At 43.9% G+C, this 72,089-nt stretch overlaps 1 protein-coding gene across 1 annotated transcript; it reads left to right on the forward strand.

Moving 5' to 3' along the window:
- The first annotated feature begins 9,299 nt into the window (after nucleotides 1–9,299).
- LOC130277533 (vomeronasal type-2 receptor 26-like) lies at nucleotides 9,300–35,252 on the forward strand. Its single transcript, XM_056528211.1, has 8 exons — nucleotides 9,300–9,426; nucleotides 12,255–12,483; nucleotides 12,633–12,776; nucleotides 14,379–14,667; nucleotides 20,262–21,083; nucleotides 28,482–28,712; nucleotides 30,453–30,576; nucleotides 34,333–35,252. Exons 1-8 carry the CDS (start codon nucleotides 9,300–9,302, stop codon nucleotides 35,250–35,252), a joined length of 2,886 nt encoding a protein of 961 aa, XP_056384186.1.
- Nucleotides 35,253–72,089: the final 36,837 nt, after the last annotated feature.

The following is a 72,089-nucleotide window of genomic DNA, read 5'->3' on the forward strand; positions in this document are numbered from 1 at the left end:
ACCTCTTCGGTGCTGCTTTAAAGGGGTATTCCACCCCTAGACATCATATCCCCTATCCAAAGGATAGAGGATAAGATGTCTGATTGCTGGGTGCCCTAGTCTATGCAAGTCTATGGGAAGGGGCGTGGTGAGGGGGCATGGCCATGACGTCAGCGCCGCATCGATAGTCATCAGGCATGGAGCGAAGTTCGCTCCGTGCACCTGATGACTATGGTGCCGCAGCAGAGATTGCCGGGGGTCCCAGCAGCGGGAACCTCGTGATCAGATATCTTATATAGGATAAGATGTCTAGGGGTGGAGTACCCCTTCAAGGATTTTCATGTAAAGTCTGCCGCCACCAAGGCTGCTCAGGTAGAATGGAGCTATAACTGATACTGATGCTATTTCATAGCACGGAACAGTAATAGCAATCGAAAGATTATTATAAATAGTCACCTGTGGGGAAATAAATAGTGATGACCATCCAACAAGTCGGCCTCGGTCACAGGGATGGATGAGATCTGTCCTCTCCTGCTAAGCAGAACATTCCTCCTACAAAATGCACTGGTGGTGCTGACAGGTAGTGGCGAGGAGGCCTCAATGGAAGAAGAGCAAGTCCTGTCAACACTCCCTAGTGATGAGGATTTATATGACGGAGACACCAACTAAGGGACAATCCAGTCACAGGAGCTGAGAGTCAATGGGGTGGAAGTGGGGACAAACAGGTCAGCGGACAACACTTTGCCCCGGTTTGCATTGGGACCGTGAGGGCATTAGCCTTTGGAAGTGACTGATTGATTCCCAAGGGGAGAGCAAAAAAAAAAAAAAAAAAATTGCATTCTATAATTACATTAACCCCTTAGGGGCACTGTTCCTAGATGTACTCCCTGTGCCATGCCTCGTGGGTCCCAGTTGCTATCAGCAGCCAGGAGCCATGACTAATGCCAAACATCACTGATCAGGACGATGTATGGCATTAACCATCTAGACTCCCCAAGCAAAGTTGATTGAGGCGACTAAATGCAGAATATTTTGTTATCAGCTTGCCCAGTGGGCTGATTGGGACAACTGCGACAAAATTGCAGGATCTCCATTTTTGAGGGGATGGCGGGAGGTCCCTTTCCAGGCTCCACGCCGTCCGATCATCACTCCTTCAATGTAGAAATCCATGGCAGCCTGCACTAGTAGAGCGCAGATAACACTGATCAATGCTGTGCTATGGAACAGCATTGATCAGTGTATGCACTCTGAAGATTAGTCTTCTATGCAGACAAAAAAAATTGTGAAAAATAAAATATATGTGTTAAGAAAAAAAGTTAATAAATGTGAATTTACCCTTTCCCTAATAAAAGTTTGAATCATCCCCCTTTCCCCTGTCAAATAAAATAATGGAAAAAAAATCCCTGGGTTCCCCATCTGACTTGTCTTGAGTGAGTCCCCTGGTACTAAGCCTTTTTTCCCTCTCTCCCTCTTTCACTATGGTCCGATGCGTCTCCGTAAATGTTAAGGGTCTTTATTCGGCTGTTAAGAGACGACTGGCCCAGATAGGACTGGCTACTTTGAAGACTAATGTTGCTTTCATCCAGGAGACTCATTTTAACCTTACTGGATCCTTTACATTTTTTGCACCACTTGTTCCCTTAGACCTTCTCAGTCACTTCCGATAGTAAGTCTACTGACACTGCTATCTTAATCTCGAAGGTCCTGCCCCATTCAGGTTACCTCTTCCTGCCTGGAGGATTTGTGATTGTTGAGGGTACTTTAAAGGGTAAACCATTATTACTGTGCAATGTTTCCCTTCCAACCAAGGGTTTTGTCCAAGTTACGTGCATACACCCCCCCCCACCCCACCCCGGCTAAATTCTGAGGGTTGACTTTAACTCTTCCCTTACTGCCAGCCCCCCTCTCAGATGCAGCTATGCACAGAGACGGCTTTTCATTGGTTGATTTGGTATTTTCCTCTATACGACCTGTGGCATATTAACTACCCCTTGGATAGGTTGTTTTCTATTTTCCCATCCCCATCAGTCTCACTCCTGCATTCATTACTTTTTCAAGACTATCCCTATAGTCCACATGCTCTCAGGGGCCTTCATGGAACCGATGTCCTGGTCTGACTACAGTCCTGTGGGTATTGACCTCTCAGCCCCCTCTTCCCGCCTCAGGTGGAGGTTGGAGGCTTAATGACCCCCTCCCTAATTTGTTGCCCCCCCGGACCTCGATTCAAGCCTGCATCAAAGAGTACTTTGCCACTAACAAGGGTTTAGTCTCCTCGCTTTCCACTTTGTATTTCTCTAGGATCCAAACTTAAAAAAGATGTCTTGGCTCAGGTCCGTGATTGTAAGGCTGAGATATGGAGGCTGGAAGCCTCTTTAAAAGCCTGCCCTTCTTTACTGGTGCGGAGGAGGCTTGAAGCCTCTAGAGCACGCCTAGGTGACTTTGCCATACGTAAGGGAGAACTACTTTTACTGTAATTCAAATGGAGGTTCTACAAAAAAATAAAAAATACAATAAAAAATTGTAAAAAGTCAAATCAATATTCACTGTATACATTATAAAACAATATTTACCCACCCCCAAAGGGTTATTTACTGCTCAGCAGCGCTAATTAACTTCTTTCATGCTGTGCTGGGCTGTACTTGTGGCTGTCAGTTGTGGACACAGCTCAGCCCCAACATTGTCAGGTTCAGCCGAGCCAAACTTGGCAATGTTTGAGAGCTCGGGGAGCTGCGGATCCCCCGAAGTTCAGATCTAATCCAGGGTTTGGGGGATCAGCTTATTAATCAGCAGTGTATGTGATCCCTGTGACATGAAGTTGGGAGATGCTGTGAGTGATGTCCCCAGGGCTGGGAGGGGCTTCTAATAAAATTAGTTTTATCAAGAACTTATTTATCACATATAAATATTCAAAATGTTATTAAAGGGGTTATCCAGGAAAAAACTTTTTATATATATATATATATATATATATATATATATAAACTGGCTCCAGAAAGTTAGAGATTTGTAAATTACTTCTATTAAAAAATCTTAATCCTTTCAGTACTTATGAGCTGCTGAAGTTGAGTTGTTCTTTTCTGTCTAAGTGCTCTCTGATGACACGTGTCTCGGGAACTGTCTAGTTTAGAAGCAAATCCCCATAGCAAACCTCTTCTACTCTGGGCAGTTCCCGAGACAAGCAGAGATATCAGTAGAGAGCACTGTTGCCAGACAGAAAAGAACAACTCAATTTCAGCAGCTGATAATTATTGAAAGGATTAAGATTTTTTAATAGAAGTAATTTACAAATCTGTTAATCTGTTTAACTTTCTGGAGCCAGTTGAGATATATATATATATATATATATATATATATATATATATATATATATATATATATATAAATGTTTTTCCTAGAATACCCCTTTAATAGTAAAGCAGCAAATAACAGGATAAACTGTAATAACTGTGAGAAACATTAATGACATTTATTTCTCAGTATTTGGCCTCCGTAGGGTTAAGAAGCGGTAGACCTGATGACTTTCTCTTCTCTCGGTCTCCGCTGGGATTCTCAGACTCATAGTAGAAAGTAATGAAGGGTTTGGGTGAAGTTCTCCCCTGTAAGGTGTCATTAAGGTGACATCATCCTCCCCCATAGAATTACACAGAGACCGAGGAAAGAAGAAATAGAGAAGAATAAACTGTGCACTCACCAGGGAATAGACACAGATAGAGGAAACATTTACCACATTCACTAGAACTAAAAGATAGGAATAACTTACAGAAAGTATCTATCTATTTAACCATCCCATATCTATCTATTTAACCATCCCATATCTATCTATTTAACCATCTCATATCTATCTATCTATGTATCTCATATTTATCTATCTATCTACCTATTTAACCATCTCATATCTATCTATCTATCTATCTATGTAACCTACCATAATGCACATGTTATAAACTCCATACAATATGATGCTGCTGTATGTTCACTAAATAAAATTCCCCCCAGTTGTCTAAGTAACAATGTCCTCCAGTGAACTATTGTCCTTTTTCTTTGTTGAATCTAAGTTCTAATCTTTTTCCCTCAATACCAACCACCCGTCCGGACAGGATTCTACTGAGCTTGATGGTTAAAACTAGGTCAGGTTTACACTGGGTAGACCGGCCCCGGACAATCCTAGAAAAATCCTTAACATTGTTCACTTTACTATTTATTTGGAATTCTTGTGCAAGCAGAACAAATTACATGAGGCTGGGCCCCATAAAACAATAGAAAAAAAAACATACTTACCTATCCCTTATCCTCCACTGATAATTGGCAGCTTCAGTTCGGCTACATCTGGTCCGCTGACCTTCTGTCTTCTTTCTCCTTTAAAACGAGCTCTGGGTACAGGACCTGCCCTCTCAGCCAATCACTGGCTGCACGGCCCCGTTTCGGTTAGCGATTGGCTGAGTGGGCAAGTCTTGCTCTAAGCGATCATCTCAGAAGCAGAAAAAAAGATAGAAAACCTGGGTACCAGTGCGGATAAACTGGTTTAAAATAAGATATCACTCATTCGGATTGGTGCTGCCGTTCTGGAGATAGACTCAGCACATCCAGCATCCCCTCTACTCAGATATGCCCGCCCACCTCATGAAAAGTCATGGAACCCCTTCACCCATGTAAGTGCTCTGTAGGCGGGCATATAGGAGCAGAGGGGATGGAGGCAGGGATGCTGGGTATGTTCGTGGAAGCACACTGGACTAAACACTGTGCTGGGCTGATGATTTTCACAGAACAATTCTATCGATAGCATGTGGAGGAAAAAGAGGTTACCGAGTAACTATGTGAATAGAAAGGAATGAAACCGCAGAAGGACAGCAATGACATACAGCAGTGGTTACATCGTGTATTTACACAAGGGAAAGCAGCCCTGAACTTTATGGTGGTAACAAATGAGAGGAAATCCTTGATTTACCTTTCACAAACAGCTTAGTAGTAGATCTGCTGGCCTGTGTGAACAATAACAGAACCGTACCAGGGAGCAAAGTCTAATCGGCACCCAGGTCGCTACCACTTTCACGATCCGGCCACACAGGTTGCCCAGATGCAACTTGGCACAGATGGAAAAGCGTAGTCAGGACAAAGCACAGGTCAGAAGGCAGGTGACAAAGGAGCAAGGTCAGGTCACAGGCACATGGTCAGGAGGCAGGCAGCAAAAGAGCAAGGTCAGGTTAAAGGCACAAGGTCAGGAACACTAATATGGCACACACTTTGAAATGCTTTCTCTTAGGCACAAGGCACGAAGATCCAACACCATAAGAGGGAGGTGCCGGACTAATATAGAGTCTGCCCAGTAAACAACCAATTATGGGCGTACTGGCCCTTTTACTCTAACAATGCCAGTGTGCATGTCCTAAGGGCAGGGGATGCGCTCGGCAGTGAAGCACAGAGGAAGAACAGCTGGGAGTAGCGAGAGGTGAGGAGATGCCCAGGACTCGCATGCAGGCGCATCCCGCATAGCAAGTCCCAGAGCTGCCACAGACACTAGACGGGGAGCACTCACGGCAGGACAGAATGGCCGCAGCGTTGCCGCTAGCAACACCCGGGAGATGTGTGCGGGTGCGTCCCACACCATGAGCCCCAGGACCAACAGAGACAGGAGAGAGGGGGCACTCACTCATTCATTCTGGCCGGAGTGCTTCCTCTAACAGTACACCCGGTTTGGGTCTCCCCCCTCTTTTTGGGTCTAAGAAAGTCGTGAACCAGGCTGCAATCGAAAATATTCTCCTCCGGTTCCCGAGACCTCTCCTCTGGACCAAACCCTTTCCAGTCAGCAAGAAAATAATGTTTTCCTCTTACAGTTTTCAAAACAAGCATCTCCTCTACCTCGAAAACTTCCAAAGAACCAGAGACAGGAGTGGGAATAATTACTTTTTGAGAAAACCGATTACTCACCAGAGGATTGAGCAGAAAAACATGGAAAGAATTTGGAACGCGAGGGGAGGAGGGCAAACGTAATTTGTAACAGACAGGATTCACTTTTTGAAGAACTACAAATGGACTCAGGTAACGGGGGCCCAACTTGTAACTGGGAATTTTAAAGCGCATGTACTTGGAGGAGAGCCAGACCCTGTCACCAGGAAAATAGGATGGAGGAGCTTGTCTCCTCTGGTCCGCTTGAGACCTCATATGGGAGGAAGCGGATAGCAAAGAGCGTCTAGTCTCCTGCCAGATGGATGCAAAATTTCTGATTAGGGCATCTACGGCGGAAGGAGGAGTCTGGTAGAGGAAGAGCCGAAACAAAATGAAGCAGGTAGCCTTCTAGAATTTGGTTAACTCTTTCCACTTGCCCATTGCATTGAGGGTGGTAGGCAGAAGAAAAGTCCAAATTAATTTTTAAGCGGGAATAAAGGGCACGCCAGAATTTGGAGAAAAATTGTACCCCACAATCCGAGATGATGTGAGAGGGAAGACCATGTAGACGAAAAATTTGTTGAAGAAAATGTTTGGACAACTGAGGAGCAGAAGGAAGTCTGGGCAAAGGAATAAAATGTGCCATCTTGGAGAACCGATCTACGACCACCCGGATGATGGTATTGTCACAGAAGAGGAGGAAGATTGGTGATGTAGTCCATGGCTATATGAGTCCAAGGGGTATTCGGAATAGGCAAGGGCTGTAAGAGTCCAGCAGGTCTCAACCGGGGAGTCTTGTTACGAGCACAGGTGGTACAAGAACTGACAAAGTTCAGGAGAAAAAGAGAGCCCATCTTGCTTGTCAGGGATTCAGGCATTGTGCAGATTGTAGATAAATAAGATTTTTGTGGTCTGTAAAAATGCTGACAGGATGTGTAGAACCCTCTAAAAGATGGCGCCATTCTTCTAAGGCCACTTTTATGGTGAGGAGTTCCCAATCACCAATAGAATAGTTTCTTTCCACAGAAGAAAAGGTCTTGGAAAAGAAACCACAAGTAATGTTTTTGCCTTTAGAAGACTTTTGAGTCAGAACTGCACCAGCTCCTACAGATGACGCATCTACCTCCAAAACGAACGGTTTTCCAAGATCCGGTCTTGAGAGAAGAGGTACAGAAGCAAAGGCAGACTTTAACTGAGAGAAAGCCTCTTCAGCCTCAGGAGACCAATTTTTGCTGTTATAGTTCTTTTTGGTAAGGGCTACAATTGGGGCAACTAGGGAAGAAATATGAGGAATGAATTGACAGTAGTAGCTAGCAAACCCCAAAAAACGTTGAATAGCCCGAAGACCAGTAGGACGTGGCCAGTCCAAAATGGCAGAAAGCTTAGCAGGATCCGTCTGAAGTCCTTGGTGGGAGACTATGTAACTCAGAAAAAGCAGACTTGTTTTCTCAAAGAGACATTTCTCCAGTTTGGCAAACAGACGATTCTCCCAGAGACGCAGCAGGACTTGGCGGACATGAACACAATGAAGCTTTAAATTAGGAGATAAAACCAGGATATCGTCCAGATAAACTACCATGCAGGTATACAATAGATCATGGAAGATATAATTGACAAATTCTTGGAATACTGCAGGAGCATTATAAAGACCAAATGGCATGACAATGTACTCAAAATGGCCATCTCAGGTGTCAAAGGTTGTTTTCCATTCATCTCCTTCACGAATGCAAATTAAATTGTATGCTCTTCGAATATCTAATTTAGTCAAGATTCTGGCTCCACGTAGACAATGAAAGCGTTCAGAGATCAAGGGCAAAGGGTAGTGATTCTTGATTGTGATTTTATTAAAGGACAACTGCAGCGGTATGACACTTATTCCCTATCCACAGTATAGGGGATAAGTGTTTGATTGCGGGGGGTCCAACCGCTGGGACCCCCCGGGATCTCCCTAATGGGGTGCCGCCATTAGTGCTCATGGTGAGCACTAAGGCGTGTATCGTCGACCTAGAGGTCGACGGTGACGCCCCGTCTCCTCCCCGTCCCCATACAGTTCTATGGGGGAGGCACGAACGCTGCCTCCCCGCTTCTCCCATAGAGATGTATGAAGGAGGCATGCCGGCTGCAACGTCATGCTGCGGCCGGCATGACCCCTGCATGGGACAGCCGCGGCCCCGTACAGAAGATCACAGGGGGTCCCAGCGGTCGGACCCCCCGCGATCAAAACACTTATCCCCTATCCTGTGGATAGGGGATAAGTGTTAATCACGCTGCAGATGTCCTTTAAGTACCCGATAGTCAATGCAAAGATGAAGAGAACCATCCTTCTTCCCAACAAAGAATAATCCAGCCCCGGAATTTTATTGAATTTAATTGGTTCAATAAAATTCATCTTTTAATCGATCTTCTGACTCGAATCATCCATTTGGGAGAAGCAGCGCCTGTAGAGGGATTTTTTTCACCCACTCGACTGCCAGCAGGAGAGGAGGATTTCTGGATAAAACCTTTTTGAAGGTTTTCTTGAATATACTTTTCCATAGCTTGAGTCTCAGGTACTGACAGTGGAAAAATTCTTCCCCGAGAAGGTGTAGTGTCAGGTTTGAGATCAATGGGACAGTTATAAGGGCGATGTGGTGGAATAGTCTCTGCCTTTTTATCGCAGAATATGTCAGCAAAATTTTGATAATGGAACAGTCTTAGGCAAAAAGGACTCCAGACAGTGACCTTGACAAAAAGTTCCTCAACGAGAAACTTCTCCAGAATTCCCATCAAATTGCGGAGAATGACGCTTAAGCCTAAAGTAAGTTCTAGAAGAAGTTCAGAAGTACAATGTGGAAGCACCAAGAACTGTATCTTCTCCCTGTGTAACACTCCTACTTGCATAATAAGAGGTTCAGTACGGTGAAGGACCATACCCCTTAGGTTCTCTCCATTAACAGATGAGATATACAGAGGCTGAACAACCCAAGACACTGGCAACCGATGCTTTTGGACCAGGGTAGCGTCGATAAAGTTTCCAAAAGAACCAGAATCCCGGAAGGCAGAGGCGAAAAAAGAAGACTTCGTAGGAGTATGAACTTGAACAGGCATGGTCAAACGTAGAGAGGTAGTATTCACACCCAGGGACGCCTCTCCTACGTGCCCAAGGTGCGAGCATTTCCCGGATGATGAGGACAAAGAGTACACTCTTTAAGAAAATGTTCAGGACTGGCACAATAAAGGCACAAGTTTTCATTGCGTTGACAAGTTCTTTCTTGTGAAGAAAGTTTTATGCGGTCCACCTGCATAGGCTTCTCTACTGGTGGAGTTGGAGAAGATTGTAGAGGAAGTTGAAAGAGGGGGCTAAACAAGGGCATAGTCGTGACCGGAGTGGTTCCCTCTCATGGCATAGTTCCTCTTGTCTCTTCGAGAACAGCACGTCTATAGGGGTGGCAAGATTGATGAGATCAGTCAGGAAGGAGGGAAGATCACAAGCCGCCAAGGCATCCTTGATCCTACTAGAGAGACCCTTTTTAAAAGTAGTTCACAGAGCCTCATTGTTCCAGGCCAGTACAGAGGCCATGAATTGTACCGCGTATTCACCCACAGAAGAGTCTTCTTGGAGGGGGGGGGGGGGGATTGAACAATTCTCTACAGACGTTCAGTTTTGTTCTGGGTCTATTCCTACCGATTATTTGCTGAGTCTCGGCGTGGAGGAGAGCAAGATCCCCAAGTACATCAGGCATTTTAGTGTTTTTTTTTAACGAGGCCGCCAAAATTCTGCTTCCAAACAGAGATTACAATGGTGCAATTGACTAGTTGCCCTGGATAAAATACCCTAAGGGTTAACTATTCAATGTCTATGTCCCAGGAAGACAAGCTATGAGGCAGTACATCCAAGAGAGTTTGAATAAGGGTCATATCGGTCCCTCAATCCCTACAGGATAGGGGATAATCGTCTCTTCACAGGGGGAAAGATTGTTGGGACCCCCAGGATCTCTAAAATTTGGCCCTGGAGAGCCAGAGGTATTAGTGTTGTGCCCTCCTTTTCTACCCCGTCAGTTACCTATTGGGGATTCAATGTCAATGTAGTGCACCTTAATTAGCACGTGGCCAAGTTGTTGTCCATTTTGTTGACTTCGCAGCCTTTAGTCAATCAATGGGGTGTGTCCGGCCAACTGACATCATGTTACCAAAAAAGCTGTCCATGATGTGCACAATCATGTAACAGAGAGGGTGGGCCACTCCATGCAGTTGTCTGTGTGCAGTACAGTGTATGCCATGGTAGATACGTGGTAGGGCTAATATATGTCTTTTAGTGGCAATACATGTCTCTTATGGCCTACTAGGTCAGCATTCTACAAAACGTGGCTCCACCGCAACAAGGCTACTTACTTACCTAAAGATGTTGCCAGATGCAGCAAAGCTGGCACAGTGCTGTATCAAAAAAGAAGGTTTCAGCAGGACTCTTGGACAAAAAAAGGAGGCTCTTAGCGCACTTTTGATCAAAATGTGTCCCCCATCCACCACGCGGAGGTGGCCTCATTTCGGATGAGACCCTAACACTCTGGGTGACATGCTGGATTTAATATCAATTTAAAAAACCTCCTATTTTTGCTATGCAATTTAGGGGGAGTGGCACCCTCTCTAGCCGTGCACCCCTCCCTATTCACAGGAGGTTTTTGAAATTGATAGTGGATCCAGCATGTCACCCAGTCAGAGGCCATATGCCCAGCAGAGGTGAGTGAAATGAGTGTTAGGGTCCCATCCGAAATGAGGCCACCTCCGCATGGTGCATGGGGGACACATTTTGATCAAAAAGTGCGCTAAGAGCTCTGCTGCAAACTTCTTTTTTGTATACTCTGTATTTGCCACAGCAGCGTGCACTCGTGTATTAGGTAGTTGTGCTGGCTATGTTTCTTTTTGTTTTTGCTGTACAGTGCTTATTCCGCAGAGAGAAAGTAAGGCACAAGCAGGGTCCAAATTTTGGAATTAAGCCTCTATTTCAGCACATGAGGTATCACAAGGCCCGGCTAGAAGTATTCCTAGTCCACCATTGCTTGCTGTCCGCTGGCTACAGATACCATTAGTCCCCACTGTGCACAATCATGTGGCACAGAGGATAGGACACTCCATGCAGTTTTCTGTGTGCAGCACAGTGTATGCAGTGCAAAATTTGACAAAAGTATATTCCTTAAACTCCTGCTTTCCACTGTCTACTACCAGTCCCTGTAGTCCGCCATCCCGCTTGCTGAAGCTACTTCCAATCAAGCCTGGGCCGCCTGGCTGGCAATCTTAAAAAAGCACAAAAAAAAGTTTCCTAACCTCCTGCTGTATGCAGGATACTAAAAATCACACTAAATCACGCCTGCCCAGGCCTGGGCAGGAAGGAAAGTGTGTGTATTCAGTGTAGCCATTCATATGCTTTTAAACATGCCTTCCTTGACCTCTGGCGCCAATATGGTCAGCCTCCACACCACCTTCTGCAAAATTCCCAAAAAATCTTTTTGGAACCTGTTACTTCCAGCCAGGCCTGGGTCACCTGGTTGGGGCAAAATAAAAAAAAACTAATCTTTGCCAAACAACACTGATTACACAGTACTTCCACCATCCCTGCTGTACGCTAGCTACTACTAGTAACATCAGTATGCCACCTCCTGCTGTCCTCTGGCTGATGCCAGTAACACCAGTCTGCCAACTCCTGCCGTACACTGGTTAATGACAATTCTATATACACCTAAATGAGACCGAGGTGAAATATATTCCAATTGTCTAAATCTTTATTGATACATACAATAAAAGCATGTAAAAAAAAAAAAAGAAAAAAGAAAACTCAAGAGTTGAATGGGTCAGTTACAGAGGCAGAAGAAATGGAGGTGGAGCATATAACATAATGTACAGATAATATAATGCTATTTTGCTGTGATACAGTAGAGATGTAGTACATGGCATACATACGGCAGGGTAAACATCCAGTATATAAATAATTAGACCCAATGGGGTATATCAACTGACAGTGCATGCACAATCACAAGGATATAAGCAAATGGTACAGATAGGCCCTTATTTACTAAGAGTGTTGTGTAGTTTTCTTTGTGGGTGACAGGTTTCCTTTAATAGTTAAAAGATTTTACTCTGTTTCCATATTTTAATCATTTAAATCTTCTTTTAAGTCGGTAAAGAATAAGTTTTCCCAATAAGAAATGAGACCTGTGTGTAAATTTAGGACACAATCTATTACAGTAAGAAGAACTGTCTATAAAAGTCGGAGATTTTCTCAGGCTGCAGAGACACTACGATGCTGCAGGAGATTCTGCCCGTCACTATATTACTGAACACTGTGAGCCTGGGGTGGGGTCTTCTTTCTGTAGGATGTGTTACTTTATATTTTTCCTCATTCTCTTCTATGTTTTCAGCCTATTTTCCAGTGAAAGGTTTATTCTGTGTGTTACTCCTGTGTGTGACCCCTGGTACATTGAGCGGTCAGACTGCAGCACCGGCCTGTAGGCTCCAGATTCAACAATTTTTTGAGGACTATGAATATGTGCAGGATGGAGACATTATGGTCGGAGGAGTTGTCAGTGTGAATAGTTATATGATGTCTAATAAAATACAGAATCGTGAAGTCCGGATGATGTGCCTCTTGTAAGTGTCAGGTCACATGGTCGGTTGCTGGAAGATTTTACATGTTTCATTATTTAAATGTTAATCACAAGGAGCTTTAATACATTTTTTATGTCATTTTGTGCGAAATCCGGCAAAATAAAGTCTCTTCATATTTCATTGTTTTCTAGTAGAGGTGAATTACAGACAAACATCGCACATCACACGGGGAAGGGTCTGCGATTTGTTCAGTTCTCTAGAAATAAGAACTTTCAGAGCCCTGGATACAATTGTAGCAAACCTGCAGATGTGAGAAGGATGAGGTCTGTAGATCTGTAGGTCTGTAATGGTTTTTAGTAGAAAGGTTAAAACTAGTAAATAAATTCACATGGACATTATTAGATATTATTCAGAACTTTTCATTTAATCGTCACTGGATTCCTATCAGAGCGGATGATCCATCGCTCCATAATATCTGTACATGCCGGGGATTACTGAACGGTAGATTCTGTGCGAAACTGGAACAGGAGTATATAGCAAATACATATATCTGCACATATCACCTGCTTCATGTCCCTTTGTTTTGTTTATGTTATTATAATATGTTCAGGCACTATATAAAAAAAATGTAGTTTGTTTTTTAGAGGTATTTAATATCTCTGATTATTTTGATATCCATTCATTCACTTTATTTGTATTTGTTTAACCAGATAATCCAGTTTAAGGACATACACACATTTATATGTAAAAAAAAATACACATGTTGGAAAAAAAAAAACTCAAAGAAAGTAACAATGTTTCAGATCTGTCTCCAAATATAGATCTAGTTTTTCCCCTGATGGGTAGACGTAGACATGTTTGACGGGATCGGCTTTGGCTGGTGTTCTGGAAATTCTTGTATTGCATACTGGGAGCGCTGCTCATCCCAGGAATCGGTGTTCACTCCCCCCCCCCTAATACTTATACCTGTGGTTCCCTAATAGTAACTTTGACTCCTCCAATACTGTCATCTGTGGTACCCTTTTAGTAACTGTGACCCCTCCACTACTGACTTCAGTGTGACCCTGTAAATACTGCCCCCTGTAGGCTTACACCAAGACTCTCCAATACTGATCCCTTCATTACTGATCCCTGTGATCTCCACTAGTAATTGTGACCTCTACAACACTGACCACTATGGTACCCCATTAGTAACTGTGACCCCTCAAATACTGACTCCTGTAGTCTCCACTGTGCGCTATAATACTGCTCCCTGTTGTCTTCCACCAAAACTCTTAAATCCTGATCCCTCCAATACTGATCCCTGTGGTCTCCCCTAGTAATTGTGACCTCTACAATAGGGCCATTATGGTACCAAACTGGTAACTGTGACCCCTACAATATTGTCCATTATGGTACCCCACTGGTAACTGTGACCCCTACAATATTGTCCATTATGGTACCTCGTTATTAACTGTGACTTATACAATGTTGATGCCCGTGGTACCCCACTGGTAACTGTGACCCCTACAATATTGTCCATTATGGTACCTCGCTATTAACTGTGACTTATACAATGTTGATGCCCGTGGTACCCCACTGGTAACTGTGACCTCTACAATACTGAACGCCATGATAACCCAATGGTAACTGAGACCCAATCTGAGAATTCTCCATTTAAATCACACTCTGTTTTATCATTGAGGTAGTAAACATCTATTTTCCCTAAGTCCCTTTTTACCTCTGTCAACCTTTCATACTACTCACTATCCAAAGGTTTTGAAAAACCCAGAAAAACAACATTCAATTGCTTAATCTGGTCCAGTGTAGACCTCATCTGGTCTCAATGAGATACTCTAGGGTGGCATCTGTCTGATGCAGTCACAATAGATGTTAATTGTAAATGAATATATTACATTTCAGATACGAACATTGTAACCAATCTCCTTATTTTACAGTCCTTTCCTTTATTACTACAAGAATCTATTGGCTTTCTTCTATTCTGTTGATGAAATCAATAAAGATCCTTCTATTCTACCAAACAGGACTCTGGGATATCACATATATGACTCCTGTACAGATCCCAGGAAGGCGATAAAGAGCATTTTACAGATTTTATCTGGGCCCGGACCCATCGTCCCTAACTACTCCTGCACCCGGAAGAAGGTTGTTGGTTTTATTGGAGATCATTTCTCATCCACCACTTTACCTATAGCCCAACTCCTGGGGATATATCCATATACACAGGTTAGTTACATTGGTTTCCCATATTAATGGGAGAATTCCTAGAATTATATATGTAATATACTATTTACAGATGAATGCAAAAAACTGCAAAATCTGATTGTAAAAGATTGATGGTGATTTAGGGTGTAGATAACAGCAGTGTATGAGGGTGATAAGGCCCCTGGGGTTCCATGGCCAGGCAGTCAAGCCAACCTTACATCTCCAAGCACAATGCCAAGTGTCAGTGAGAGTGGTGTAATGCCACTGCCACTGGACTGAGTGCAAAAGTGTTCTGTGAAGTGATAAATCACACTTCTCAATTTGGTGTCTGATAGATGAGTCTGGGTTTGTGCCAGGAGAACATTACCTGCCTGACTCCATTGTGACAGCTGTAAAGTTTAGCCATGGAGAGATAATGCTATGGGGGTGCCTTTCAGGTGTTGGCCTAGGGCCCCAATTCTAGAAAAGGAAATTGTAATGTGTGAGCACCAAGACATTTTAGACAATTGTCACTTTTATCATTCTAGGGACTGTTTGGATTTGTCCCTTTTCTGTTGCAGCATGACTGCGCCCCAGTGCACACAGCAAGGTCCATAAAAGCATGGTTGGGAGAGTCTGGTGTGGGAAAAGTTGACCGTCCGTACAGACCTCTGACCACAACCCTATTAAACACCTCTGAGATGAACTTGAATGGAGATTGTAAGCCAAGACCTCTCCTCTAATACCAGGATCTGACTTCACAAACTATCTTATAGATGAAAGGGAAAACATTTTTATATTTAAAGGGGTAGTCCAGTGGTGAAAAACGTATCCCCTATCCTAAGGATAGGGGATAAGTTTGAGATCACGGGGGGGGTCCGACAGCTGGGGCCCCCTGCGATCTCTCTGTACGGGGGCCAGGCTCTTCGGCCAGATAGCGGGTGTCGACCCCCGCACGAAGCGGCGGCCGACATGCCACCTCAATACATCTCAATGGCAGAGCCAGAGATTGCCGAAGGCAGCGCTTCGGTTCTGCCATAGAATTGTATTGAGGGGGCTTCGTGCGGAGGTCGACACGCCCCCTTCCCGCGGGCTGTCGGGGCTCCGTACAGGAGATTGAGAAGGGCCCCACTGGTCGGACCCCCCGCGATCTGCAACTTATCCCCTATCCTTAGGATAGGGGATAAGTTGTTCACCACTGAGTCACCACTGGACTACTCCTTTAAGGGATTTTCCAGTGTTTTAAAAGCTAATCAGTGTTTTAAAAGCTAATATGGTGCAAGGTTTAATGCAGGGTTTGACCCTCGCAGCTTCCTTTTGCCTTTGTCTTCTCACCTTCTCTCTTTTTCCTGATTACTGCACGAGTGCTCGATGCAGGACCTGCAGGTTCAGCCAACCATTGTTGGAGACTCTGATCAATATATTGTTTTTTAGGTTTATACCAGCGAGTAGAGATAAGCAAGCAGAGCCTGGTGAACCCCGTCTTTCTAAACTCACCTGACAGCACTTTCGAACTTTGCTTCATGTCTGAAACTAAGACTGTTATTAGCAGAAAAAATAAGGAGCACATGGTGTTTTGGTGCCCAAATAAATGGAGAAAGTACTGGGAGCACTGAGATAACATTGGGAAGCCCAGCATACCTTGCAGCCAACAGCAAGATCACATGTCACAGCTCCCAGGCCAATCAGGATACAGCATAGGGGTGGATTTAAGAGACTAATTAAGCCCTATATATTGCATTGTGTTCACTGTCTTAGAGGGAAAGCAGAGAGAGCGCAAACAGTGCACAGGAATTACTGATCCCAGAAAGCCTTTAGCCTCTTAGTAAAGCCTAAAGCAGTGGGCTGACCTCAGACAGTGACCTTCTGTCGTCTCTCTGAATTACTGTGTCCAGTAGGTACACTACAGATCCCAGCAGCACCACTGCAGACGAGCCCATAAAAGCTACCACATTACAATACAAAACAGGCTGAGCAAATCAGTGGGCTAACTTACAATATCTCCCATACGTGAGTCCACCCATCAAATATTTTTTAATATATAATATAATATATAATTTGAGGGGTGGTCTCACTTATGTGAGATACTGTAAATATGCATTAAAAGCATGAGATGGATGTAGAAAATGCATTTTTGGCCAAGTTACGTGTATTTTCTGGGTCCTAACATACATATAGCATGTCTACCTAGGTTTAACATAAATATGTATTGAAAGTGTTGAGTGTAAATGCAGAATAGGCATCTAAGGCCAAGTTATGTGTATTTTCTGGGTTTATTGAAACATGCAGTGTTTCTAGCTGTGTTTAACATTAATACACATTGAAAGAGTTGAGAGTAAACATGGAATATACATTTTAAGTCATACTGCCTGTATTTTCTGGATTTAATCAAACATAGTATTTTTACTTGTGTTTAGCATAAATGCACATTAAAAACATTGAGAGTGAAAGTTGACTGGCCGTTGACAGAGGGAGGGTTAGAGGAAGAAGCACCCCTGCGAAGTCCTCTGACAGCAAGCATGTTATTGCTGTCTTCCAGGGCTAGTGTGGTTTCAAAGGATAATAATGCCCTTGTGGACTGGATGACTTATTTTCGGTCATTTCAGGATGTGGAAGAGTCTGACAATTTGGCGTTGAGCAAGGTTTCATTGGATTCCTCATCATCTACAGTTACATGGCTTAGTGGAAATGTCTGTCCTAGAATGTCTGTTCTATCATCTCTGTTTTTGCCCTCTCCCCAAATGCTGATTGTAGAATAGCAGGAGGAGGAGGAGTTATGTCAAAGTCAGCCTTTGGAGTGTGTTGCTGAGGTGGTAGAGGTGGAAACAATGGCCAGCATAGCACTAGTGGGACTGTTGGGTGTAGGTGGGGGTTGGGATATTGTAAGGCATCATTGTGGAAATGCTGAGAGGAGTAATAGAGATGATGAGGAGAAGTTTGATGATGAGGATGTCAGCAGGCCTGTTAGTCTGATCAGCTTAGAACAAGTTGATGACAACGCTGCTGCATCTGCAGGATTGCGAAAAAATCCTTCCAGAGGAGGAGCACACTCGGGTGGTGGTGAACCTATATCTTTATGGTATTCTGCCATATGGAGTTTTTTTTTTACTATATTACCAGATGCAGCAAACCAGGCACAGTACCATCTCTGCAGAAAAACATCACAAAGCCTGGTTACAAGTACCACTAGTCCCCCACTGCCTGCTTTCTACTGGCTACAGCTAACACTACTTCAACAATGCCTTCTGCCCAATGGCTACTACAACTACCAACAAATTTCAATGTTTACAAAAGCTGTTTCTTCTTCATTATTTTGGGACACTAATCCTGTTGCTGCTGGAGAAAAGGAAGAATTTTTGGAGCCAAAAGCCATTGCACCACCTTTCAATAGCTCAATGTGCTTTTTTATTTATTTAGCTTTTTTAAAGCAAAGATTTATTAAAGTTTAAGTCAAGCAATACAAAAGGAAACAATGTGTAAGCACCCAACAATAAATGCTGCCTGCAAAACAGTAGCTTACAGGGTAGTACATTTGGGTATAGAGTATACAAGAAAATGAGCGACAAAACACAAAAATATTGGTATTATGTATCGACAGTCAAAGAGAACATACAGGCTGATAAGCAATGAGAGTGTTACAAGAGGCACGACAAATAAGTGATGGAAGAAAAGGATCAGGAAAGGGAAAAGACACAAGAAAGAGGGACTAACAGTACAGGCAAGAGAATAAAATACTGTACTTTGTACAGCAGACAAGCTCTGGGGCCAGGGGGGGATGGCAGAGGGAACACATGGCAGCTACTAAGGGAGAAAACCCAGATTTATAGGGCAATCAAGTAGCAATGTGCAACCTCCCTAGTCCGTGGAGGACAATAGGTCAATCCAAGGTCCCCATGGCATAGTGCTTGCTTGTTGCTTGCTTCCTGGAGTCAACCAGCAATTTTTCCATCCTATGTGCAAGATCTCCTGAAGCCAGGATGAAATGGGAAAGAAGGAGGAAAATTCTAGAATCGTGGGAACTAAAGTAAACAGGTGGGACGCTTAGATGCTTCTAAAGTTGTATAGAGGTGAGTTGGTCTATGAAATTGAGGACCTGGGCCCAAAAAAGGGTTTAATGTAGAGCAGGTCAGCAAGACATGTAGTATGGTGCCCCCAGTACCTCCACATCTCCAGCTCTTGTCAGAGACCGACCGATAGATGCCAGAGAGGAGTGCGACTTCGGAAGACATCTAGGAAAAGGACATAAAGAGCACTGATCATTCGTGGCACCGGAGATGCAGATCCTAGCAGTGTTATACAGGGCTTTAGGGCTTATAGGCAGTGTTTTACACATATTTTGAAGCTTATTTTATGGCTAGTTCACGGAGCAGGTAAGTTTACTTAACTCTACTAGTCGTGAGGATACACATGAAGTATTGTGTACAGTCCTGGACATCGGACATAGCAGAGTTGGTTTAGAGGCTGGAAAACAAAATAATGAATAGAATGGGGTTCTGATGTGTCTAGACATAAAAATGAATCATATTGATCAACCTTTAAGGGTTTGCCCCCTCTCGGGGATAAGCCCTTACTAGATACCCTCCCCTAAAAATCAACTTTTATTGAATTTGTATAAAATCTCATAACCCCTTCACACGTTTTAAAATTATCAGCGATGCAGTACTGTGCTCCACTGAAGCACAGTACTGCATCGCTGATAATTTTAAAACGTGTGAAGGGGTTATGAAATTTTATACAAATTCAATAAAAGTTGATTTTTAGGGGAGGGTATCTAGTAAGGGCTTATCCCCGAGAGGGGGCAACCCCTTAAAGGTTGATCATATACAATTACCCTGAGACCCTCAGGGACTTTTTCTTGTTTGTTTTTCACATAAAAATTAATCAGACATATTAAATCTGGTTCATATTGAAGATATTACACATCTTTTTCATTAGAAAACATAATCATCTTATTTATTTAAGCAAGTTGGAGCAGTCTCAGATAGGACTATTTAACCCCAATCCAAAGGATAGGGAATAAGTGTCTGATTGTGGGGAGTGACACCGCTGGGACCCCTCACAACCTCCTGAAAGGGGCTCAGCTCTCCTCACCCACAGAGCGGGGTTGACACGCACACTTTATCCATCTCTATGGCAGAGCCGGATATACATGAGTGCTTTGAATAGGGGATACATTGTCCTACATGAGACTTCACCTTTAATGACTATGCTTCCATTTTACTCTTTTGGATGCCTTCTGGGAGCGCAAAACCGATAAACTCTGTCCTGCTGTTTAGTTTTTTGTCAGTCAAAATGTCAAAATCACACAATTTTAGCTCAAACATGGTGCATCCTAACTAAGTTTACAGTGTCACATCTTCTATACATTTGTCACATCTTCCATATATTTGTCACGTCTTTTACACATTTGTCACGTCTTTCATACATTTGTCACATCTTTTATACATTTCGAGCAAGATTGAAACAAAATAAAACCATAACCTCAAACTGAATACAGCCAAGCACTAGTGTAATCTGCAAAAAAAAAAAAAAAACATCAGCCGGGTATTGTAGATATATTTACACTTGGGGTGTACTGTATTCTCATAGTATCTGGATGACTATATCTAATGCTTTCATCACTTTATTCTATACAGATTAGTTATGGAGCCACAGACACATTACTCAGCAACAGATTTCTCTTCCCATCTTTTTTTCGGACCGTCCGCAATGACTATTCTACTTATTACGTCATATCTCATTTTCTGAGCTACTTTGAATGGACCTGGGTTGGAATAATTTCCTCTGATGATGAGGTGGGAGATGGAGAAACACGTCTGCTGACAAACCTTCTCACCAGTCATGGCATCTGTGTAGCTTTTGTGTTAAAATGTGGATCTTGTTTTTATTCGACGAAAGATTATTTAGATCATGTGCATAGAGGCAGCGAGATGATAAAGAAGTCATCTGCCCAGATCATTATTATATGTGGAACTTATTCTACTGCGATAAAGACTTTTTTATATGACATAAGACGTGTGATATATGACAAAATCCTTATCGTTAATCCCTCCTTTACTTCTCAGATTGTAAATATACAAGATTACTATCAGATATTCAATCTTAGTTTTTCATTTGACCTAATCCCAGGAATAATGCCGGACATGGAAAGTTACTTCAGCAGTTTCCATCCCTTGAGGAATCCTAAAGACATGATCCTTGAAGATTTCTATATTGCAAAATTTCATTGTTTATCAGGAAAAATTAGAAAGGATCAATGGTTTTCAAAATTTTTTAAACTAACTCTTCATAAATGTGATGGAACAGAACGACTGGATGATTTTTATCTATTTCTATCCCATGGAAACACTTTCCAGATGTATCTCGCTGTCCGGTCCTTGGCTGATGCAATACACAATATGTACATCTCTTATGGTGATCAATCTACCGACCATCATATACATCAACATAAACACAAGGTGAAGCTGTAGAGATAATATTATGGAAGATTTCTCTTTAAAGGGGTACTCGGCCCCTAGACATCTTATCCCCTATCCAAAGGATAGCGGGTAACATGTCTGATCGCGGTGGTCCAGACACTGGGACCCCCTGCAATCTCTGGGCCGGAGCTGCAGCGTTACAGACATGGACTTCTGTGGTCGTAACATCCCGCCACGCCCCCTCCATTCATGTCTATGGGAGTGAGCGAAACGGTTATCCTCTATCCTTTGGACAGGGAACAACCAGCCCTCTGACGCCAGTTGCTGTAGAAGATCGCAGGGCCCCCCAGCAGCGGGAACCCCACAATCAGACATCTTATCCACTATCCAAAGGATAGGGGATAAAATGTCCAGCAGCAGAGTACCCCTTTAATATCGCCTGGTGTAGTTAGAAGAAGATGGCCATACATATCAGATAGAAGTATGTTGCTGAATGAAGAACTGTTCAACAAAGAGCAGAGCAGGAGTAAAAACTTGTTTCCTTGGTAATCTAAGACGCAGTGAAGAAGTTAGTGACATCATCACAGGAGGTATAGGACAATTATGTTAATGTCTGCATTGCCGGTGGTCTAGGGCAGAGAAAGAGTTAATGTCAAAGTTTCATGGATGTGTAGGGCAGTGTAGGTGTTAATCCTTTATACCTGTTGTCCAGTGGTTTATTTACCTCCCCAGGCCTCAGTATTGCCCTGACAGTGTTAGGAAGCTGAATACTGATTGTTCAGCTTCCACTTAACTCCTTCACTGATCATAGAAATGAGAGCACTGTACAGCTGTGACCGTACAGCCACACAATTCTCTATATAGTTAAGCAGAACATTCTAAACCCCTTAAGGACATGCGCCGTAAATGAACGGCGCTGCTAAGAAGTACTTAGTGCACAGCACCGTGCATTTATGGCGCGGCTTTCCTGGATCACCGCGTCTCCGGACAAGGTCACTGCCCAGGGGGGCCCTGAGCACCCCCCCCCCCCCCCCCATGTCGGCGATCGCGGCAAATCGACGGTCAGTTCAGACCTGCGATTTTCCGCTATTCTGGGTCAATCGGGTCTCTGGTGACCCGGTGACCCGGAAAAAAAGAGTGAATGGGGCTGTCCGAGACAGCCCCATTCACCCATACCCAGCAGGGGTGAGGTGGCATGGGTGCCCCCTCACGATCACGTGATTGATCGGTCGGAACGACCGACCAATCACAGACCTGCTGGGCAGTGATCGGGGCAGTGATCGGAGCGGAGATCGGCACCGGCGGGGGTACTGGTCCGGATACAGCCAGGGCCGGATTATCATTGGCGCTCATGGAGCACCTGCTCTGGGCCCCGTGCCCACAGGGGGCCCCGTCACATTTCGGACATCCCTGCGGGCTAATCGATCGGGGCCCCCAGATAGCCCGGCCGCGGCCACTTTAAAACAGTGACCAGCGGCAGCTCCTTTGGGCCCGCCCCGGACTCCTCCTGCTTTTCCTACTTTTCATATTTCCTTACCTGGCCGCGCTCGGCAGGCTCAGGTGATGCGTCGGGTCATGTGGGCTGTGACGAGTGACGTCTCCTGCGGCTCCTCTGCACAGCGTCAGGGGCGTCACTCATCATTTCCTGCAGAGCACAGTTTTCTTCATTACACCCCAGCGCTGCAGGAAATGACGAGTGACGTCCCTGACGCTGTGCAGAGGAGCCGCAGGAGACGTCACAGCTCACATGACCCGACGCATCACCTGAGCCTGCCGAGCGCGGCCAGGTAAGGAAATATGAAATATAGAAAAAGCTGGAGGAGGGGGGAGCAATGATGGGGGGAATGATTGGCAGGGGGGGTTAATGATGAGCAGGGGGGGTTAATGATGAGCAGGGGGGTAATGATGAGTAGGGGGGGTAATGATGAGCAGGGGGGGGTAAAAATGAGCAGGGGGAATAATGAGCAGGGGGGGTAATGATGAGCAGGGGGGTAATAATGAGCAGGGGGGAATAATGAGCAGGGAGGGTAATGATGAGCAGGGGGTAATAATGAGCAGGGGGGAATAATGAGCAGGGGGGAATTATGAGTAGGGGGGGTTAATGATGAGCAGGGGCGGAAATAATGAGCAGGGTGGTAATGATGAGCAGGGGGGGTAATAATGAGCAGGGGGGTAATGATGAGCAGGGGGGGTAATGATGAGCAGGGGGTAATGATGACCGGGGGGGGGGTAATAATGAGCAGGGGGTAATAATGAGCAGGGGGGTAATAGTGAGCAGGGGGGTAATAATGAGCAGGGGGGAATAATGATCAGGGGGGAATGATGAGCAGGGGGGTTAATGATGAGCAGGGGGGTTAATGATGAGCAGGGGGTTAATGATGAGCAGGGGGGTTAATGATGAGCAGGGGGTTAATTATGAGCAGGGGGTAATAATGAGCAGGGGGGGTAATGATGAGCAGGGGGGTAATAATGAGCAGGGGGGTAATAATGAGCAGGGGGGGAATGATGAATGGGGGGGGGAGAATGATGAGCAGGGGGGGTAATGATGAGCAGTGGGGTTAATTATGAGCAGGGGGGTAATAATGAGCAGGGGGGAATGATGAGCAGGGGGGGAGAATGATGAGCAGGGCGGGGGAGAATAATGAGCAAGGGGGTAATGATGAGCAGGGGGGGTAATGATGAACAGGGGGGGTAATGATGAACAGGGGGGTAATGATGAGCAGGGGGGTAATAATGAGCAGGGGGTGAATGATGAGCACGGCGGGGGGAGAATGATGAGCACGGCGGGGGGAGAATGATGAGCAGGGGGGAGAATGATGAGCAGGGGAAAACACAGGAAAGAAGGCGGTGGGGGGGGGCAACATAATGAAGTGCTCCGTCTTCCAGGCAGTCTTAATCTGGCCCTGGATACAGCGTGCGGTCCCGGAGGCAGGATACAGCAGGAGGTGAGCCTGTTCACTTAGCAACAACTCGCAGCATTAAAAGCCAAAGGGCATGCTAGGAGTTGTAGTTTTGCAACAGCTGGAGTTCCAACTACAACTCCCAGCATACCCTTTGATAGTCAGCTGCATGCTGGGGGTTGTAGTTTTGCAACAGCTGGAGGCACATTTTTTTAATGAAAAAGTGTGCATTCACTGATGCATAACTACAACTACCAGCATGCACAGACTACCAAAGGGCATGCTGGGAGTTGTAGCTCTGTGCCTCCAGCTGTTGCAAAACTACAACTCCTAGAATGCCCTTCGACTGTCAATGCATGCTGATTGTTGCAGTTTTGCAACAGCTGGAAACACATTGGTTGTGAAACCGAGTTTGTTACCTAACTCAGTGTTTCGCAACCAGTATGCATCCAGCTGTTGCAAAAATACAACTCCCAGCATGCACTGAGAGACTGTACATGCTGGGAGTTGTAGTTTTGCAACAGCTGGAGGCACACTGGTTGCAAAACACTGAGTTATGTAACAAACGCTCAGTGTTTCGCAACCAATGTGCCTCCAGCTGTTGCATAACTACAACTCCCAGCATGTATGGTCTGTCAGTGCATGCTGGGAGTTGTAGTTTCGCAACAGCTGGAGGTTTGCCCCCCATGTGAATGTACAGGGTACATCCACACGGGTGGGTTTACAGCAAGTTTTCTGCTGCAAGCTTGAGATGCAGCAAATTTTCCGCCACAGCTCAAACTCACTGTGAACCCAACCATATGAATGCATCCTAAAAACACTACACTACACCTACACAAAATAAAGATTAAAACACTACATATACCCATACCCCTATACAGCCCCCCCCCCCCTAATAAATAAAAAAAACGCCTTGTACTGCACTGTTTCCAAAACAGAGCCTCCAGCTGTTGAAAAACAAGAACTCCCAGTATTGCCAGACAGCCACTGGCTGTCCAGGCATGCTGGGAGTTTTGCAACAGCTGGAGACACTCTATTTGGGAAACACTGCCGTGGGGTATTTTTGTGGTGGATTTAAATCCCCAATTTAGGCCTCAAATGCACATGGCGCTTTCTCACTTCCGAGCCCTGTCGTATTTCAAGGAAACAGTTTAGGGCCACATATGGGGTATCTCCGTACTTGGGAGAAATTATGTTACAAATTTTGGGGGGCTTTTTCTCCTTTTACCCCTTATGAAAAGGTAAAGTGCAGTAAAGTGATGAGCAGGGGGGGGGGGTAATGATGAGCAGGGGGGGTAATGATGAGCAGGGGGGGTAATGATGAGCAGTGGGGGGTTATGATGAGCAGGGGTTAATAATGAGCAGGGGGGTAATAATGAGCAGGGGGAGAATGATGAGCAGGGCTGTACACTGTACACTAACATGCTGGTGTTGCCCCATACTAATTTTCACAAGCGGTAAAAGGAAAAAAAAGACCCCCAAAATTTGTAACGCAATTTCTCCTGAATACGGAAATACCCCATATGTGGGCGTAAAATGCTCTGTGGACGCACAACAAGGCTCAGGAGTGAGAGCGCACTATGTACATTTGAGGCCTAAATTGGTGATTTGCACAGGGGTGGCTGATTTTACAGCGGTTCTGACATAAACACAAATCAATAAATACCCAGATGTGACCACATTTTGTAAACTACACCCCTCACGGAATGTAACAGGGGGTATAGTGAGCCTGAACACCCCACAGGTGTTTGACAAACTTTCGTTAAAGTTGGATGTGAAAATGAAAAAACTTTTTTTTTCACTAAAATGCTGGTGTTACCCTACATTTTTCATTTTCACAAGGGAGAATAAGAAAAAAAAATTGTAGCCCCATTTCTTCTGAGTAAGAACATACCCCATATGTGGATGTAATGTGCTCTGCAGGCGAACTACAATGCCCAGAAGAGAAGGAGCGCCATTGGGATTTTGGAGAGATAATGTGTCCAAAATTGAAGGCCATGTGTGTTTACAAAGCCCCCATAGTGCCAGAACAGTGGACTTCCCCACATGTGACCCCACAGGTGTCTGACAGATTTTTGGAACAGTGGTCCATGAAAATTTTTATTTTTCATTTGCACAGTCCACTGTTCCAAAGATCTGTCAAACGCCAGCAAATGTTCACTGCACCCCTTATTAAATTCTGTGAGGGGTGTAGTTTCCAAAATGGGGTCACATGTGGGGGGGGGGTCCACTGTTCTGGCACCAAGGGGGCTTTGTAGTCACACATAGCCCCCGACTTCTATTCCAACCAAATTCTCTCACCAAACACTCAATGGCGCTCCTTCTCTTCTGAGCATTGTAGTTCGCCCGCAGAGCACTTTACATTCCCATGTGGGGTATTTCCATACAGAAGAAATGGAGTTACACATTTTGGAAGGCTTTTTCTCCAATTACTCCTTGTGAAAATGAAAAATTTGGGGTAAAATCAGCATTTTAGTGAAAAAAAATTTAATTTTTAATTTTCCTGTCCAACTTTAGCGGAAATTTGTCAAACACCTGTGGGGTGTTAAGGCTCATTGTACCCCTTGTTACATTCCTTGAGGGGTGTAGTTTCCAAAATAGTATGCCATGTGGTTTTGTTTAGCTGTTCTGGCACCATAGGGGCTTCCTAAATGCGACATGCCCCCCAAAAACCATTTCAGCAAAATTTGCTTTCCAAAAGCCAAATGTGACTTCTCTTCTGAGCATTGTAGTGCGCCAGCAGAGCACTCAACGTCCACACATGGGGTATTTCTATACTCAGAAGAGATGGGGTTACAAATTTTGGGTGGCATTTTCTCCTATAACCGCTTGTTAAAATGCAAAATTTGGGGGAAAACCATCATTTTAGTGAAAAATAAAAAAATTCATTTACACATCCGACTTTAACGATTAGTCATCAAGCACCTGTGTGTTAAGGCTCACTGGAACCCTTGTTACGTTCCTTGAGGGGTGTAGTTTCCAAAATAGTATACCATTCTTCGAAGATAAGACATTGAAAGAAGGCGGCACTCACCATGCAGGGAACTTCTTTATTCACTCAGCGGTGACATCAAAAGAGAAACAGGCGGGGGAGTGGGGTGGAGGAGGGGTAGCCAGGACAAGTTGTTTTGTGCACCCTGCGCACTTCCTCTAGCCGGATGTATGCCATGTTGTTTTTTTTTTTGTTTGTTTGTTTTTTTGCTGTTCTGGCACCATAGGGGCTTCCTAAATGTGATGTGACCCCCAAAAACCATTTCAGAAAAACGTACTCTCCAAAATTCGCTCCTTCTGAGCCTTGTAGTGAACCCACAGAGCACTTGACATACACCTATGAGGTATTTCCTTACTTGAGAGAATTTGGGTTACAAATTACTCCTTTTACTCCTTTTACCCCTTGTAAAATTTCAAAAACTGGGTCTACTAGAACATGCGAGTGTAAAAAATGAAGATTTAGAATTTTCATCTTCATTTTGCTGCTATGAAACACCTAAAGGGTTAACACACTTACTGAATGTCATTTTGAATACTTTGGGGGGTGCAGTTTTTATAATGGGTCATTTATGGGGTATTTCTTTCTTTCTTTATTTATTTTTTTAAACATCAGAAGTTTATTAGTTTTATTATGGGGTATTTCTAATATGAAGACCCCTCAAATCCACTTCAAAACCGAACTGGTCCCTGAAAAATTCCGATTTAGAAAATGTTGTGAAAAATTAGAAAATTGCTGCTGAACTTTGAAGCCCTCTGATGTCTTCCAAAAGTAAAAACTCGTCAACTTTATAATGCAAATATATAGTAGACATATTGTATTTTTGAATCAATATATCATTTATTTGGAATGTCTATTTTCCTTACAAGCAGAGAGTTGAAAAGTTAGAAAAATGCAAAATTTTCAAAATTTTCATGAAATTTGGGGATTTTTCACCAAGAAAGGATGCAAATAACAAAGAAAATTTACCACTGTGTTAAAGTAGAATATGTCACAAAAAACTATCTCGGAATCAGAATAATCGGTAAAAGCAAGGGTGAAGTCCTGGAAGAAACAGTGTGGGAACTCACCCAAGATTACCACTCAAGGACTGGTCCTGCAGGACTCTTGATAATGGGAACAGGGTTCCTGCAGTGGAAAAAGCGCAGGAACTCCGTTCCCATGAGTTCCTGCAGGACTTGATCCCTGGGTAAAAGCATCCCAAAGTTATTAAGGCATAAAGTGATAGTGGTCAGAATTGCAAAAAAGGGCTGCATCCTTAAGGTGAAAAAGGCTCAGTCCTTAAGGGGTTAAGAGAGCTCTATAGTAGATACAGTAGATAATAATTGTTCTTTTCTCCATTGATAAACCAAAAGGAAATCTTCTAGATGATAGAACCATGTAGAAAATATATAATGCAAATAAATAAAAACAGACGCCGCATCATTCAAGGCTAACTGCCGGTAGATCACCACAAAATGCTCTACTTTAATACGAACTGGCAGTAAATGAAATTTGTAGTTATATTTTGGTATTTATTTCTATATTTTATATAACCTTCTTGACAAGGTCCACCAATATTTAAGAGCCCAGATGTGTTCCACTAATTTTGGGTCTGAGCGGAAATGTTTTAACGATAAAGGAGATAGAGAATCCGGCTATGTAATTTATAATGATATTTTACTAAAGGGAAGTAAGATGGCTGTGCACAAGGTGGGATCATACGACATAAGTCCTACGGATCATCTGGAGTTCTCAATTGAAATAAACAAAATTAGATGGAAAAACAACATAAACGAAGTGAGTTTTCACTCATATGTTCTTGTATGTTTGTTCATTTAACAAATCAGATGTTACAGGAGATAGTAATTTAGTATCTGATCTCATAATCCATGATGGAGTGTAATTTCTAACATGTGCACATCCCTGATTGTGTCTGTTACAGACGAGTAGGGACCCGCTGTGCTACTGGGCCAATTTGGCTTTGGGCCGCACCTGGGAGTGGTGTCTAAGTATCCTCTAGGTCTTCACCTATTATCCTTCCCCAGAATGTCCAAACTGGCCTTCTGCTGCTAGAGGATACCAGGAGGCTCCACAAGTGATGTCTCAGTGTACGTAGAATTTGGCCCAAAAGATCAGATGGTATCGGTGCATAACACCAGTGGGTCAGGCGTGGTCCAAGTCACATACAGGGGTGTCAGAATGGTTCCCAGGGATGAACCAGGGTTTTATTTAAAATACAGGTGATTGGTCGTGGCAGGCAGCACAGATTGAGGTGAGCAATCCAGGTCAGCAACAGAAAAGTCAGAACAGGGGGGGTCAGAGCTACAGGGGGGGTCAGACAGATTGCACAAGTAGGAAACAGGCACAGGTCAGAATATATGGAATATTAGGATCCAGATAGCACACCTAAACTAGGGACACAAGGTACCAACAATGATCAGACACATGATGATGAGTGAAAAGCTCTTAAATAGGGACTGCTGAAAGGGGATAGGTGAGGGAAGAATCTAAGGTATGTGTGCTGGTCCTAAGAGAACATGGCCGGGCTTGGTAACTATAGGTCAGAATGTGCGGTGCAGAAGCATGGGGATGCCAGGAGAGAACGACACAGGGCTTGGGATTGCAGAGCATCATGAAGAGCCAGACTGATGTTACAGTACCTCTCTAAGCCAATTATAATACCGATGGTGGAGATAATGCACATGACCAAGAGCTCACCCTGGACATTTTATCCATGAACTCCATGAGACATCCAATCCTTACTGTTTTTTACAGTCATATTGACATGATTATAAATTCTTATGGCCACAATTAGTTTGGCATTGGCTAGACTGGTGTAAGGAGTCTTTGGTATCCATGTCATTCACCTGTGACCCTGCATGAAGGTGTAGTATTTACTGTAGGGTAATCCTTGGGTCAAGGTCAACAAAATAATCAGCAGGACACAACAGCGATGACAGAACAAGAACTGGACTAGGAATGCATTGGGAAACAGGAACGAAGATACCTAGAACATACTAGAAGCTTTAACCACACAGAGCCCAGTGTATGTCTCCGGCTTAGTTATCATTGGGCCCATGTGGTGATTGACCACATGACCAGAAGGTACAGCAGCTGAATGGAGCTGTGACTGAGCCATCGGGTGACAAGAACGGACAAGTTAGTGCAGCCAATATCACTTCATTTATTTCTCCCCAAACTGTTTAACTGAGCAGAAAGGCATACAGCGTACACCTAACCGCTCAGTAGGATGTTTCCATGGATATCATGTCTAATGAGCCTCGGAAACTATGTAGAGAGTATGGACGCCTGTGATTACAATACACAGCAATGTGTTCTGCATCACTGCATACTTTCTGGCCCAAGGTGGTGAGGGACAATGCTATTGAGCACCTAAATCCTTCTGCTCCATGGGCCAGGTTCTCGTCACTTTGCATCTCATTACCTATAATGTAGGATCTGTTTTTCATCTGTATATCATTTAGCATTTACTGACATTCAGAAAGACAATTTATCAGTCTTCTTTGATTTCTGCAGATCCCAAAATCCCATTGCTCCCCGAGCTGTTCACCAGGACACAGGAAAGTGGCCACTTCTAGTATACACTTGTGCTGCTATGACTGCGCCCCATGTTCAGAAGGAGAAATATCTAATATATCAGGTAGATTTTATCTAACATCTTATTTCAGATATACATAATATAATATACTAGCTGAGTACCCAGCGTTGCCCGTTTTTTCCGTCCTAATCCTTGTTGGGGAGGAAAATCAACAAAGGAGGAAGCTTTTGACTTCATATTCCATCCTCATATATTGTTACCATATCCCAAACCCCATATGCCGTCCCCATATCCCGTCCCCATATCCCGTCCTCATAGCTCAGCCTCATATCCCGTCCTCATATCCCAACCTCATATCCCATCCTTATATCCCGTCCTCATATCTCAACCTAATATCCCTACCTCATATCCCGTCCTCATATCTCAACCTCATATCCCATCCTCATATCCCGTCCTCCTATCTCATCCTCTTATCATGACCTCATATATCGTCCTCATATTTCGTCCTCATATCCTATCCTCATATCCCATCCTCATATCCCGTCCTCATATCTCATCCTCATATTCTGTCCTCATATCCTGTCTTCATATTCCTACCTCATATCCCGTCCTCATATGTTGTCCTCATATCCTGTCCTCATATGTTGTCCTCATATCCCGTCCTTATGTCCAATCCTCATATCCCGTCCTCATATGTTGTCCTCATATCCCGTCCTTATATGCTGTCCTCATATCCCGTCCTTATGTCCAATCCTCATATCCCGTCCTCATATGTTGTCCTCATATCCCGTTCTTATATGCTGTCCTCATATCCCGTCCTTATATGCTGTCCTCATATCCCGTCCTTATGTCCAATCCTCATATCCCATCCTCATATGTTGTCCTCATATCCCGTCCTTATATGCTGTCCTCATATCCCGTCCTTATGTCCAATCCTCATATCCCGTCCTCATATGTTGTCCTCATATCCCGTCCTCATATGCTGTCCTCATATCCCGTCCTTATGTCCCGTCCTCATATCCTATCCTCAGGTGGGACTGATTTGTGAGGAAGATATTGTACGCTGAAAATAGAAGGGATGAGGCTTTGTGGGACTGGGCGTGATTTGCAAGCCTGACCGATGCACAAAAAGGGTAGAGAATAAAAGGGGTGGGGCTTAAACAGTGGGCATGTCTTTGTGAGATCGGGTGTGGCTGGCAAACTGGACTGATACATTCACCAGGAGATGCAGAGCTTGTGGAGTAAGTTACTGGAAGTCCCATATACTCGCATGGGACTAGAAACAAAAACCCATCTTTTATATACAAGTATAGGTAAGGGTTAATATCATATATTTTTATTTGACATATAAGTAACATGTGACCAAGTATTATCGAAATATCTTGAGCTGTACATAAGTTATGCAGGAACATACATTTTCTATAGATTTGCATGGGACTTTTAATTTTATTTTTCCATAAGAAAATTACAAAACATTCATTAGAAGTATAAACAAACAATTTTTGACCCTTTCCCCTCCCCCCCCCCTTTCCATCCCTTCCCTTACCCAGTCAGCCTGGCACACCAATCTCTCCATCCATTCTTTTCCACTCTGCTTCTATTTTCTTACTCTTTTTTGAATTTTTATAATACATTTTAACAGGTCAAGCCATTCTTTTTTATTTGGTGCCTTTGGGGCAATCCAATTTCTGAGAATTATAATTTTTGCTAAGCCAAATACTTTCAATATTATTTTTTTTACAGTTGCAACCTTCCAAATTCAAACCCAACATCACTGTTCTTAGGTCATACCCCAGCTTTACTTGAAATCTGCCATTAACAATGTTCACCACTTCTGGCCAATATTCTCGAACTTTACAACAGTTCCACACAATATGGAGCCAGTTAGCATCATCACTATCACATTTGGGACATTTTGAATCTTCCCTAAATCCTATCTTATACAGAAGTCTTGGAGTGTATTGTGTACGATATAACATCATAAAATGTGATATTCTGTGCTTTGCACTAATTGAAGCTACTTTTAGATTGTTGAAAATAATTCTCCATTCTTCTTCATTAATTTCCCCTGTGTCCTTTTCCCATTTTAATCTACAATGTGCAATCTCTCTTTTACTTTTAACCAAATAGTTATATATTTTACTCATTAATTTTTTCTCATTACCCCTTGAAATTCTCATTAATTCAATCAATACATGAGTCTGTGTTATGAATCTTCCCTTATCTTCCTCTTTCCCAAATGCATCATTCACTTGCATATACTTAAATATATTATTAATGTCCAATTTAAATGTTTCCATTATCTCTGACCAATCTAATAATTTTCCCTGTGAGAATATGTGATTTACTTCAAATATCCCTCTAGTTTCCCAATCCGTGTAGCCAGAAATTTTTTTTAATTCTTTGTGCACAAAGGGGTACACCATATACTACCATTAATCCCAATTATTTTCTTTATCTTCTCCCATACTCTACTTATTTTAACAGAGAGAGAATTAGTTCTGTCAGCCAACAATTCTAATCTACCACTTTCCAATAACTCCCATATTGATTTACTTTTCACTTCCAAGAAAAAAATTCCTTATTATCTCTTGTTCATGAACCAAAAACATTGCCTATGACGCTAAAAAATAATTGAAAAAATCAGGAATCTTCAGTCCACCACTTTCCAAAGGGGGTGTCACTTTCTCCCACATTTCCGTCCCCAAATTAATTCATTTAGCTTTTTCCCCAATAATCATAAAAAAAAACTTTCTTTGCATGGGACTTTAAACAAAAACCCCGACCCTCACAAATGGGGGTAGTTAAGGGTTAAATTAACTATCCTATATTTTAAGTGGTCATATAAGTAACATGTGACCGAGTAATATTAAAATATCTCCAGCCGTTTGGAAGTTATGCAGTAACAAATATTTTCCATAGACTTGTATGGGACTTTAAACAAAAACCCCGCCCCTGGCAAATAGCGGTGTTAAGAGTTAAATCACCTCTCCTATGTTTGTTGTTGAACAGTGATGAGCAGCATTGTCCATATATTCGAATTTGTGATATTTTGCGAATATATGGACGAATATTCGTCCTATATTTGGGATTTTCCTGTATTCGTTATATTCGCATATGCGGAAAAAAGCGAACATTCGTAATTTCGAATATATAGCAAATATATTTGCAATATTAGCGATAAAAATTTGAAATGCGAATATTTGCGCCCAACGCTATTGTTGACATATAAGTAACATGTGGCCAAGTTTCATGTTAATATCATGTATAAAATAAATGAGCTGAATTGTGCATTGCAAACCCATTCCTATCAGGATCATAAGCTGTAGCGTACAACCATGCAATCTGTATACATAAATATAGAGGGTCCTTCATATATTTCGATTTTACTGAAGAGTTTTCCTACGGACAACATTCATCACTGATCGGTAGGTCCCAGTGGTTAGACCACCACCGATCACTAAAAAGGATTCATGGAGCATCAGTTTAGAGCTTATCTATGTAAGACAGGAGAGTTAAGTAGGGTAGCCCTGAGTGTGTATGACTGGCACCCCATCCCACCAGGACTCAGGACACCCACACTCATGATTGAGGGAGATCTCAGTCTTAGGACCTCCACAGACACTCACTACCTGTCCTGTGAAAAGGTTAGGAGTGTTGTTCATTGGAAAACCCTTAAAGTAGCATCAAAAAGTCTTCACACATAGGTGCAATAAGGGAACTGGTCAGGTGGGAAATGGAGTTCTGATCCTTGACTAAAGCTCTAAAGAAAACTTCTTTTGTAGGGAAAAAAAAGCAATAAATCAGCACATGTAACCTCAAGGAATGAGCCACTCTCACATACACTTTGTATTACAGATAGTGAGAACTGCATGAAATGTCCAGAAGACTCATGGTCAAATGAGAACAGAACATTCTGTGTCTTTAAGGAGATCGAATATTTATCTTATACTGAGGACATCATCTCTATCGCTTTCTCCTGTTTATCCTCTTTCTTCTGTATTCTGACTGTTTCCGTTCTTATTATTTTAATTTCCAACCGTGACACCGCGATTGTGAGAGCGAATAACAAGAACCTGAGCTTTGTCCTCCTGGTCTCCATCATGCTCAGCTTCCTCTGTGTCTTCTTGTTCCTCGGTCGTCCTGTGGATAGAACCTGTATGATACGTCAGATCTTTACTGGAATACTACTCTCAATATCCATCTCTTCATTGTTGGCCAAGACCATAACGGTTTACATTGCGTTCAAAGCCACCAAGCCTGGAAGTGTGTGGGGAACATGGACTGGAGTAAAGCTCCCTAACTGTGTGCTCCTGATCTGCTCCTCTGTCCAGGGGGTCATCTGTATGAGTTGGGTGACCCTCTCTCCCCCCTTCCAGGAGCTGGACACACACTCTTATAAGGAGAAGATGGTCATTCAGTGTAATGAAGGGTCAGATCTTTGGTTCTACTCTGTCCTGGGTTATATGGGGATTCTGGCCGCTGTTAGTTTTATTACAGCTTTCTTAGCCAGGACATTACCGGACAGTTTCAATGAGGCTAAGTACATCACCTTCAGCATGCTGGTGTTCTGCAGTGTCTGGATAGCCATGATCCCGGCTTATCTCAGCACCAAAGGCAAATACATGGTGGTCATGGAGATATTTGCCATCCTGACCTCTAACGCTGGACTGTTGGGTTGTATATTTTTCCCTAAATGTTTTATCATTCTGTTCAAGCCTGAACTAAATACAAGAAAATACATAATGGAAACTAAAAATACTAAGTTACAGCATTGATTTCATCTTATTTTATCACTAAATACATGGTGGACCTTTAAAGTTTTGCTATTTTAGGGTATGGGGCTAAAACTGTAAGTTACTTATTTATGTAATCTTCAAAACATTATTTGGCCAATAAATGGCAGTATGAGTAAAGAAACATTTCTAAAAAATAATATGTAAAACTTTTATAACCTTCTATTAAGATACAATTAATATTTGTTGAAAAATCATACATGAAATGAAAAATTTAATTTTATCTACATTGTCAAATGTTTAAGCTGTTATTAAAATGAAATGAAATTACATTCTATTTAAAATAGTTAGCTATCCAGCACAAGAAAAACAGAACACATTTCTTACAATTTCTTACGCAGGTTGTGTGTGGTTTTTAGCGATGAGCGAATCGAATCTGATGAATCCGAATTCATTAGGAATTTCATGAAAAATTCGATTCGCAACGAATGCGAATATCGCCACGATTCTATCACGCAAATCGCTTCATTAAACTCCATTTAGTGCAGTCCAGGCTCCATGGCATCTAAAATGGAAGATCCACATGTGAGGACATGGGGGCAAGGAACTCTGGGAAGGCAGGAACAAGGGTGGGTGTAATGACCCTGAATCACATACAGGATGCAGCCTATCAGCAGCCAGTCACCCCTGTGATGTCACAGCCCTATATAATCAGCAGCCATATTCCAGGTTGTTACTTCCTCCTTTCACTGCCGAGAGATAGGAGAGCGCTATGTGTTACACAGAAAAGCTTTTTCCAGCAGCGTTTCACCTCCTAGTCACGTCAGCGTTCTGGTGGATAGAGAGCAGTGTGTTTTTCACTGAAAATAATTTTTACTGCAGCCATTAACCTCCCAGTCACTTTCTTCAGCATAGTATTACAGAGAGGAACAGAGAGATGTGTGTTGCCTCATACATTTCAACAAGCTGGTTCAGCTGGAGAAACAACAGAGGAGGGATGAATAATTTTTCAGCACAACTCTGAGTCTTTGTTCCACAACAAATGGTTTGCTGGTTATACTAGTCTGTAGACGGTATAACACCCAGCAGTCCATCCCTAATAGTCTTTGAGAGAGTGTGCAATTTTGGATTTAGTACACAGTGACTGTGTGCTGCAGCACTGTTGTGTACTGCTAGGGTTCTGCAAAAATACCTTTTTTAAGCATACTGCAGTGCATTTTTCTGCCCTCATAAGTGCATACCAAACATCTATTAGTGTACTATTTTGTACCTGTTAATGGGTAAAGGGCCTAGACACTGTGAAAGGCCAGGCAAATAGTAATCACCGGCTGGTGTTTGACTCCAATACGTTTTTTAAATGGGCACTCTCATTAAAACTATTTTTTACTATTGCACTCCTTATGGTAAATGAAAATTATTTACAATATACTTTGTTTAAAAAAAAAAAGAAGTTTTCTATGTTTTATTTGTGCTTAAAAAAGCTCAAGAGCACATTTTCCCCCAACTCATACACAGACTTTGGACCAAAATCCAAACCCAGCCTCATCCAATCATAGCTCCTCTCACACATAACTGCCATATGCTGTTGGTTGGACAACCCCCCCTCCCCCTCAGCACTCCAGGAGGCACTTCCTGTGTTTGGACTTTGGTCCAAAGTCTGTGTATGAGATGGGGGGAAATGTGCTCTTGAGCTTTTTTAAGCACAAATAAAACATAGAAAACTTAATTTTTTTTAAACAAAGTATATTAGAAATATTTTTCATTTACCATAAGAAGTGCAATAGCAAAAATTAGTTTTAATGAGAGTGCCCATTTAAGCATACTGCAACACATTTTTCTGCCATCATAAGTGCCTACCAAATACCTACATCTAAGTAGTGTACTATTTTGTACCTTTTAATCTGTCAAGGGCCTAGATACTGTGAAAGGCCAGGTAAAAGTACTCACCGGCTGGTGTTGTACTCAAATACTTTTTTAAACGTACTGTAGCACATTTTTCTGCCCTCATAAGTGCATACCAAATACCTTCATCTAAGTGGTGTACTATTTTGTACATGTTAATCTGTCAGGGGCCTAGATACTGTGAAAGGACAGCCAAAAGTACAAACCTGCTTCTGTTCTGCATGGCACATGTGTTAAATCTGGTTGCCAAGCGGTTCCTGAAGTGTTCCCCCCATTTGCAAGACATCCTAACAATGGGAAGGAAACTTTGCATACACTTCAGCCACTCGTACACTGCAAAGCACACCCTCCTTGAGCTGCAGCATCAGAACGATATCCCCAACATAGTCTGATTTGTGACGTTTCCACACGTTGGAATTCTACCCTTCATATGTTGGACCGACTATACAAACAGAGAAAAGCCATCACAGAAGACAGGAAATCCGGTGGATGTGGAACCGCTGGACCTGTGTGGCAGATGACTCGGACCGTACAGGGGAGCGGAGTCTAAGGTGCCACTGGTTTTCACCAGAGCCCCCCACAAAGCAGGATAGACTTGCTGTGGTAGGCGGCACCCAGGTCGCTACCACTGGCACGGCTCAACCACACAAGCAACTGAGGCGAGATGCGAAGCACAGGAGGGATATGACAGCTCGCAGTCAGGATAGCAGAAGGTAAGGGCAGGCGGCATAGTAGCGTAGTCAGGGACGTAACAAATGGTCAGTAGGCAGGAGGCAAAGAGCAGGGTTAGGTCACGGAGCAAAGGATCAGATACTCCAAAAGGCAATGACAGGAATGCTTTCTCTCAGGCTCAAGGCAACAAAGATCTTGCAAGGAAGTGAGGAGGGTGGAGGAATTTATCAATGAGCTAGAGGGGAATTACACTAATGAGCGCGCTGGGCCTAGGGTATGGGAACATGCGCGCCGGAGCAGAGAGGCAGAGGCGGGGGCAGGAGAAGCACCAGGTGAGTGACGGACTGGGGCCTGCATGCGGGCGCGTCCCGTGATGCGAGTCCCAGCCACGCCGGCAGCAGCAGGTAACGGGACTATGTGCTCACGGCCAGCGGGTGCGGCCGGAGCACATAACATACCAATAATCCAAGTGGATAGGGGGACTGCCCTGTGTAACTTCAATGTGAACCAGTGGCAGCTCGTACGTGACACCTGATATTTCCTCAGGCCCTAGAGGAAGCCACATTATTAGTCAGACGCCAGGATTACGGGATGAACAATGTCATTCCACTGCTTCATATACTACAACACATGTTGGAAACGATGGCTGTTCAGGGCAATGGAGACATGGCACCTACATCTCCTGGCAAAAGAGCCCTGTGGGGGCTGAACTGGAGGAGGAGGAGGTGGGGGAGGGGCACAGTGGAGCATAGTTTAGCTTACATGAAATGGGCGGTTTTTCTAGACATCTAACAGGAGAGGAGGAGCAGGAGCAGCCAGAGGAGCTAGAAGGTTATGAGGAAGGCGAGACAGAGGACCCAGACGCACTGTGGCAGTATGCAGTGGAGATAGAGGCAGGAAGTCCCTCCGAGTCACTTGCACAAATGGCACGATGCATGCTCACTTGCTTGCATAGTGACCGCCGAATTGTCACCATTCGGCAGCGGGATGACACCTAATTGGACCCTCGCTACCGGCACAAAATGGGGGCCTTTTTTACACCCACTGAGAGGTAGGACAAACTGACCTACTACAGAGATGTCCTACGTAGTCAGGTGGCTGATGCCTATCGGCGCCATCGTCCATCCTCTCGCAGATCTGACTAGGGGGACCCTCTGCGCTCACCTTCCACTGCCATGGCTGCTGGGAAGGGGTGGGGTGGTAGGAGCAGTACCAGCTCCATCAGCAACAGCTGATGGAGCTGAGTCTACAACCGCTGATGAGTACCTTTTTTCACCCATATAGTGAAGCAACTCATCAGCAGCTAGTAGACCTGGAGCAGGACCTGAACCAGCAGGTGGTGGCATACCTTGACATGACAATGCCAACACACCTTGAAGAAGCTGGATTTCTGGGCAGCCAAACATGATTTTTGTCCGCAACTAGCAGAGTTTGCCCTGGAAAAGCTGTCCTGCACGACCAGTAGTGTGCCATCAGAGCGGGTGTTTAGTGCGGCGGGGGGCCATAGTCACCCCATCGAGAACTCCATGAGTCACATGATCAGGGGCTGCTGCTCTAGGCTCATCTGCTCAGTTGAAGTCACTCACGGCCATTCACCCGCCAAACGGACCACGTGGAGGAACCGAACACGGTAGAGACGCCACCGGCCGGGGTAGTCTCCCATACGGCTCCAGGAACTAAGTGATCTTCACTGCATCAAGCTTGCCAGAAGCCGAGTCGCAACAAGTACAGGACAACAGGACATCAGTTCACAGGAACTTCATGCTACAAACCATTAGGAGGATACTATTGACACACACTGGTCTTCAACCTACAGACCGAATCTGGAGATACATATGCTATAAATAGGAAACAGTTGCAATACCCCACTAACGGGACCACTCAAATACCCACTGAAGATACACACAAGCCATATCTTCACCCAGCCCGCAAATCTTATCCAACACGTAATTGAAGAATATTCAAGTTACGCTGCACTTTATATGGACCACTGTGTCACACTTTTTAACTATATTTATCAATAAAATTATTTTATTCTCAAATTTTGTTGCGCCAGTATATTTATTTTATATATTTAAGATTTAAGGTGCTGCTCCCCAGTTACAAACATTCCTCCACATCAGACCTTTTTTCACCCACCTTCTTCACCGGGTAATGGTATTTCCACCGACCACACTACTCTGTCACCGGCTCACTTTCAGGACTCCTGATGCTGCTGCCACCTCCAGGCTGTCTCATTCAGCCACTATATGGTCTCTCCTCATGCTTCAGCCACCTCCAGGCTGTGCCATTCAACCACTAAATGGTCTCTTCATGCTGCCACAAACTCCAGGCTGTGCCATTCAGCCACTATATGGTCTCCTAATGCTTCAGCCACCTCCAGGCTGTGTCATTCAACCAATATAGGGTTTACTGATGCTACTGGGCCTAACATTTTTTTTAAAGTCTTTAATTTAAATTTCAAAATTAATTGTTTAATCTTAGGGATTGTGAAGCCCTAGTGTCTACTCATGCTGCTGCCAACTCCTGGCAGTGTCATTCAGCAACTACATGGTCTCCTCATACTGATGCCACCTCCAGGCTCTGTCATTGTGCTGCCATGTGACATGTGACCCCTTGTTAGATTTGGTCCTTAGTACCCACACGCGGGGGCCCGTGACACTAAAACTTGGGAGTTAAAAATTTCAATTTCAAAATCCTCAATTTCTATTAAAAAATCTAATACATCAATGGTCTCCTCATGCTTCTGCCAACTCCAGGCTGTGCCATTCAGCCACTATATGGTCTCCTCATGCTTCAGCCACTTCCAGGCTGTGTCATTCAGCCACTGTATGCTCTCCTCATGCTTCAGCCACCTCCAGGCTGTGTCATTCAGCCACTATATGGTCTCCTAATTCTTCAGTCAACTCCAGGCTGTGTCATTCAGCCACTATATGGTCTCCTCATGCTTCAGCCACTTCCAGGCTGTGTCCTTCAGCCACTGTATGTTCTCCTCATGCTTCAGCCACCTCCATGCTGTGTCATTCAGCCAATATATGGTTTATTGATGCTGCTGGGCCAGGGCCTAAACATTTTTTATGGTAGCACTAGCTACCATAAATCTTCAATTTAAATTTCAAAATTCACCTTTTAATCTTAGGAATTGTGAAGCCCTAGTGTCTACTCATGCTCCAGCCAACTCCAGGCTGTGCCATTCTGATACTATATGGTCTCACCATGATGCCACAAAGTCCAGACAGTCATTCAGCCACTATATGGTCTCCTCATACTGATGCCACCTCTAAGCTCTGTCATTGTGCTGCCATGGAACATGTGACTCCTTCTTAGATTTGGTCCTTTGTACACACACAAGGAGCCCGGGACACTAAAACTCGGGAGTTAAAATTTCAATTTCAAAATCCTCAATTTCAATTTCAAAATCTTACATTTCTATTTAAAAATCTTAAATTTCAAAGGTCTCCTCATGCTTCTGCCAACTCCAGGCTGTGCCATTCAGACACTATATGGTCTCCTCATGCTTCAGCCACCTCCAGGCTGTATCATTCAGCCAATATATGGTTTACTGATGCTGTGGGGCCTTTGCCTGGGCTTAAAAGTTTTTATGGTAGCACTAACTACCATAAATCTTCAATTTAAATTTCAAAATTCATCTTTTAATCTTAGGGATCTTGAAGCCCTAGGCTCTACTCATGCTGCTGCCAGCTCTAGGCTGTGTCATTCAGCAACTATATGATCTCCTCATGCAGCCAACATTTCCATGCTGTGTCATTCAGCCACTAAATGGTCTTCTCATGCTGCCAACCCCTCCACGCTGTGTCATTTCGCCACTATATGGTCTTCTCATGCTGCCAACACGTCCACGCTGTGTCATTCAGCACTAAATGGTCTCCTCATGCTTCAGCCACATGCAAGCTGTGTCATTCAGCCACTAAATGATCTTCTCATGCTGGCACAAACTCCAGGCAGTAATTCAGCCAATATATGGTCTCCTCATACTGACGCCATCTCCAGGCTCTGTCATTGTGCCGCTTCGTGGCAGTGATTCTATACCCCCCTATTGAGGCTCGTAGGCTAGAAATAGCCGTTTTTAATATAGATTTGCCGCAAATAAATTCGGATGAAACCACATTTTTTCAGAAAGTTCTGCGAATCGGCAGAATCAAATTTTTCAAAAGTTTGCTCGTCTCTAATTCTCCCTGCTGCCACATCCAGACACTCTGCTGCAGTGATTCTAATAGCGATGCCTGTAATCTGCATGTTATACTGAATAACAGTATTATTTCACTAACACAGCACACTCCCTATGCGTGTTAGGACAAAGCAAAGTGTTCTACACCCCTATTGAGCCTCTCTGTAGGCCAAAAATAGCCATTGTTAATATTGATTCACCGCGAATAAATTCGGACCAAACCGATTTTTAAAAAATTCGACGAATCGGCCAAATCGAATTTTTTAAAAATGTGCTCGACTCTAATGGTATTCTCAAAAAGTTTAGACCATACTCAGCAATAACCCTTAAACATGTTTATAACACTACCTAGGGGCTCTAAAGCTCTAAACACTACTAGGGACACCTAGGAATGTATTTAATTTGTTTTCAACTGATTCTAAGGCTGAGTAACCCATGGTAACGAACAGCTTGTTAGAAAATGCACTGAGCTAGGGGATTTTGTATGTTGTTTAAAATATTGGGGGGAAAAATGAAATGTTTCCATTATGTTCGCAGATGCCGGACGGTGTTAAAACGGAGGTTTCAAAAGAAGCAACGGCTTTTATAGAAATTAAAAGCCAAAAATATATAATTATTTTGGCTCATCTGATTGTGTAGACTTGGTAATAGCAGCATTAGGGGTGGTGGTAGAACTAGCAGCAGCAGTACAGTGTAAAATAAAGTGTAGGAGAGGGGATCTGTGCTTAAATTGGCTGGGTAGTAGTAGGTGAGGCGGGGTGTTATACTGGTCGTAGATAAAGGGAGTAAACAGCAGGAGTGTTGCACTGGTAGTAGTAGTAGTAGTGTCTAGACAGCAAGGGTGGTGGACAAGTGGTAGTAGCGAGTGGACAGTAGGGGTGGTGGACTGGTAAGAGTAGAAGCATGTGTAAAACAAATAGGGTGGTGGACTGGTCTTAGTAGTGCAAGTACAGCAGAGATTGTGGACTGCTGTTGGTAGTAGTCAGAGATGAGCAAATTTTTGAAAAATTTGATTTGGCTGATTCGCCGAATTTTCCGTAAAAAAACAGTTTGGTTCGAATTTATTCGTGACGAAACACTATTAAAAATGGCTATTTCTGGCCTACAGAGAGGCTCACTAGGGGTGTAGAACACTTTGCTTTGTTCTAACATGCATAGGGAGTGAAATAATAATAGTAATAATGAAATAATAGTGAAATAATAAAAGTAATTGTCAGGATCCGGACAAGTAGCAGGAAGTGGTACTGTAGGTGAATCCTCTGTGCCAGAGAGGGATTGGTGTAGACCGTACCGGAGGATCGGTTCTAAGCAGTCACTGGTTTTCACCAGAGCCTGCCGCAAAGCGGGATGGACTTGCTGTGGCGGTAACTACCAGGTCGTGTCCTCCGATAGCGGCTCAATCTCACTGGCAGCTGAGACAGGCGAAGTACAGAAGGGGCAGGCAGAGGCGAGGTCAGACGTAGCAAAGGTCAGGGCAGGCAGAACGGGTTCTCAGGCGGTAGTCGTTGGCAACAGGCAAGGAAATACACAAGAACGCTTTCTCTAGGGCACTGAGGCAACAAAGATCCGGCAAGGGCAGGAAGGGGCAGAATACATTTATAGAAGTGACTGAAAATGGATTGGGCCAGGCACCAATTAATGGTGCACTGTCCCTTTAAATCTTATACTGCCGGCGCGCGTGCCCTAGAGTGCAGGGACGTGCGCGCCGGGAGACACGTGAGCGGGGAGCAAAGGAGAGGACCGGAGCGGGCACGGGTGAGTGAAGCTGGGACGCGGGACGTGCGCGGGGACATCCCGCAGCGCGGACCGCGTCCCCGACATGGGCAGAGACGAGTGTCCCCAGTCAGAGAGTCCGACTGGGGCACCCCGCTGGAGCTCAGCGTTACAGTAATAATAATAGTGAAATAATACTCTTATTCAGTATGACATGCAGACTACAGGCATCGCTATTAGAATCACTGCTGCAGAGCGTCCAGATGTGCCTCTCAGCGCACCCCCATACTCTCAGTGTCCACGTGAAAAGGGAGGAACTGCAGTACCAGCTACTTGGGCAGAAGCACATTCAGCTTCTGTGCCATTGGATAAAGCTAAGTTAAAGAGCTTGTACTTGTATCTTAATATCGAGCTGGTAGTCCTCCGCCAGGCGAGATACCACCTGTTCCAGCTCCTGCCTCTCAGCACCCCCCTGATTATGAAAGTGCGAATGTTTCATTTAATCAGTTATGGTTCATTGTTATTGCTCCAAGCTGTTTCATTGCATTCTTGTGATAATTCCACAGTTAATATGACATTGACGACCATAGGGCCTCAGTCTTGAAAAGATTACATACATTTTTTTAAATTTAAATGTAAGATTTATATTAGATTCCCAAGTTTAATGTCCCAGTGTTTGCTTTGAACTCATACTGTATGACCACAAAACCCAATCTAACAAGGAGTAAATGGCGGCACAATGACAGAGCCTAGAGGTGGCAGCAGCATGAGGAGACCATAATCTGGCAGACTGACACAGCCTGGAATTGGCGGCAGCAAGAGGAGACCATATAGTGGCTGAATCACACAGCCTGGAGTTGGCGGCAGCATGAGGAGACCATAGAGCCTCACAATCCCTAAGATTAAAAGATGAATTTTCAAATTTAAATTGAAGATTTATGGTAGCTAATGATATCATAAAAATGTTTAGGTAATGTCCCAGGCCCAGCAGCATCAGTAAACCATATAGTGGCTGAATGAGATAGCCTGGAGGTGGCAACAGTAGCATCAGGAGTCCTGAAAAAGACCCGGTGACAGAGTGGTGCGGCGGGTGGCAATACCAGTTCCCGGTGATGAAGGTGGGTAAAAAAAGGTCTGATGCGGAGGAATGTTTGTAACTGGGGAGCAGCACCTTAAATCTGTTTGGCACTACCCATATTTGTGAAGTGTTGGTTTGGCACCATGGTCAATCTACTCTGATGCATCAGGCATTAGTGGGTGGAAATCCTGGCTGATCCGTGCCTGATTCATCTTCTCAAAGGTCAGTCTCTTCACATTTTTCATGGACAGACGAGTTCTCCTTGGGGTGACTTTAGGACACGGTGGAAAATGAGGAGGTGGAGCCACACACTGTTGCAGGACCAATGGCCTGAGAGCTTGGAGACAGAAGTGGCATGACCTGTCCAAGTTTCTGTTGTGGCTGTGCAGGAACCAGGTCCACCCAGTGGGTCGTAAAGGACATGTATTGTCCTTGACCATAGTTACTGCTCCACACGTCGGCGCTGCCGTGCACTTTGGTACACTTTGGTAGAGTGAGGTGGTGGGTGTTAATACCAGTACCCGGTGACGAAGGTGGGTGAAAGAAGGAGAACTTGGCATCAGATGTGTGGCATCATGTGGGTGGCAGGATCAGAATAGTAACTGAGGCAGGTAGGCAGAAGAAAACGGTCTTTCTTGTCAAAGTGTTAGTGTGCAGAAGTAAGTATTGAGGATTTAGGATAAAATATATGGACCCAATTATTTTTTTTCAATCTAACAAAGGAAAGGTGTGCAAAAGAACACCATGTGCCACCTACACCACCAAGTATTGATGCAGTACAAAGACCTCTAAAAGGTGGAAGAGAACAACGGATGGTCCATTGTAAGAAGCAGGGGGTAAAAACTTCCCCTTTAACGCCCTACTCTCATACTATAATTTTCCTTATTGGCAAGTGTTACTCGTCCCACACAGTAATACTTGCCAAGAAGGGAATTAAAGGGGTATTTTGGGCAAAAATATCTTATCCCCATCCAAAGGATAGGGGATCAGATGTCTGATCACGGGGAGTCCCTGCAGCGGACCTGCATCTCTAGTTTCGGAAACCTCTGGGTTTCTGGGACTGGAGACGTGATGTAATGCATTGCCCCCTCCATTCATGTCTATGGGAGGGGGCGAGGTGGCCGTCATGCCCCCTCCCATGGACATGAATGGACATGAATGGAGGGGGCATGGCGTGATGTCATGTCCCCAGTCCCGGAAACCCGGGTCTGCAGAGAGAATGCGGATGCTGCAGGGAGATTGGATAGGGGATAAGATGTTTTTGCTTGGAATACCCCTTTAATAATGCAAGAGTAAGGCCTTACAGGGTAACTTTTTACCCCCACCTGTTACAATGGACCATACGTTGTTCCCTTCCATCTTTTAGAGGTCTTTGCATCACATCAGTACTTGGTGGTGTAGGTGGCACATGGTGTTTTTTGCACACCTTTCCTTTTGTTTAATTTAAAAAAAAATGTGGGTCCTTATATTTTATACTATGAAAAGTTACGTTTTAGCTAATGCATATCCTCAATACTTACTTGTGGTCTGATGCTGAGGAATGTCTGTAACTGGGGAGCAGCACCTTAGTTATGTTTTGCAGTATTCATGACAGCACAATGAAAGAATATGGAGATGGTAGCATCAGCATGAGGAGACCATAGAGCAGCACAATGAGAGAGCCTGGAGGTGGCAGCATCAGCATGAGGAGACCATAGAGCAGAACAATGAGAGAGCCTGGAAGTGGCAACATCAGCATGAGGAGACCATGAAGCAGCACAATGAGAGAGCCAGGAGGTGGCAGCATCAGCATGAGGAAACCATAGAAGAGCACAATGAGAGAGCCTGGAGGTGGCAGTAGCAGCATGAGGGCCATGCCAACTGAGGGTTGAGTCTGAGGGACCTACCAACTGTTGACTGGGGGTGTCGGATGTCACTTGGGATAAAGTAGATGACCAAGTGAAGCGATCAATCACAGCTGCTGGGTGGCTGGTCGAGACACAACTGTTAGATGACACAAGCAGGTCAGACGTCCTGCAACTCCTGCTGCCACATGCCCCTACTCTTAAAACAGTATTTGTCTAGAACACCAGCCGGTGATTACTTCTGGCTGTCCTTTCACAGTATCTAGGTCCTTGACAGATTAACAGGTACAAAATAGTACACTACTTAGATGTGGGTATGTTGCGTGAGTGTGTAGTCATATTTTGTTAGTCTGTCTGATATCCCACTGTCCTCGAACCTTGTCTGTGTCATTGTAGTTTATTATTTTGGCAATTACGCCCCTCACGTATACAGGAAGGGACTGTCTTTGTAGTAACGTACCTGTCATTTAGGGCAGGGATAGGGGAGCAGGCGAGATTAGTGTACACTCCTTCCTTGCCCATATATGAAAACAAGCAGTACAACACAGTGCTGCGGCATACAGTCACTGTGTACAAAACCAAAAATCGCACTCTTTCAAAGACTATTAGGAATGGACTGCTGGGTATTATACCGTCTACAGACTAGTATAAACAGCAGACCATTTGTTGTGAAACAAAGACACAGAGTTGCGCTAAAAACTTATTCCTCCATCCTCTGCTAATGTTTCTCCAGCTGAGCCAGCTTGTTGGAACACACAGCTCTCTGCCCCTCTGTGTAATACAATGCTATAAGAAGTGAATGGGAGGTTAATCGCTGCAGTAAAAAAAAAAATTCTATGAAAAACATACTGCTCTCGGTTCACCAGAACTCTGACGTGACCAGGAGGTGAAACCCTGCTGGGAAAAGCTTTTCTGTGTAACACACAGGCTGTCTGTCCTATCTCTCTGCAGTGTAATGAATGAAGTGACTAGCCGGAATATGGCTGCCGATTATATAGGGCCTTGACATGGCTGCTGATAGGCTGCATCCTGCATGTGATTCAGAGTCATCTCGCCTACCCTTGTTCTCACCTTCCCAGGATTCCTTACCCCATGTCCTCCCATGTGGATCGGCCATTTCAGATGCCCTGGAGCCTGGACCACACTAAAAGGATTTTAATGAGGCGATTCGCGCAACAGAATCGCGGCGATATTCGCATCTGTTGTGAATTGAATTTTTCATGAAATTCGTAACAAATTCGGATTCGTCATATTCGATTCACTCATCTCTAGTAATAACATATTTAATATTGAATGTACCTATTTCTTAAGTATACCATATACCATATATAGAATAAGTATGCATATATTCTATATACTGTTGATATCTGTGCTGCCATTTTGTGTTAAATTTTGAATACTGTTGTGTACTAGGCAGTATACTCCCATCTAGTGGGCAAAATTTAGGTATTACTGTGATTTTATATGGCATGATAATATCATATTCACCTCCATTTTTAATCTACTTCATATTTCTATATTTTAAGTAATAAATTGTACATCTATTTTGTGCATATTTTATTGTTGACATTTTATTTAAGCAAATTAATCCTCATCAATAAATTTGCATATTTTTTATAGTAACTGCATATTATTTTATGATATTGCAAAAAGTACAGCTTATGGGTCGTCATGGTTTATGACATGTTTCCCCTCCTTATATGCACCCTATGTTTCCTTCTTGAGAGCAGATAGCTACTGCTAAAGGTTCTATAATAAGTATTAATGGTACGACTGATGGGGGTGGGGGGTCCTCTATTAGTGACAGTAAAAGAAATGGATAAATAGACATGATAAATTCTTATTGTATGCAGGGAATGCCTCCTTTCGCACAGTCACACAATCCTTACTCAGCTCTTCAGTATAGAGGATTTTGTGTTCATCTCAGGCTTGAACAGAATGATAAAACATTTGGGGAGAAATATACAACCCAACAGTCCAGTATTAGAGGCCAGGATGGCAAAAATCTCCACGGCCACCATGTATTTGCCTTTGGTGCTGAGATAAGCCGGGATCATGGCTATCCAGACACTGCAGAACACCAGCATGCTGAAGGTGATGTACTTAGCCTCATTGAAACTGTCCGGTAATGTCCTGGCTAAGAAAGCTGTAATAAAACTAACAGCGGCCAGAATCCCCAAATAACCCAGGACGGAGTAGAACCAAAGATCTGACCCTTCATTACACTGAACGACCATCTTCTCCTTATAAGAGTGTGTGTCCAGCTCCTGGAAGGGGGGAGAGAGGGTCACCCAACTCACACAGATGACCCCCTGGACAGAGGAGCAGATCAGGAGCACACAGTTAGGGAGCTTTACTCCAGTCCATGTTCTCCACACACTTCCAGGCTTGGTGGCTTTGAACGCGATGTAAACCGTTATGGTCTTGGCCAACAATGAAGAGATGGATATTGAGAGTAGTATTCCAGTAAAGATCTGACGTATCATACAGGTTCTATCCACAGGACGACCGAGGAACAAGAAGACACAGAGGAAGCTGAGCATGATGGAGACCAGGAGGACAAAGCTCAGGTTCTTGTTATTCGCTCTCACAATTGGGGTGTCATGGTTTATAAAAATTATAGCAAAAATTAAAAATGTCAGAATACAGAAGAACGAGGATAAATAGAAAAAAGCCATAGAAATGATGTCCTCAGTATAAGATAAATATTCCATCTCCTTCAGGACGCAGAATGTTCTGTTCTCATGTGACCACGAGTCTCCTGGACATTTCATGCAATCTTTACTATCTGTAAAACATAAATAAATATAAGAGCGGCTCATTCCTTGTTCTTACATGTTCTGGCTTGACTATTTAATTGCATTTACTTAAAGGGATTGTCTGGGTCAGAACATTTCATATTTGGCTGTGGGCTCATAAAAAAATAAAAAAAAGACAGAAAACAATTGGGGTATAATCCACCTTGAAAATTTAAGTAAATGATGATGATTCTCTCAAATGTAAACAATTAGAAGATTTGTTGAAGTAACAAACAAACAAAAAACAACACATTTTGAACCTATATACAACAATACAAAAGAGCAGCCCAACCACAAAAAGCAATGTGAGGGGGGGGGGGGGGGGGGCATCCAGGGGAATATACTGCAGTACCCAAAATCTCCCACAGTGGTAACTGCTGTAATGGAATACCAATTACAATAATGTGCAAAGCAAAAGTTCAAAAGACAAAATAGAAATGAAATATGTGAAAATGATCTATGTTTACCTAACTGGGATATACTGCAGGTTCTACCAATACGCCCTACCTCCATTATCTGCTTCGAACTTTTGCTTTGTTGCACATTATTGTAATTGGTGTTCCATTACAGCAGTTACCACTGTGGGAGATATATTCCCCTGTATGCTCCCCACCATTGCTTTTTTGGGGGTTGGTGTTGTTTTACGGGTGGAAGATTTAAAGGGAGGAATACTCTTTTATATTGTGCGCTAATAAATTTTGGTATATATGAATAATGAGTCGGTTTTGTATATTGTAGGTTTTGTATATTGGTTTTAGATTGGTGGTATACTATTGGATGCTGGTTTGTAGATATTTTGCATGTTGAACCTGTACTGGGGTCTTAATCAGGGATACAGTAAATCATACTAAACGGTATTTTATACTAGGGCTGTAGCTAATGATTATTTCTAAATTTTATTAGGTAACGATTATTTGTACAAGTAATTGATTAATCAGATAAAAAGCCAAAATGGGATTAGGCGACCAGGGAAGGGTTAACAGGAGGGTGGGAGGAAGTTGGACCACATTGTGAAGAGTTAACAGTGGGAAAGGAGGACATGTAGGGGCAGACCTAGGGGCCAAAAGGCAGGGAACATAGAAAAAATAGTACAATTACACCCCTAACAACTGACCGTGCTGTTTAATTTACAATATATTTTTATAATTCGGACATTTCCGCACGCAGCGATATCACATTTTTTTTTTTTAGATGAAAAAAGGGGGGTGATTCAAAATTTTGTTAGGGAAGGGATTAAATGATCTTTATTTTTTAAAAAATCACTTTTTTTTTTTTTCAATGTTATAGCTCCCATAGGAGACTATAACACTGCGCACACTGATCGTGGCTATCCCATAGGGGGCTATAACAATACACACACTGATCTTTTACATTGATCATTGTTATCCCATACGATAACATTGATCAATGATTTTGCCGCTTGATTGCTCATGCCTGGATCTCAGGCACTGAGCAGTCATTCAGCGATCGGACAGCATGGAGGAAGGTAGGGACCCTCCGGCTGTCCTGTAAGCAGTTCGGGATGCCGTGATTTCGCTGTCCCGAACAGCTCCCTGAGCTAACCGACAGTGCTTTACTTTCACTTTAGACGCGGCGTTCAACTTTGAACGCCGCGTCTAAAGCGTTAATAGAGCGCGGCACCTTGATCAGTGCCGCAGGCTATTAGCCATAACCGGGCCCGATCCGCTATGAAGCGTGGCCACGGTGTGGCGCTGCGTTAAAGAACGGGAGCGGACTCAGAGAGTACAGGTACGCCCTGAGTCCTTAAGTGGATATTATTTATTCCACTGTTGTCCATGGTGAAAAATCTTGTTGCCTCTTTGCATGGTTTGAGCATGTGACGGATGTCTTTGATCAGTTGCCAGTGTCTGAGCTGAAAGTCACACTAGCTCCAATAGCTGTACATCTGCTGCATTAGATAATCAGTTAATGCTTTCCACTACTTTTACATGCGGTCCAACACATGTAAGGTTAACCGTGTTGGAACAATGCAGATCAGTCGGTGTTGAGGAAGACATTTTGGCAATGTATGTCTGGGAAGGTGTGCTTAAAGGTATAAGAACAGCAAAAGTTAACACAAACTCTCCTAGACATGGTCAGCACAAGACCAACATACAGTTATAAGAAATGTCTTACATTAAGATTTAGCATGTCATACACGGACATTATGTCACGCCACTTAGACAACGCACAGACACAATGTTTTTGCAGTTTTCAGCAACCAATTTGCCCAATGTCAGATTACACAGACAGCCAGTGTGACGTTTCCTCCTGTAGACAGGACAACAACTCTGCTGTGTGGCGTTCTCTCCTAGGCTTAGCAGATGTGATGCTGTGTTGCAACGCTTCACTTTGCATGATTGATAGGAGGAAGGTGGGTGAGCTACACTCTGCCCTGTGGGATACTGTTAGATATGCATGGAGAAGGTCCTGCTTGAGAGAGGATAGGCAACAGGTATCCTTGTTGTGGTGAAACATCATGCTGCAAAATGTTCTAGGGGGCCGTGAAACATATATATTGGCCCTGGCCATAGCTATTGTTCAGAGTATCTACAGCCACATGCACTGTGCTGTGCAGAGGAAGTTGTGTAGTTATTTCCAGTCTGACCACAGTGCTCTCTGCTGACACCTTTGTCTGTGTCAGGAACTGTCCAGAGCAGGAGAGGTTTACTATTAGGATTTGTTCCTGCTCTGGACAGTTCCTGACATGAACTGAGGTGTCAGCAGAGAGCACTGTGGTCAGACAGAAACAACTTACTCTGGATCATACAGCAGCTGATAAGTACGGGAAGGATTAAGCTTTTTAAATAGAAGTAATTTACAAATCTGTTCAACTTTTTGTCACCAGTGGATTAAAAAAAATTAGCTTTCTACGAAGTCCTATTGTTACGCCTAGCGCTCCGGGTCCCCGCTCCTCCCCGGAGCGCGTACGGCGTCTCTCTCTCCGCAGCGCCCCGGTCGGTCCCGCTGACCGGGAGCGCTGCACTGTCATGGCCGTCGGGGATGCGATTCGCACAGCGGGACGCGCCCGCTCGCGAATCGCATCCCAGGTCACTTACCCGTTCCCGTCCCCTGCTGTCATGTGCTGGCGCGCGCGGCTCCGCTCTCTAGGACGCGCGCGCGCCAGCTCCCTGAGACTTAAAGGGCCAGTGCACCAATGATTGGTGCCTGGCCCAATTAGCTTAATTGGCTTCCACCTGCTCCCTGGCTATATCTGGTCTCCTCCCTTGCACTCCCTTGCCGGATCTTGTTGCCCTTGTGCCTAGTGAAAGCGTTTTGTGTGTCCTAAGCCTGTGTACCAGAACTTCTGCTATCCACCCTGACTACGAACCTTGCCGCCTGCCCCCGACCTTCTGCTACGTCCGACTTTGCTTCTGTCTACTCCCTTGTACCGCGCCTATCTTCAGCAGTCAGAGAGGTTGAGCCGTTGCTAGTGGATACGACCTGGTCACTACCGCCGCAGCAAGACCATCCCGCTTTGCGGCGGGCTCTGGTGAAAACCAGTAGTGACTTAGAACCGGTCCACTAGCACGGTCCACGCCAATCCCTCTCTGGCACAGAGGATCCACCTCCTGCCAGCCGGCATCGTGACAGTAGATCCGGCCATGGATCCCGCTGAGGTTCCCCTGCCAGTTGTCTCTGACCTCCCTACGCTGGTCGCCCAGCAAGCCCGACAGATCGCCCAACAAGATCACCAGCTGTCGTACTTGACCACCATGACACAGCAACTCCAGTCGCAGCTACAGCAGCAACAGTCACAGCTACAGCAAGTTCAGTCACAGCTACAGCAGCAACCATCTCCTCCGCCAGCTCCTGCACCCCTTCCGCAGCGAGTGGCCACTCCTAGCCTCCGCCTGTCCTTGCCGGACAAATTTAATGGGGACTCTAAGTTTTGCCGTGGCTTTCTTTCGCAATGTTCCCTGCACTTGGAGATGATGTCGGACCAGTTTCCTACTGAAAGGTCTAAGGTGGCTTTCGTAGTCAGCCTTCTGTCTGGAAAAGCCCTGTCATGGGCCACACCGCTCTGGGACCGCAATGACCCCGTCACTGCCTCTGTACACTCCTTCTTCTCGGAAATTCGAAGTGTCTTTGAGGAACCTGCCTGAGCCTCTTCTGCTGAGACTGCCCTGCTGAACCTGGTCCAGGGTAATTCTTCCGTTGGCGAGTACGCCATACAATTCCGTACTCTTGCTTCTGAACTATCCTGGAATAATGAGGCCCTCTGCGCGACCTTTAAAAAAGGCCTATCCAGCAACATTAAAGATGTTCTGGCCGCACGAGAAACTCCTGCTAACCTGCATGAACTCATTCATCTAGCCACTCGCATTGACATGCGTTTTTCTGAGAGGCATCAAGAGCTCCGCCAGGAAAAAGACTTAGATCTCTGGACACCTCTCCCACAGTCTCCATTGCAATCTGCGCCTAGGCCTCCCGCCGAGGAGGCCATGCAAGTGGATCGGTCTCGCCTGACCCTGGAAGAGAGGAATCGCCGTAAGGAAGAGAATCTTTGTCTGTACTGTGCCAGTACCGAACATTTTTTGGTGGATTGCCCTATCCGTCCTCCACGTCTGGGAAACGCACGCTCGCACCCAGCTCTCGTGGGTGTGGCGTCTCTTGATGCTAAGTCGGCTTCTCCACGTCTCACGGTGCCTGTACGGATTTCTACTTCAGCCAGCTCTTCCCTCTCAGCCGTGGCCTGCCTGGACTCTGGTGCCTCTGGGAATTTTATTCGGGAGTCCTTGGTGAATAAATTCCGCATTCCGGTGACCCGTCTTGTCAAGCCACTCCACATTTCCGCGGTCAACGGAGCCAGGTTGGATTGCACCGTGCGTTACCGCACGGAGCCCCTCCTAATGTGCATCGGACCTCATCACGAGAAAATTGAATTTTTGGTCCTTCCCAATTGCACTTCCGAAATTCTCCTTGGACTACCCTGGCTTCAACACCATTCCCCAACCCTGGATTGGTCCACTGGGGAGATCAAGAGTTGGGGTCCCTCTTGTTCCAAGGACTGCCTTAAACCGGTTCCCAGTACTCCCTGCCGTGACCCTGTGGTTCCTCCTGTATCCGGTCTCCCTAAGGTCGTTATGGACTCTGCCTGCCTTAAGAAGTGCCTCTCCCCCCCTCCCAGTCCAGTCAGGCAAGCCTCGGTGCCTCCTCATGGCCCTCGTCCTGGTGTCACACTGCCCCGTGCCAGGCCTCGCCCTCTGCCCTCCCTCCCCATTCCCACTCCTGCTGTTCTGCCTGCCGTTGACGAATCCCTCCATCCTTTCCAGGTGTCCTCATCCCAGGGGAGGCAGTTACCGGACAAAGAGAAGGGGAGACCTAAGGGGGGGGGTACTGTTACGCCTAGCGCTCCGGGTCCCCGCTCCTCCCCGGAGCGCGTACGGCGTCTCTCTCTCCGCAGCGCCCCGGTCGGTCCCGCTGACCGGGAGCGCTGCACTGTCATGGCCGTCGGGGATGCGATTCGCACAGCGGGACGCGCCCGCTCGCGAATCGCATCCCAGGTCACTTACCCGTTCCCGTCCCCTGCTGTCATGTGCTGGCGCGCGCGGCTCCGCTCTCTAGGACGCGCGCGCGCCAGCTCCCTGAGACTTAAAGGGCCAGTGCACCAATGATTGGTGCCTGGCCCAATTAGCTTAATTGGCTTCCACCTGCTCCCTGGCTATATCTGGTCTCCTCCCTTGCACTCCCTTGCCGGATCTTGTTGCCCTTGTGCCTAGTGAAAGCGTTTTGTGTGTCCTAAGCCTGTGTACCAGAACTTCTGCTATCCACCCTGACTACGAACCTTGCCGCCTGCCCCCGACCTTCTGCTACGTCCGACTTTGCTTCTGTCTACTCCCTTGTACCGCGCCTATCTTCAGCAGTCAGAGAGGTTGAGCCGTTGCTAGTGGATACGACCTGGTCACTACCGCCGCAGCAAGACCATCCCGCTTTGCGGCGGGCTCTGGTGAAAACCAGTAGTGACTTAGAACCGGTCCACTAGCACGGTCCACGCCAATCCCTCTCTGGCACAGAGGATCCACCTCCTGCCAGCCGGCATCGTGACACCTATTATAACCATCTATGCTATTACTATAACCATATATAAGGTAAACAATCATTTACAAAAAGGGGAGATGAACCGGAGGCCCTATATCTGCTGGGTCCAATAGGGTGTGGAACGGAGCCACCAGGGATTCAACTGGCTATTCTCCGTATACTGCACCAAACAAGAAAATGTAGAGCTCAATACTGGATACAGGCGAGTCCCCCTACGGTAATTATGTAGTTATTGGGTTACACTTATTGTTCGTTTAGAGAGGGGTATTTATGGAAAGCGTAAATTCCATATAATGTGGGATCCCTAGGTGCGGGCTTATAGGTTTGGCCCCAACAGTTCGTAAGGGACCTTTTTGTATGTTCTTGGATGTCTAGTGTCTTTCCTGGTGTATGCTGTCCCTCTATTCATGGGGACCATTATTTCTACAGCTTTTTTGGAATATATTATTTCTTTGATATTTCACATGTGATCTCACTACTTTCTCTTTCTCCAATTCGTGCTCTGTATCTGGACCCGGACTTGTGGTGGACTTGGGACCGTTTTGTGGGGAGGGAGAGGTGATGGGGAGTTGTGTTTCATGTAAATTGTACTTGTTAAAAAAACTGATCTGATAAAAAAAAAGGTGGAGATAAACATCCTTATTTCTATAGAGAGATGACAGTACCTACCTGTTATATTGGAGATTTCTCCCTCTGAACATGGGGCGCAGTCATAGCAGCACAAGTGTATACTAGAAGTGGTCACTTTCCTGTGTCCTGGTGAACAGCTCGGAGAACATTGGGATCTGGGGATCTGCAGGAAGCAGACAAGGCTTGTATTGTTATAAAATCATTTCTATGTCCGGTAATCTGACTGTAGATGTAGAAATGTATCATCTGTAATTGCTCATGCTAAGTATGAACAAGAGCAGGTACTCCTATCAAAGAAAAGCATCCCTGCTCCTGTTCAGTAGACTAAAAGCCTGGGCAGGGTGCGGAGCTCTTAATGAAGGTACAGAGAAGAAACTGCCATACAGCTATCAGTATGGCAAATTATGGTCAACCTGCTCAGTACAAAGAAACAAATCCAAAAACAAATCCAAAATTCAAAATGGCAATTTTTTTAAAATTTTTTTATGTAATCCAAATATAAATTGTTTCACTCATCTCTTGGGAAAAAGGTCTAGAAATATTGAATCACAGTGTTACCATTGTATGATACCACTCTATGCCATAATGTGTATTCTGCACTTGAGAACCACAGATTGTATCATGCAGCAGCACAATTATGACAATTGGACATTATACAATTTGTAAAATTCTCCCCCAAACTGAAGGGTCTAAGAAGCTACTGAAGCTCCATTGCTAGTCTAGAGTTTACCCGCACAGTAACACTCCAGACAACCCACTGTGTAGGAAATAATATGACATCCCCGTGTTCCAGATTCAGACCTCCACCAGTCATGATGTTATGGGATAACCTAAAGAAACGTCATAATATTACTATACATTCTGTGAAACCAAACATGACAATGGTCCCAGAACTCACATTTGTTGTGTTCATTTTCCATAATATTTTTTCTGAGTCAATTTTTAAATCAATACCGCCCGTGGCACTATGCCTGTAAGATCCCACCGTCTTGAAAGACATTTTATCAACCAAAGTAACAATATTATAAATAGCAAGGTTGGCTTCTTTATCTCCTTTTTCAGTAAAACATCTACTTTCTTTTCCAGATTCATCTGGACACATCAGACCTTTCACATAATAGCGCAACTTCTAGAAAGATATAATGAGTATGTCAACCATGGTAAATATGATAACAATAATATGATAAGAAATGAAAATGTAATTTTAGACGTTCTAAAATTAAACTGCTTTATAATTATTATAAACTAATAGGATCATTTGGATACACTGTTTCGGGGTCTGCTGCTTACTGTTATTGCTCATTGAACAGCAGGTCATTAGGCGTATGTGTCACGGCTAATTGTAGAAGAGCAGGGAGTCCTGTCCTTTGAGAGGAGTCTCTGCTCTCATACAAATTCAAATCGGTCGTCAGATTTGAATAGAGTTTGAGAGAATAACCCTGAAATGACAGATATGCCGTGAATCAGGCTGACTTGCTTACTAGAGCAGCCACTACTGAAATTCAAATTAAAGTTCTTAGAGTCCACAAGAAATGTGTTCATAGAGATCCAATAAAGCTGTTCTACTGTGTGAACTCACTTATCCTACCATAGTGAGAGGACAGTCAGAGAAGACTTTACAAGATCCTAGAGAAGACTTTACCGTACCCTAGAGAAGACTTTACCAGTTCATTGAGAAGACTTTACCGGATCCTAGAAAAGACTTTACCAGATCCTAGAAAAGACTTTACCAGATCCTAGAGAAGACTTTACCAGTTCCTAGAAAAGACTTTACCAGATCCTAGAGAAGACTTTACCAGATCCTTGAGAAGACTTTACCAGATATTAGAGAAGACTTTACCAGATCCTAGAGAAGACTTTACCAGGTCCTATAGAAGGCTTTACCGGATCCTAGATAAGACTTTACCGGATCCTAGAGAAGACTTTACCGGATCCTAGATAAGACTTTACCGGATCCTAAAGAAGACTTTACCGGAATCCAAGAGAAGACTTTACCGGATCCTAGATAAGACTTTACCGGATCCTAGAGAAGACTTTACCGGATCCTAGAGAAGACTTTACCAGATCCTAAAGAAGATTTTACCGAATGCTAGAGAAGACTTTACCGGATCCTAGAGAAGACTTTACCACATCCTAGAGAAGACTTTACCACATCCTAGAGAAGACTTTACCACATCCTAGAGAAGACTTTACCACATCCTAGAGAAGACTTTACCACATCCCAGAGAAGACTTTACCACATCCTAGAGAAGACTTTACCACATCCCAGAGAAGAATTTACCACATCCTAGAGAAGACTTTACCACATCCTTGAGAAAACTGATTAGTCATAGTGTAATATTCTCTCTATTCACATCCTGCACTGATATCTAGAATCTCTAAAGAAGAAGTTATCACTCAATATCATAGGAAACTTGCAGGAACCTGGAATGGTGAGTAACCCAGGTATAAAACATTCACTGCCCTTCACTGCCCTAGACTACCAAAGATAAATAATATAGGCCCTTTCACGTCACTGGACAACCAGGTATGCTGCATTTCTCTCTACTGGACCATCAGGTTTGCGACACTCACTCCTTCTTGGCCATAAATAAGTATGATGCTGGCAATAAATAAGATGCTGGCAATAAATAAGTATTGTTATCTCCTTTAAAGTGATAGAGTAACCTCCTTGCTTCTCCCTCAGTGTTTTCTCGCCTCAACCATTGATTGGCTACACGGGTTGGCCCTTGTGCAACACAGACACAATGAAGTGCAGCTCAGTTGGGAACCAAGACATTGGTGGTGGAGGGGAAGTAAGGAGAGTAAGTATAGGTTTTCTTTAATTTAATTGCACCCTTAACACAGTTTAAAAAAAAACAAAAAACTCCAGAACACCACTTTAAATAATTGCATATCTTAGTGACATACCTTTATTTAAAGTGGTATTCTGGAGATTTTTTTCTGTGTTCAGGGTCGAGCGCTTTCCCACCACTAAGCTGCAATTCATTGTGCCTGTGTTGTACAAGGGCCTTCCCGTTTAGCTAATCAGTGGTTGAGGAGGAGAGACTGCACTGAGGGGGAGAAAGGAGGTTAAGTATAAGTTTTTTCTTCTATTTAATTGTGCTTTGAACACATTTTTCTTAAATATCCCTTTAAAGGGGTATTCGGCCCCTTGAAATCTTATCCCCTATGTTCTGTGTCCCAGTGTGAACAGTGTCCTATATTTATATCCTGTTTGGTTGATCCGATCCTTTGTCCTTTGTACTTGTACCTGCTTGTGATAGTTCTTAGTAACTTACCTGTTGAGTTTAGTGTTTTGGCTCTCAGTTCTTCCACTAACCCTTCATCTCCTGGATTCTGCTGTATACTCATATCATGCCTAGTCTTGTTCATTTTATCATGTCTGCCGTTTATCTGATATCTGGTTTAGTGAACTGTTTGTTAATTCGCTATATCCTGCTCTGTTTGTGAGTTTATATTCTGCCCTCTTAGTATTTGTATTGTCTAGTAGGTTTCTGTTTCTGGCCTGTTTATTATTTGTTTTTACGCCACTGCACTTTAGTGCAGGAAGGGACTGGCTCCCAGATGTCAACTAACTTTTTAGGGCTCGCTCTCCCTGTCCCCCCAATCGCTTCTTGACAAATGGTACACAGAAAAAATAAGGGATAGGGGAAAGGGGGTACAAGTGAAGCCTTACCTACATTCCCTAATGCAGGAAAACCTCCTATGCACTAAGTGTGGAATAGGGGATAGGAATATTAACAAAATATACAGTGAATAAAGTAGAAGTGGCAAAACCTCTCTTGCCAACGTGTTTCACCCCTAGAGTCAAAGGGGCTCATCGGGGATAAGAGAAGACCACATTTAAAGATACAAAATTATAATCAAACATTTGATCAAAGAAGATAAAATAGAACAGATGAATAGGTGTCCATCAGAGATAATAAATGGAGTCTGTGTCAGTCCAGGGTCAGATAAATGTCAAGAAAGAGCCGTGAAGATAACACAGTAGCAAAGTGTCATATATACATGAAAATAATATTCAATAAAAAGAGGGATTGACACCAAGGTTTTTAGAAAACCCACTGCTGGAAATAATTTATTACGATAGGAAAGCCACCACCCAAAACCCCTTAAAAAGGGGATTCCTAAAGGGCAGTATTATAGAGCCTGGAGAAAATGCTCATCAGAGGTTGCTTATAAAGTAGAAGTCCAGGACATGAGGATCAGATTTACGGTGCGGGGTTATCCCGATCGTGTCTTGAGGGAGGCCTTTAATTGTGCGAAAACCTTGGAAAGAACTCAACTATTACAACCCAGCGAACATCCTTCAATAGATGTTAACTATCCTCCCATCATTGCCACATATAGTGCAGCATCATATGATCTAAGTCAAGTCATTTCTAAGTACTGGCCTATATTAAAATCAGACCCCCTGGTAGGACAACTAGTTGAGGAACGGGCTAATATCACTTACAGAAGGCCCAAAAACTTTGGCGACATCTTAGTACACAGTCACTTTACTCTGCCCAAAAGGACAGGAACTTGGTTGGACTACAACATCCTGGGTACATTCAAGTGTTGAGCGTGTAAAGCTTGTAACTATGTCAAAGTGCCTAAAACATTCAGATGATACAGTGAGAATACATTTTCATTATGCAAATTGCAAGACCACTAATGTAATCTACTTGGCTACATGTCCATGCCCTAAGTTAAAAAAAAATAAAGTAAAAAAAATGTGAAAAACCCCCTCCCCCAATAAAAATGTAAATTGTCCCATTTTCCCTATTTAACCCCCAAAAAGTGTAAATAAATATTTTATATACATATTTGGTATCGCCGCGTGCGTAAATATCCAAACTATTAAAATAAAATTAAAATGATCCTGTACGGTGAACGGCGTGAACGTAAAAAAAAAAAGTCCAAAATAGCTGCTTTTTTATAATATTTTATTCCCAAAAAAATTAATAAAAAATGTAATAAAAGTTTTGTGTAAGAAAATAAGGTAATAATAAAAAGTACATATCACGGCGCAAAAAATGAGCCCTCATACCGCCGCTTATACGACAAAATAAAAAAGTTATAGGTCTTCAAAATAGGGGGATTTTAAACGTACTAATTACTTAAAAAGTTTGCGATTTTTTTTAAGCGCAATAGTAATAGAAAAGTATATAATCATGGGAATCATTTTAATTGTATTGACCCAGAGAATAAAGAACACATGTTATTTTTACCATAAATTGTACGGCGTGAAAACAAAATCTTCCAAAATTAGCAAAATTGCGTTTTTCTTTTTAATTTCCCCACACAAATAGTATTTTTTTGGTTGCGCCATACATTTTATGGTAAAGTGAGTGATGGCATTACAACGGACAACTGGTCGGGCAAAAAACAAGCCCTCATACTACCCTGTCAATGAAAATATAAAAGAGTTATGATTTTGTGAAGGGGAGGAGGAAAAATCGAAAACGTAAAAATAAAATTGTCTTAGTCCTTAAGGTCCAAATGGGCTGAGTCCTTAAGGGGTTAAACTGTTTTTCAGATGACTGAGACTATTAAACCAAATGTCAGAGGAGGCGACATTGATAAACAACTACTGCAATTGGAAGCAAGGTGGATCTACCACCTTCAGACAGTCAATGAGTCCCTGTCACTTGTTGCCTTTATTTAATTCAATTTAATTTCATTTCCCTTCCATTTTTAGTATTCTCCTTATACCATTTAATATCCCCCTCTTCCCTGATACATCAATTATAAGGAGCCATTATCAGCTAATTCATTTCTTTGTATGATCATAATTATATCTTGTATCTTGATCATCTAGGGGCAGGTTTTCTGTACCCTACTTTATTAATAGGAACAGCTTTATAGGTGTCCATAAGTGTTTTGCGCTATTAAAGTTGGCTTTAATTCAATTCTTTTTGATTTGTACAATGACGGTTAGTGTTAGTTTGAGCAACCATATAATTTATGTACTACCTCAATTACTGGCTTTAAATCAATGCCGCATTGGAACACATATGCGCTCCATCTACTCTTATTTCTTTTTTCGTATGAGGTTGCAGTACGGTTTTTAAACCGGAGACAAAATCGTGGTCAACCACGGTTTTGACTCCGGTTTAAAAACCGTACTGCAACCGCATACGTTTTATTTTTTTACCATGGATGTCAATGGGAAACGCACATGTATACGGTTCCATACGGGAAAAACGCATAGGATTTTACTTTGCACATGCGCATTTGAATCCTAAAGTCCCCACCCAAGACCCCTCCCATTAAAAATAGACAAAATATTCAAAAACGTATGGGGTATTTTTCTATAAAAACTGACGGAACTGTATGCACTTTTAAAAACAGTATACTGTTTAAAAACGCATACGGTTTACTTTTTTCCATACTGTTCCATCCGTTTTTTTTGCCATACGGTTTTCTTTAAAAAAAACGGATTGAAAACCATATGGCAAAAACGTGATGTGAACCACTTCTACCAGTTCTGAGCTGTGGCGCTGTACAGGAAGGGACGTCTTTATGGAACACATGCTGCGTTCCAAAGCAACGGAAGTGACACGCCTTGCCGACGTTCCGGCACATATAAGTGGCCTGACACCGACATGTAGGAGACGGCGTCCTTGTGGCAAGTACAGGATACTATCCACATCGGTATTTCCTGGTCACTATCATCTCTATCAGCTTCAGTTGCTCCTTTATTCTTTTTCTTATTTGCTGACAGTCAGTTCTAACTGTAGAATTATTGCTTTTTTCTACAGTTTATCATGTGGGGGCATCTATTCCCATCTCAGGTTCCGGTATCTTGATGGACCTCTTGTCTGCTACCCGTTGCCCATTTATCCCCATGTTCTATCATTAGGTAAGAATCATTTTCTACTACTTTAGGCCATTGTTATTATCTTGAGGGATGATTTATGATTTGTCTCAGTATTATTATAGGAGTCTGTGCCTTTTCCAAATTCTATTTGTCTCCACAACTACAAGGGTCTTGTCCCTCTGACTTAACCAATTGGGGTAAGAAGCATCTTATAGGTTATGACATAATCAGGGCCAGATTAAGTCTGCCGGGAAGACGGAGCACTTCATTATGATGCAGTACAGTTCCCCACATTAGGTGCAGTATAGTTCCCCCACATTAGGTACAGTATAGTTCCCCCCACATTAGGTGCAGTATAGTTCCCCCACATTAGGTGCAGTATAGTTTCCCCACATTATGTGCAGTATAGTTCCCCCACATTAGGTGCAGTATAGTTTCCCCACATTATGTGCAGTATAGTTCCCCCACATTAGGTGCAGTATAGCTCCTCACATTAGGTGCAGTATAGTTCCCCCACATTAGGTGCAGTATAGTTCTCCACATTAGGTGCAGTAGAGTTCTCCACATTAGGTGCAGTAGAGTTCTCCACATTAGGTGCAGTATAGTTCCCCCACATTATGTGCAGTATAGTTCAACCACATTAGGTACAGTATAGTTCCCCCACATTAGGTACAGTATAGTTCCCCACATAAGGTGCAGTATAGTTCCCCCACATTATGTGCAGTATAGTTCCCCCACATTATGTGCAGTATAGTTCCCACACATTAGGTGCACTATATAGCTCCCCCACATTAGGTGCAGTATAGCTCCCTTACATTAGGTCCAGTATAGCTCCCCCACATTAGGTGCAATACAGTTCCCCCACAGACATACAGCCTTCAGCCATATATAGTGTATGGCTGGAGGCTGTATGCCTGTGTACTGCCCAATTTCAGTGTTCTGACCACCGCTCCAGGGTGGCCATAGCAGTAGATCGTGACCCCAGAGCGGGGGTCGGAACACTGAAGATGACATGCCGCTGGTCACTTACCTACCATGCGCACGCGTCCTCCTCACCGCTCCGCTCTGGGCTGTTACTATGGGCGCACACACTCAGTGATGTCCCTGTGTGTGCTATATCCCGGTGGCCCCAGCGTTTTTAAAGTTAACACGGGGCCAGCGGCCACAGAGAGTTAACCGGGGCATCCTTGTGTCCCGAAAAGATTTTTCGGGACCCAGGGATGTCCCTAATGTGACGTGGGCCACCTGCAGGCACGGAGCCCGGATCAGGCTCTCCATGAGCGCCAATGATCCAGCCCTGGTGACCCAGGTCCGCGGCCGGTATCCCAATAGGCCAGTCCGTCCTGCCTTTTCATCTGTTCTATTTTATCTTCTTTGATTGAATGTTTGAACCATTGTGTTCATGGTACACATTATTATTTTGTATCTTTAATGCTGTGGTCTCCTCTTATACCCGATGAGCCCCTTTGACTCTAGGGGTAAAACGCGCTTGCAAGGGAGGTTTTGCCACTTCTACTTTATACATTGTATATTTTGTTAATATTCCTATCCCCCATTCCACACTTAGTGCATAGGAGGTTTTCCTGCATTAGGGAATTTAGGATAGGGTTTCACCTGTACCTGGAACCTTAGTAAAAGTTATGTTTTAGATCTAAGCCTAAACCGTATTTTCCGGTTGGTTGTACTGAAATTGTCACCAAGGCCCCTTTATATTACAGTGGATTCTGGTTAACCCTATCAACTACCAGAGGTGGGTTATTTATTAAACAAATAATAAATACAGAGATGAATATGTAAGAAAGAGAATGCATATGGAAAGTCTTAAGACCCTTTTACTATTTTAGATATTACAACGATTATGCACTCAGTACCCCATAATGAGAATTTAAAAACGGATTTTTAGAATATAAAAAAATATATTTTTAAAAGGAAAAGATAAAACTTTACTTAAACATAGTTGTTTAGACCCTTTACTATGACACTTGAAATTTGGCTTTAGAAGGTCAACCGTCACTGAAGCACTATAAAAGCTTTATAGCAGAGTGTTATAGGGACAGAATGTTGATCCAGGGATTTATTCTGATGCCATATTTGGAGTCGGGAAGGAATTTTTACCTCTAGTATGAGGGTTTTTGCCTTCCTCTGGGTCAACTCAGTAGGGACTAATTATGGATATAGGTTGAACTTGATGGACTCTGGTCTTTTTTCAACCTCATGAACTATGTTACTGTTACTATGTTACTATGTCCAAAAAGAAATATATCCTCAGTAACAGACACACGAATGGGGCCAGGATTTAGCAAAAGAGCATCTAAAGGACTCTCAGACTGTAAGAAACAAAATAATCTGGTCTAATGAAACCAAGATTAAAGTTTTTAGCCTCAATTGTAAGCGACATCCCTGGAGAAAACCAGGCACTGCCCATCACCTGCCCAATACCATCCCTACAGTGATCATGGTGGGGGCAGTATCATGTCTGGGGGAAACCAGGCATTGCCCATCACCTGCCCAATACCATCCCTACAGTGATCATGGTGGGGGCAGCATCATGTCTGGAGGAAACCAGGTACTGCCCATCACCTGCCCAATACCATCCCTACAGTGATCATGGTGGGGGCAGCATCATGTCTGGGGGAAACCAGGCACTGCCCATCACCTGCCCAATACCATCCCTACAGTGATCATGGTGGGGGCAGCATCATGTCTGGGGGAAACCAGGCACTGCCCATCACCTGCCCAATACCATCCCTACAGTGATCATGGTGGGGGCAGAATCGTGTCTGGAGGAAACCAGGCACTGCCCGCCACCTGCCCAATACCATCCCTACAGTGATCATGGTGGGGGCAGCATCATGTCTGGGGGAAACCAGGCACTGCCCATCACCTGCCCAATACCATCCCTACAGTGATCAAGGTGGGGGCAGCATCATGTCTGGAGGAAACCAGGTACTGCCCATCACCTGCCCAATACCATCCCTACAGTGATCATGGTGGGGGCAGCATCATGTCTGGGGGAAACCAGGCATTGCCCATCACCTGCCCAATACCATCCCTACAGTGATCATGGTGGGGGCAGAATCGTGTCTGGAGGAAACCAGGCACTGCCCGCCACCTGCCCAATACCATCCCTACAGTGATCATGGTGGGGGCAGCATCATGTCTGGGGGAAACCAGGCACTGCCCATCACCTGCCCAATACCATCCCTACAGTGATCATGGTGGGGCAGCATCATGTCTGGGGGAAACCAGGCACTGCCCATCACCTGCCCAATACCATCCCTACAGTGATCATGGTGGGGGCAGCATCATGTCTGGGGGAAACCAGGCACTGCCCATCACCTGCCCAATACCATCCCTACAGTGATCATGGTGGGGGCAGCATCATGTCTGGAGGAAACCAGGCACTGCCCATCACCTGCCCAATACCATCCCTACAGTGATCATGGTGGGGGCAGCATCATGTCTGGGGGAAACCAGGTACTGCCCATCACCTGCCCAATACTATCCCTACAGTGATCATGGTGGGGGCAGCATCATGTCTGAAGGAAACCAGGCACTGCCCATCACCTGCTCAATACCATCCCTACAGTGATCATGGTGGGGGCAGCATCATGTCTGGGGAAAAAAAGGCACTGCCCATCACTTGCCCAATACCATCCCTACAGTGATCATGGTGGTGGCCGCATCATGACTGGCGGAAACCAGGCACTGCCCATCACTTGCCCAATACCATCCCCACAGTGATCATGGTGGGGGCAGCATCATGTCTGGGGGAAACCAGGCACTGCCCATCACTTGCCCAATACAATCCCTACAGTGATCAATGTGGGGGCCGCATCATGTCTGGGGGAAACCAGGCACTACCCATCACCTGCCCAATACCATCCCTAAAGTGATCATGGTGGGGGCAGCATCATGTCTGGAGGAAACCAGGTACTGCCCATCACCTGCCCAATACCATCCCTACAGTGATCATGGTGGGGGCAGCATCATGTCTGGAGGAAACCAGGTACTGCCCATCACCTGCCCAATACCATCCCTACAGTGATCATGGTGGGGGCAGCATCATGTCTGGAGGAAACCAGGCACTGCCCATCACCTGCCCAATACCATCCCTAAAGTGATCATGGTGGGGGCAGCATCATGTCTGGAGGAAACCAGGCACTGCCCATCACCTGCCCAATACCATCCCTACAGTGATCATGGTGGGGGAAGCATCATGTCTGGGGGAAACCAGGTACTGCCCGCCACCTGCCCAATACCATCCCTACAGTGATCATGGTGGGGGCAGCATCATGTCTGGAGGAAACCTGGTACTGCCCATCACCTGCCCGATACCATCCCTACAGTGATCATGGTGGGGGCAGCATAATGTCTGGAGGAAACCAGGCACTGCCGATCACCTGCCCAATACCATCCCTACAGTGATCATGGTGGGGGCAACATCATGTCTGGAGGAAACCAGGTACTGCCCATCACCTGCCCAATACCATCCAAAATTTTAGTTTTATTTAATAAATCGGAAAATTAACATTCTGTTGTCACTTTGTCATTATGGGGTATTTAGAGTAGAATGATCTTGATTTCTTTTTTCCATCATGGCTAGAAAGATCAAAGGGTCTGAAGACTTTCCAAATGAATTGTTCATATATTTGATCATTTGTTATATATTTATTTTGTAGTGAAATCTCAGATAATGCTATCTTTATATATTTACCCCATGTTTCTGTAACCAATGACCTGTAGATTTGTCACCATGAGAGACGTACATATGGTGTAGGGCAGCAGTCAGGGAATGAACAGCCTGATACACTTGGGTAGATTTTCCGTCCAATTCTTTCACTGACATATGTAAGAATATCCAATTAAGGAAACCAGCAACTTTATCTCTTTTAGTACATTCATTGAGAGTTATTTTATATGTTTTCTCAATTACTTTATCCTTTTGTCTATTTCCTGATGAACAGTGAAACCATATAACCCAGAGGTCAGCGAGGAGCGTGTCACTGTGGACCAATGGAGCACTGGAAGTTATGAAGTATTTCCTCATTTCTGGAATTTGTTTTGAGCTCAGGTCAAAAAATAAACTAAGATTGTATATCCCTGCATAATATTGAGAATTTGCATGATAAGTAGAAAAGTTGGGAGGAAAGATTAGGGTGATGCCGTGCGTCACAAGTTTAACTAGAAATCTGTCAATAAAGAAAGAAAAAGTTCCGCAAAATATAATAAACCGGGCAGATGACTTCCTAATCTGCTTAATCTGTCGTTCTTCATAATTATCATTCCAATAATCCTGTTTTCCAAGTTTGCAGACATAGTCCACACAGATGCCCCCACTGGTGAGAAGGTTTGTCAGCAGACGGGTTTCTCTATCTCCAGCATCATCATCAGAGGATATGATTCCAACCCAGGTCCATCCAAAGTGGCTCAGAAAATGAGATATCGCAGAATAAATGGTGTAGTCATCAGGAACAGTCCGGAAAAAAGACGGGAACAGACGTCTGTCATTTAGCAATGTGTCTGTTGCTCCATAACTAATCTGTATTATCAAAAGAGTGAATTGGTCATTACTGTCATCTAAGAAATACAATGAATAAACACTTAATTCAAAGGGGAGTGGTCATTTTTTCTGGTACATTCTGATTTGCTTTTGTTTGAGACATTTTTGAGACACGTTATAATGAGCTGGTGAATAAAAGGGATATGGAGCCCCTTTGAAAAGTGTTTAAAGGGGTAGTCCAGGATTGAAAAATGTATTTCCTATCCTAAAGATAAGGGTTAAGTTCGCTGGAACCACCCACGATCTCCCTAACGGGGCAAGGGCTCTTCGGCCAATAATACTGGGTGCTTCCGTACCCCAGCTGGACTCGGCCCTTTTCTCATTCATTTTAACCTGTTAAGGACCAAGGGCGTACCTGTATCCCCTGAGTCTGCTACCGTTCTATAACGCAGGGTCAAAGGATAGGGGATAAGATATCTGATTGCAGAGGTCCCCCCTGACGGGACCACCCGCAATCTTCCTGCTGGACCGGGCATTCGTTTTAAACATCAGGTGCCTTCCGCGCCACATTGCCAGTCATCCGGCTCTGTGCACCAGATGACTGGACTTTGGATAGGGGATAAAAGGTCTAGTAGCAGAGTAGCACTTTAACTGATGGGTCCATGGGGACCATGAATTTTAGGGCCCCATACAGCCACAATGCCACTTCAGGGGCTTCATGAGACTGGTAAAGCTGGGTGAGTGGCAATACACAGTGCAGGGCTCACATTACTTCAACAGCTTTATGTACTACCTGTAATCCAGCTTTCCCAGTCTCCTTAAAGGGGTACCCCAGCATTCAGAACATTTTGTTTCAAACGATGGGTGCGGGCTGCGGGGGTCATGACGTCTCGGCCACACACCCTCAATACAAGTCTATGGAAAGGATGTGATGGCCGCCACGTCCCCTCCCATAGACTTGCATTGACAGGGCATGGCGTGACGTCACGAGGGGCATGGAGTGACGTCACAAACCCCACAGTCCGCACCCAGAATTCGGAACAAAATGTTGCAAATGCTGGGGCAGTGGAGTACCCCTTTAATGGAATATCTGTATAGTAATGCAATAAATTGGAATAAATCCGCAGCACACAAGTCCAAATAAAGTGAAAAAATGAAAAAATGTATTCCATAAATAGGTGAATGTTACAGCGACGTTTCAACCAGCTCTCCTGGTCTTTCTTGCCTTGAGAAAGACCAGGAGAGCTGGTTGAAACGTCGCTGTAACATTCACCTATTTATGGAATACATTTTTTCATTTTTCCACTTTATTTGGACTTGTGTGCTGCGGATTTATTCCAATTTATTGTCTACTTTTGGACCCCTGACCAAGGACCGTGTCTGCGGGCACCGACTTCACTTTTTTTCGGAGTGCTGCTTCCCTCTTCAATTTGTTGTATAGTAATGCAGCTATATTAGAGATAGAAAGTGGCAGATGTCACACTAGTATTCTGCCATTCAGGAGTCCTATAAAGATGTTGAACATACTGTAAGTCCTTTTGAATGACAGAGAACTAGTGTGAAGAAGACTGTAAAAGCTGGGTTACAGGCAGTACACACATATTTCACCAAGTCCTGGCCCCTGACTGCAGTACTGCTTTACTGCCCTGATAGCGGTCCTGGTCAGAGAGGAATTTATGTCTACGCCATTGACCGTGCAATTTAATTAATGTTATATTAATTCGGACATTTATGCACGAGGTGAAACCACATATGTCTATAATGACAGCTCTCTCCTCTATAATGACAGTTCTCTCCTCTATAATGACAGTTCTCTCCTCTATAAGGACAGTTCTCTCCTCTATAATGACAGTTCTCTTCTCTATAAGGACAGTTCTCTCCTCTATAATGACAGTTCTCTCCTCTGATCTATAATGACAGTTCTCTCCTCTATAATGACAGCTCTCTCCTCTATAATGACAGTTCTCTCCTCTAATCTATAATGACAGTTCTCTCCTCTAAAATGACAGTTTTCTCCTCTGATCTATAATGACAGTTCTCTCCTCTATAATGACAGTTTTCTCCTCTGATCTATAATGACAGTTCTCTCCTCTATAATGACAGCTCTCTCCTCTATAATGACAGTTCTCTCCTCTGATCTATAAAGACAGTTCTCTATTCTATAATAACAGTTCTCTCCTCTGATCTATAATTACAGCTCTCTCCTCTGATCTATAATGACAGTTCTCTCCTCTATAATGACAGTTCTCTCCTCTATAATGACAGTTTTTTCCCTCTAATCTATAATGACAGTTCTCTCCTCTATAATGACAGTTCTCTCCTCTGATCTATAATGACAGTTCTCTCCTTTATAATAACAGTTCTCTCCTCTGATCTATAATGACAGTTCTCTCCTCTATAATGACAGTTCTCTCCCCTATAATGACAGTTCTCTCCTCTATAATAACAGTTCTCTCCTCTGATCTATAATAACAGTTCTCTCCTCTATAATGACAGTTCTCTCCCCTATAATGACAGTTCTCTCCTCTATACTGACAGTTCTCTCCCTTATAATGACAGTTCTCTCCTCTGATCTATAATGACAGTTCTCTCCTCTACAATGACAGTTCTCTCCTCTGATCTATAATGATAGTTCTCTACTCTATACTGACAGTTCTCTCCCTTATAATGACAGTTCTCTCCTCTGATCTATAATGATAGTTCTCTCCTCTATAATGACAGTTCTCTCCTCTGATCTATGATGACAGTTCTCTCTTGTAAAATGACAGTTCTCTCCTCTATAATGACAGTTCTCTCCTCTATAATGATAGTTCTCTCCTCTATAATGACAGTTCTCTCCTCTATAATGACAGTTCTCTCCTCTATAATGACAGTTCTCTCCTCTGATCTATAATGACAGTTCTCTCCTCTATAATGACAGTTCTCTCCCCTATAATGACAGTTCTCTCCTCTATAATGACAGTTCTCTCCTCTATAATGACAGTTCTCTCCCCTATAATCACAGTTCTCTCCTCTATAATGACAGTTCTCTCCCCTATAATGACAGTTCTCTCCTCTATAATAACAGTTCTCTCCTCTGATCTATAATGACAGTTCTTTCCCCTATAATCACAGTTCTCTCTCCTATAATCACAGTTCTCTCCACTATAATGACAGTTTTCTCCCCTATAATGACAGTTCTCTCCTCTGATCTATAATGACAGTTTTCTCCTTTATAATGACAGTTCTCTCTTCTATAATGACAGTTCTCTCCTCTGATCTATAAAGACAGTTTTCTCCTCTATAATGACAGTTCTCTATTCTATAATGACAGTTCTCTCCTCTATAATGACAGTTCTCTCCTCTATAATGACAATTTTCTCCTCTGATCTATAATGACAGTTCTCTCCTCTGATCTATAATGACAGTACTCTCCTCTATAATGACAGTTTTCTCCTTTATAATGACATTTCTCTCGTCTATAATGACAGTTCTCTCCTCTATAATGACAATTCTCTCCTCTGATCTATAATGACAGTTCTCTCCTCTATAATGACAATTTTCTCCTCTGATCTATAATGACAGTTCTCTCCTCTGATCTATAATGACAGTACTCTCCTCTATAATGACAGTTCTCTCCTCTGATCTATAATGACAGTTCTCTCTATAATGACAGTTCTCTCCTCTATAATGACGGTGCTATGCAATTTAAAGGCCCAAT

The sequence above is a fragment of the Hyla sarda genome, chromosome 6, assembly GCF_029499605.1.
Source record: "Hyla sarda isolate aHylSar1 chromosome 6, aHylSar1.hap1, whole genome shotgun sequence".
In the NCBI taxonomy this organism is placed as follows: domain Eukaryota; kingdom Metazoa; phylum Chordata; class Amphibia; order Anura; family Hylidae; genus Hyla; species Hyla sarda.

What these genes read in the sequence shown, in the direction of transcription:
- LOC130277533 (XM_056528211.1), top strand. Translation starts at nt 9,300, where the DNA reads ATGAGATCAGTCAGGAAGGAGGGAAGATCACAAGCCGCCAAGGCATCC. An exon ending in GGATATATCCATATACACAG is followed by an intron (nt 14,668 to 20,261) that starts GTTAGTTACATT and finishes TATTCTATACAG; the next exon opens with ATTAGTTATGGAGCCACAGA. An exon ending in AGAAATATCTAATATATCAG is followed by an intron (nt 30,577 to 34,332) that starts GTAGATTTTATC and finishes TTTGTATTACAG; the next exon opens with ATAGTGAGAACTGCATGAAA.